At 55.7% G+C, this 69,175-nt stretch overlaps 2 protein-coding genes and 1 long non-coding RNA gene across 5 annotated transcripts; 1 reads left to right on the top strand and 2 right to left on the bottom strand.

The window, feature by feature from the left end:
- The first annotated feature begins 5,122 nt into the window (after window positions 1-5,122).
- LOC124988462 (sperm motility kinase 4A-like) lies at window positions 5,123-6,661 on the top strand. Its single transcript, XM_047557948.1, has one exon. The coding sequence runs from the start codon at window positions 5,123-5,125 to the stop codon at window positions 6,659-6,661; it is 1,539 nt and encodes a 512-aa protein (XP_047413904.1).
- A 4,919-nt stretch (window positions 6,662-11,580) lies between these two features.
- Window positions 11,581-40,062, bottom strand: Unc93a (unc-93 homolog A). Of its 3 annotated transcripts, none has more exons than XM_047558797.1 (10): window positions 39,967-40,062; window positions 28,711-28,764; window positions 28,279-28,444; window positions 24,238-24,419; window positions 23,622-23,851; window positions 22,316-22,441; window positions 18,857-19,071; window positions 17,595-17,730; window positions 17,045-17,176; window positions 11,581-12,672 (listed from the first exon to the last, which is right to left on the bottom strand). In XM_047558797.1, exons 3-10 carry the CDS (start codon window positions 28,363-28,365, stop codon window positions 12,317-12,319), a joined length of 1,464 nt encoding a protein of 487 aa, XP_047414753.1. In that variant the 5' UTR covers window positions 28,366-28,444; window positions 28,711-28,764; window positions 39,967-40,062; the 3' UTR covers window positions 11,581-12,316. The 3 variants fall into 3 exon arrangements, with proteins under 3 accessions (XP_047414753.1, XP_047414752.1, XP_047414754.1); XM_047558796.1 differs by having other exon boundaries at window positions 28,279-28,412; XM_047558798.1 differs by lacking the exons at window positions 28,711-28,764; window positions 39,967-40,062 and having other exon boundaries at window positions 24,238-24,414; window positions 28,279-28,413.
- A 19,931-nt stretch (window positions 40,063-59,993) lies between these two features.
- LOC124989604 (uncharacterized) lies at window positions 59,994-65,135 on the bottom strand. The gene is made up of 3 exons (XR_007109593.1): window positions 64,807-65,135; window positions 61,625-61,818; window positions 59,994-61,051 (listed from the first exon to the last, which is right to left on the bottom strand). It is a non-coding gene; the product is annotated as an uncharacterized LOC124989604 (long non-coding RNA).
- Window positions 65,136-69,175: the final 4,040 nt, after the last annotated feature.

The raw sequence follows: 69,175 nt of genomic DNA, 5'->3' as shown, positions 1-69,175 counted from the left end.
TTTTTTACTATTCCTTTACATCCTGAGGACAGACCCTATTTTGCTTTCAGCCTCCCCCACATCAATTTTCAGGGCCCTATGCAAAGATTTCAATGGAAGGTCCTTCCCCAGGGTATGGCTAACAGCCCTAGTCTTTGCCAAAAATATGTTGCTCAAGCAGTAGACCCTGTGAGAGAGCGGTGGCCACAAGCTTATATATTACATTATATGGATGATTTGTTAATCGCTGCACTGAATACCTATGATCTTAACAATTGTTATTGGGATCTCTATAAGGCCCTCACTGCCTTGGGACTTCAGATAGCCCCTGATAAGGTTCAGACACAGGACCCCTACACCTACTTGGGCCTCAAACTTCAAACTAATCAAATTCAAATCCCTAATATACAATTGCATGTGGACCATCTCCACACTCTTAATGATTTCCAAAAATTACTAGGGGATATCCAATGGCTAAGACCATATTTAAAACTACCTACCTATGTGCTTTTGCCTCTTAATGATATTTTAAGGGGAGATTCTGACCCCTCTTCTCCTTGAGAGTTTACTCCTGAGGCACAGCAAGCATTAAATCAAGTCACAGAAGCCATCGCTCAACAATTTGTTACACAAATATCTTATAACCTTCCTTTGGTTTTGGTTATATTACCCACCCCTCATACACCCATGGGACTATTCTGGCAGTGGGATCCACATTTTAAAAATAAAGGTGGCCCCTTGCTTTGGGTTCATTTGCCCGCCACATCCTCTAAAGTTATTGCTGTCTATCCTGCTCAGGTAGCTTCTATCATTATTAAAGGTCGCCTGCTTTCTCAACAACATTTTGGAAAAGACCCTGATAGCATTTTGATTCCATACACTAAGGATCAGACTCAATTTTTACTACAGACAAGGAATGAATGGGGTATTGCCCTATCAGGCTTTTTGGGAACAATTGATAACCACCTTCCCAATGACCCCCTTTTGCATTTTGCTCAATTACATCCATTTATTTTTCCTCGGGTTACTCGGAAGGCTCCTATTCCACAAGCCCTTACTGTTTTTACAGATGGCTCCAGCAACGGCCATGCAGCCTTTGTTGTTGATAATCAGCCCACCACCTTTGACACTGCTTATCCATCAGCACAGCTTGTAGAATTGTTTGCTATAACACAAGTCTTTATGACATTTTTTGATAAACCTGTTAATATTTATACAGACAGTGCTTACATTGCCCATTCTGTGCCCCTATTGGAGATTTCACCCGCTATTAAGGCTTCCTCCAACGCAACCTTTTTGTTTAACCAGCTTCCACAACTAATTCAGGCTAGAAAACATCCATTTTTCTTAGGACACATTAGAGCATATTCTGATCTTCCCGGTCCCCTATCACGGGGTAATGCTCAGGCTGATGCAGCCACTCGCTCTATTTTCCCAGTTCTTATTGGATCCATCCAAGAGGCCACAGATTTACATAACCTTCACCACTTAAATTCTCAGAGCCTTCAGTTACTTTGTAAAATTACCAGGCAACAAGCAAGGGAAATTGTAAAAGCGTGTCCTGCTTGTGTTGTCTCCCTTCCTTTATTCAACATCTGGGTGTTAACCCTCGAGGATTACTGCCCAATCAGATTTGGCAGATGGATGTTACTCACTTTCCCGAATTTGGAAAAACAAAGTACATACATGTTTCCATAGATACCTTTAGTGGCTTTATTTTTGCATCACCGCATTCTGGAGAAGCTACCAAGGATGTCCTTTCTCATCTTGTCTCAGCCTTTTCCATAATGGGAAAGCCAGCACATATTAAGACAGATAATGGCCCTGCATATACCAGTACCAAGTTCAAACAGTTTTGTGCCACTCTTCAAATCTCTCATACTACTGGAATTCCATACAACCCTCAAGGTCAAGGCATTGTGGAACGCGCACATCTCACCTTAAAAACCTGGCTTACCCGCCTTAAGGCCTCTTCCCTTGCATTTACCACTCCCAGGGATCGCCTTAATCATGCATTATTTGCTCTTAACTTTCTTACCCTAGACAATGAAGGACATTCGGCTGCAGACAGACATTGGCATCCCTCGTCTAATTCTGCTCGCCCATCTGTTATGTGGCGCGATCCTTTAACAAATAAATGGAAAGGCCCAGATCCCGTCCTCATATGGGGACGAGGCTCAGCTTGCGTTTTAGATCAAGAACAAGCGCCAGAACGCCTGGTTAGACAGGTCAATGATTTACCACAACCCAGGGATGGAAACCTTCCCCCTGAGGATGAATTTTCCTCTTTTGCAGATGCAGCCAACGATCTGCGTGAGAATCCTCCTGTTTGAAGTACTTCTGCTAAATAGGTCCACTATTATCGTTTGGAGATGGAAGACCGCGCTGCTGACATCTGTCACCAACCATAGGGCACCCGCATTGCTGATGCCAGCCACCACATATAGACAACCACACTGATGGTTCCTAGGAAGACATGTTAATAAAGATCCCCTAATAATTGTTTTGACAAGTGCACAACCTAAATGGTATCCATAATAGGTGCCATTAATTCTCCTCTCATGGGCCCCTCCGCTTGGGGGAGGACACACCCATGAGAGTGAACCTTGAGCCAAGACAAATGAAGGTGCAGGAAGGACTGCAGGAGAGTGGATCTACGGACCCCCAGACCCAAGACCTCTGAGTGGTAAGCTCTGGTGCGTGACGGTTGGCATGATTTTCACCAAAGTCATCCCCTCTGAAAACATGCCGTGGCCATATGAATTCTCCTCCTAGTAAGGATGCTTGTTTGAACTAGGAGGCAATCAAAAGGCCAATAAGAGGGACAGAGCCTCTATCACTCCCTCGACAAACATGGCTCGTTTTAGGTGCACTTACTTGTTTAAAACAAGAAAGGGGGAAATGTCAGGGACTAAAAGGAAATTCTTCTCTTAAGAACAACCTGACCTTTACAGAGAAATAGTCTGAGGAACATCTTGTGGTTGGCTTGTGGTTTCATACGGCACGCCCCCTCCCCCTCCCAGCTAATAGTTTTGACGATATGGCACCATCCCTGCTTCTCTTCTGGGATTTTACCTTCCCACCAGTGCAAACTCACTGCCGGTGCGACCTTGCACCCTATCAGGAGCCCAATAGCAGAACACAGCCAACTAGCCTGCGCCTCGTCACACCTCTCATTCCCTCAGCATATAAATACCCCTGTGTGAACAATAAAAATTTGCAGCTTGATCAGAACTCGTGTCTTGCTGTCACTCCTTGTGTCTCTTGTCCCTTCATTCCTTCTCTTAGGTTCGCCGTCCTCGTTGATGTCCTGCGGGTCGGGACACTCCATGCTAAGTGTGCAAAACGAGGTATCTTGAAATACCCACATGCCTGATAGAAAGCGCCCTCTATTTTCTCCACTGTTATTTATTTCAGTTTCCAGGGTTTCAAAGCAGATGACCACTGTGGCATTTCCACCTCTAAGAGAGCACAGGATTCCCCACTGCAAATTCTAACATTAGATTTCCAGTCCTAACAAGGAAACGGGTTTCTGTGGCGGCCGTGACTTGAGAGAGCTGCCAGCAGCTGCTGGCACTGCAGATTTCAAAGGGAACCCGCCCCGACCTGCAGCCACTCAGGGCCGTCGGAGCGTCCAGTGTAGACTCAGAAACGAGTGAGAGGAACAGAGCACTCTGAAAGGTGTCTTCACTAGTCCATAGGGCGTCACAGGGAAAAGCACCTTTGAGGGCAGGGTCCCAGTGGCCCACCCAGAGGCCCGCCCCAGAGAAACCACCCACTTAGTCCATGAAACTAGGAGGGTCTGCGTAGGTGACAGAACATGCTATCCAATGAAGTCAGCCCTGGTCTTTCCTGCATGCACACAGCACTTTTGGGCGAACCCTCATTTCCAAACCACAAAGGCTGCAACTTTATCCACTCAGGAAACTAGGCAGGAGAGTCAGATTCAACTCCAGTCTGAACAATGTAGAGCGACCTTGCCAATAAGTAAATGAATGAATGAATGAATGAAGCAAGGGCTGAGTATGCACCTCAGGCGTCCAGCACTGGCCGAATGTGTGTGGGCCCTTGATCCCATCACCAGATGTGCCCCCGGGCAAAACAAATAATTAAATAAAAGAGCAGGTGTGAGCGATTCAGTTCAATCCTTGTGCCCCTCCGTCATGTGTGGACTCAGCCACAAAGTGCTTTAGATCTTGCACGTGCCAGTCTGCAGAACCGGGAGAAGCTAGGTCCCGCTCACACGTTCCCCAGTCTAAGGTACTGTTACAGCAGCAGCAGGGAACCCGTGGGCGGAAACGCCTCATTTCTCCCCCTTAGGAAAGGACACTCTGTTGTTCTTGGATTCCTGGCACCTGCGGTTTGTCCTTCGTCACTCTTCCCCTATCATTTGCTTTCCAGGCCTTTGAAGGAGAGACCTGGTGAGGACCCTGTGGGGAAATGCTGATGGCACCATGGTCCCTCTCAGCCCCACAGGCGGGAAGAGTGTGCCTGCAGCGTCTCAGGGAAGGGAGCCTTGGCTGCAGCGTCACGCGGGGAGTGAGGGGCTACCATACTTTCGACTGCAGTCCTCTGAAGAGACAGGAAGTGAGGACCTCGAGTGTCGATAGGAGAAGGTCTCCCCAAAGCCCAGAGTGGCTACGTTTTGAGACGTGAGATGACGAGTCCATTGAACTAGTGTTCACGTCTTAATTTCTTTCCAAGTAAATATGGTTTCCACACAACCCCACCCCAACGAGGCAAAACACCTCTGGAGAGCTTTCCTACTGTGATCCTGGAAATGGACAAAGGACTGGAGGCCCCAAAGAGGGATGACCACTGTGGTCGTGTCCAGGCTGGGTGGGGCCGTTTCTGGCTCTGACCGCACAAGGAGCCATTGTGAGGACAGGTCTCCGGGCAGGTATATAAGCGGGTGGCTGGGGCTGGCTTTTCGTCCATAAGTACAGGAAGCTCTTGGTGGTGACCTGTCGGACTCCCAGCTAGTTAGCGCGTTTGGTGGTTGGCGGTCGGTGGTTGTGGTGTGTGGATCTTGGTTCTTTGATTTGGGTTTCTTGTTTTGTCTGGTTTTGGTTTTTGGTTCGATTTGTTGTTTTGGCTTGTTTTTGTTTTCAGCCAGCGTCCTCAGTGGGTGTTCCTGGTGAGGATGGGTGTGTTCAGGGAGAGTAGTGAGTCGAGTGTAGTGTCGCAGGGGCCCGGCCCCTGCCACGAGCAGCCCTTCCTGGACCAGTACGAGGTCCTAAGGGCCATCGGGCAGGGCGAGTTTGGCCAGGTGCACCTGGCCCGCCACCGCCTGACGGGGGCCGAGGTGGCGGTGAAGGTGCTGAGGCTGGCGGTGCAGAACATCCCGGTGCTGTCGGAGCCCTACATGCTGAAGAGGCTGGAGCACCCCAGCGTGGTGCGGCTCTTTCAGGTGATGGCCACCCAGGAGGAGCTGTACGTGGTGATGGAGCTGGCGGCGGGGGAGCCACTGCTGCGGCGCATCCCGCGTGGGGGCATGCAGCGCGAGGAGGCCCGCAGGGTCTTCAGGCAGGTGGCGTGTGCTGTGGCCTACTGCCACGAGCAGGGCGTGGCGCACCGAGACCTCAAGCCCGAGAACATCATGGTGGGCGCCACGGGCCGCATCAAGCTCATCGACTTCGGCCTCGGCGCCCGGTTTAGGCCCGGGCAGAAGCTCCGCAATTTCTGGGGCACTCTGGCGTACCTGGCCCCAGAGATCGTCCTGCGGCAGGAGTACGAGGGCCCCCCGGCCGACGTCTGGAGCCTGGGTGTCCTGCTCTACTTCATGTTGACAGGCAGCCGCCCGTTCAGGGCCCGCACGGCGCGGGACGTGCTGATGGCCATCGTGCAGGCCAGGTTCCACATGCCCAGCTCTGTTCCCACCCAGGCGCAGAGGCTCATCCGCCAGATCCTGACCGTCAAGCCCGAGAAGCGGCCCACAGTGCAGCAGATCCTGCAGCACCCGTGGCTGCGGCAGGGCGAGCCGTGTGCGCCCCATCGCCCCAGCCAGGTGCTGCCCCAGCGCCCGGACCCCGCCCTCCTGACCGTCCTCTTCGACCTGGGCTTCGACCCCTACCACACCTGGCTGTCCCTGGCCAAGAGGAAATTCGATGCGGCCATGGCCACCTACCTGCTGCTGAAGCACCAGCGAGGGCAGGGGGTAGGGTTTGCGCTGCAGGGCCGGCCCCTGCCTCCCTGGCTGAGGTCTCGCCAGCGCCCTGAGGACCTGTCCCCTGTCCCTGTGCTGCCCCAGAGGAGTGCCAGCGAGCCTGCCCTGCGCACCTTCCCCGGGGCCCCTGAGGGTCCGCTGCCCCGGGAGGCCCAGGAGCCAGGCCGCCAGGGCGCCAGAGCTGCCAGCCTGCCCGCCGTTCCTCTGCGCTGCCCGCCCGCCGGGGCCCCCACCCTCGGCAGCTGCCTGCAGTCGGACTCTGACCTCCACCTGGCCGGCTCCTGGGGCATCTTGTACGTGTGGTCCAGGACGGGCAGCAGCAGTGCCTCCTCCCAGGACACGGACCCACGGCAAGGCCACACAAGTGCCTGGAAGCGGGTGAGGAGGACGATCGGCGCCTGCCTCCGAGGACTGTGCTGCTGCCTGCCGCGGGCCAGCTCCAGAGTGGCCCCGACGCCACGGAGGAGAAGCGGGCCACACCGTGAATGGCCAGCCTCCCAGGAGCTGGAGAGCTGAGCAGACGGCGCCCAGGACGGTCCGAATCTCCTCTGCCCCGCCCCGCGGAAGACCTCGGAGACCCTTCAGCCCGGGACGCTTGCCCCCTGCCCCGCCTGCCCCTCTCCTTGCCCGTCCCTCTCACCGGCTTCTTAATAAATTGCTTTCACACAAGTCAGATCGTGACCTCTTTGTTCCAGGGATGAAAATGCAGGTGATGGAAAGAAAGGTGGGCCTCAGGCTGAGGGCGGGGCCCTCGGCCCCCATCGTCTCAGGCCTGGACCTCTGTCCCTCCCTCTGCAGTGAAGACAGGGACCCACTGGCCGGGAGCCAGAAGAGAGGGCACTCACTCCTAGAGCCAGCGGAGAGCTTTCACTGGCTTTAAGGAGTCCCGCCCCGTGAGCCCCTGTAGACAGGACTCCCACGTGGTGAGCTAGGCCGGGCGAGTCCCTCCCTGAGGACTGAGGGCACGGTGGGCGGCGACCGCTGGGTCATCTCCTCTGGGAAGCCAGTGGCCTCAGTGTTCTGTGGCACCACCTTCATGGTACCGTGTGCAGGGAGGAAGGGGTGGCCTGTGGGCAGGGCGGGCTGCCCAAGGGGGCCTGGGCACCGGTGAAGGGACTCGGGACTGGGGCAAGGACAGTGGGCTGGGGTCCTGCCTGAAGCAGTGGTGGCTGCCTCACCAGCTGACACACAGCCTCCCACCCCGCATCACGTCAGGATGGTTGCTGAGGTTGCTGGAGAGGAGCACCCTGGACTGCGGGAGGGCGGTGACCGTCTTTTGGATGCACTGGGCTCTTTTCAGCCACCCACATTTATGGTACTCAGATCAGGACGCAGGAAACGACTGCAGGCTCCACCTTGCTCAGGGCGACGTCGGCTGTCCTGACGTGGTGTCTGAGCCCGTGTGATCTGTGGACATGGGGTTTCTAGAGCAGCCTCTGGGGTGGTGCGTCTGTTTCCCTAACGGGCTCGCCTCCCCTGGGTGTCTCTCGTCACCTTCCAGGGAAGTTGGCTGACCCCTCAATAGCACATGGTCCTGCCTCGATGCCCTGAGCCCAGGTGACCACAGATTCATCCCACTCACAAGTGCAGAATAGAAACTTCTGAAGAGCCAAGTTCTGTTCTGTGCCCTGCTTTATTGGCTGTGGCTAGCATATTGCTTGGCCTTTCACAATAATAGTTGTTTGTCTTAATTTGTTCACTAGATATTTTCCTTTGTGATAAAAATACCTAAGCAAAATAAGCCTGCTTGCCCTTTGTCAGGTTCAGGTGAGAAGCTGAAGCCAGAGGACAAAGTTTCAGGAAAGGTGGCCGGGAGGCAGAATCAAACTCTTCACCGAGAACCTGGCCTGGAAGTGGAGCCAGAGCAGGGCGGGCAGAGGAGGGCAGGCGAGGGAAGTGCAGAGGACTCTGGGTTTGAGTGTGGACCTGTGAACACCTGGGCCCACAGGTGCACTCAGGGTGTACACAGGAGTCCCTGTGGTTGCGGGTCACATTTTGAAAGTCGTGATGACCTTTCAGGGCCAGAACTGGAGAGGAGACTGGGCCCTGCCTGAAGCTGGAGGAGAGACTGTTCTCCAAGGAGGCTCACTCTGCGTCAAGCACCAGGCAGGCAGATGTCTGTGCTGCAGAGGGGACCAAGAGTTGGCTCTGAATTCCTGAGTTAAAATTCTTACTGTCCAAGCACCTGGTGGGGAAGGCATGGTGGGTTTTGGTTTTATTTTAATTTTGCAAACGGAATACCAAGGAAAGGGCAGGACGTCAGGGGGCAGAGGTGAGGGAGCACCAAGCTGGGAGTCCTCCCTAGGGAAGAGTTGCTCCTTAGGTGCCAGTGAGGACCTGTGGCATGGGAACGTTCAGGGCCGGAGCTCTGCTCCCAGAACACCTGGCGGAGCCGAGACTGGTGGTGCCCGCCTGTAATCCCAGTGGTTCAGAAGGCCCAAGCAGGAGGACGGCAAGTCCAGCCAGCCTCAGCAACTTAGCAAGGCCCAAGCAGCTCAGTGAGACCCCATCTCATCATGTGAAATATAAACAAATGAAAAGGGCTGGGACGTCACTCAGTGGTTCAGTGCACCTGCGTTCTCTCCCCAGTCCTGAAAGCAAAGAAACACAGCGCGGCACACCCAGGGCACGGAGCCAGCAGGTCACGGTCCTCTGAGCACATCTGTTCACCTGAGGGTCCTTCGCTGCTCACCAGGGGGCACCCGAAACCTGCCTGGGCTCTCCGGAGTTGACATGGGGGAGTCCCCAGGAGGCCTAGGGCCTAGGCTGGGTGGCCCCTTGACTTTCCACCTTTCAGAATCACCTTCCAGCAGACGCCCTCCTCTGGATTCCCTGCCCTTTCCAGGAGCTAAACCCAAGGGGAGGGTGTCCACCTGGGGGAAGAGAAGAGGTGTCGCCCCAGTCCAAGACTCAGGAGCTCCGTGTGGTCTGCCCCAGACCTGGGAGAAGCTGCTCAGGACAGGGAGATAGTGTCCTGGCGCGGTTAGAGTAAGGGCCCATGATGAGCAGGGCCTTCAGACTCAGGCCTGGAAACGGACGTGGTTCTTGAATTGGATGTGAAGCTAGAGGAGCTGGTGGAATGCCTTGTCTTCTCTCATTCTCCCCTGAGTCTTTCCAGCATCTCTCTCCCTACAGTGAGGTACTTGGGGCACGTTACCTGGGTGTACAAATAACGCAGGCTGGAGTGGCTTCATGGAGGCTGAGGGGTGCAGGCCAGGAGTAGCAGGCTCCCGTCTCCTGGGGAGGCGGCAGGAAACGACCAAGCCCAACCGCTCAGAGCTCTGCTCAGGCCTGGTGAGTTGGCCTTGCTGAAACCTGTGCCCAGCCACATCCCATGAGGGCCCTGAGCCGTTACCACACTGCCACAGAAACAAGGAAGCCGTCCATCCGAGACGGGCCCACTCTGCTTGGCTCAGCTTCCTGGGCTAGGCCCACGTGAAAATCCCTTTGCACTGCAGCATCTGAAATCAGTTTTTTAAAAAATGCTGGTATTTTGCCTTTTGTCCAAGAATGGTCTCATGTGACCCAGGTTTCTGCTTGGCCTTGGAGGCAGGTGACCTCTGAACCCACATGGCAGTGAGGGCAGATCCCCCATGGCCGTGGCCGAGACTGTCAACACGTGCCTTTTCTCTTCCTTATGTGCTCTTAACTTTGTTATGTCCAGATTTATTTCCTTTTAGTTACATCGTCAATTTCTAGAAATTTTTGTAATATATTGTGACACATGTTTTTGTACAACTTGCCTTCAATAATTACTCTGAGCAAGTTCCAAAGGTATGTATGTGTTGCTGAGCCCTGGGATTGGGCCATGGGGTTTACGATGGATACCCCAAACCCAACCCAATGTCCTGAGAATCCACTGCTTGAGAGGTTCCCAAGAATGTTTTGCACTTTGACCTTGCACTAGGGCATGGTTTTCCTGGCTGCTCCGTGGCCTGCTTCTTCATGGAAATTTGCAGTAACATGTGGCTTTAATTACTCCTCAGAGTAGGAAGCATCCCACTAGGCATGGAAACCCAGAGCAAGATTCAATGGGTCACCTTGAAAAGTCCATCATAACTCCACATTCCCTGGGCTCTGCCAGACTGGCAGCTCTGGCCTGGGACCAGCGCCCACCCTTCACCACTGAGGCTGGTGGGGGTCCTTCTCCCAGGCCCCCACCAGGGTGCCTGCAACAGCCACAGGACATCTGATCCAAAGGTTCAAAAGGGTGAAGCAAGCAGACCAGTCCAGGCCCCAGAGAGGAGAGCTGGAGCCCAAAGAGGGGATGGGCGCCCAGTAGACAGGAGCGCAGCGTCAGAGCCTCTGGGTAGCTCCCAGCAGACGTGGCTGCAGAGGGCAGCAGCTCGCCTGGAGTCAGTGGCTCCCAGGTGGTGTGGACTTCCGCCAAAACAAGTTTTGACGTGGCAAGTTTCCCCACGTCAGTGCGCAACACAGGACGAGGAGCTCAGCGTCTTGCCAGACCGCTGATGTTCTTCAACCCTAAGCGAGATGTTAGCCAGCACCTGTGTCTCAGGGGCACAGGGCAAGGCAGCTTGGAGACACTGGCCTGCTCCCTGCGACTGGGGGCCTCTGTGCTGCTGTTGGAGACTGGGTCTCTCTACATATCTCCCTCCTCATGTCCCAGTGTCCACCATGGGTCATTGAGTGATGTCTGTAGGTGGGAGCGCTGTCTAGCGCACCTCAGGCTCAGGGAGAGTACAGGGTAGACTCCAGCAGGACTGACCACTCTCACCTTCTTCCTCCAGACCAGATCAGTCCACCCTTGTGGCTCACTCAGCCCTCTAAGGACAGTCTGCCCGAGCATCTGGTGTGACTTTCAGGGTCCTGCAAGGCTCCCTTAAAAAGTAAAATTTTTAAAATGAGGCTGTTGCATTTGTTCTGCCAGCTCTGACCCCTTTGCGATGACCCAAGCTCCAGGTGGGAGCTGCAGGCGTCGGGGCCCTTACAATGAGTCATGGTAAGGTGGCCTGCCATGTGGGGCTGGGAAGGGAAAGCGAAGGACCCTGGGACCAGGCTCAGGGAGACCCCACACTGCAAAGGAGGCTACTGAAGGTGGCAGGAGTGGGTGGGCATCGGGGTCAGGAGGCTGGATGATGTAGACAGACCCAGAGCAGCCTGAGCTAAGGGCCTGGCCGGGAGGGAAGCAGTGTCAAAGTTCTGAGGGGCAGGTTGGCCGATTTGGCCTCAGGGCATCTGGGCTCGATCCTTGAATAGCCCAGGAAGGAGGGGAAGGCGGAGCCGTAAAAGAAGGAGGGTGAGCTGGAGGCTGCTGAGAGGCCGGGGAGAGGAAGAGAGCAGAGAATCATGGAGGGAGCGGGGAGCAAGCGGCGACCCAGAGCGGCTCCCGGTCACAGGGCGGGAGGGAGGAGGCCAGCACACCTGCAGGCAGGCGCGTCCAGACTGAGCCCGCAGACAGCAGGCAGGGCACTGGCGTCACGCACGTGGGGACCAGGGGAACTCCGCAGGTGGGCAGGATGCCAAGCTCAGCTTGGGGCAAAGAGACACTTCAGAGGCCACGAGACAGCAGCGTGGCAGGTGCGGGCTTGTTTATTTGCCTGTGCCCTCTTGGCCACGCTGGCTGGAGAAGGAAGGTCCACACCAGCATCTGCTCCTGTGTCACCTGCAGACAGAGGCCGACCCCTGTCACAGGGCTCGGGAGCAGGGGCAGTGGACCAGGGAGGCAGGGTCCTGTGGAGGAAGTGCGTTAAGTTCTTGGAATTGCTGGTGCCCCTTCTCCCTTGCGACTGAGGCAGCTGCTGGACGGCCACCGGACCCTGGGAAGCCGAGGTCCCCTGCTCATGCCAACAGGGTGTGACGCCGACGTGAGCAGTCTGCACGGAGGTCCGCGCAGAGCCCGCAGCACAGACTCCAGAGGGCAGAGGGAAGGGCACGGGGCCACCAGGACCAGGGACAGTGCAGAGAAAGATCTGTGGACAGCACCCACCAGGGCCGGAAGGAGGAGACACAGGACGGTGCACCCGGGACGGCACGACGGCACCGTGTGCCCGCTCTGTCAGGGCGAGTCCTCTGTCACTGCCCCTTCGGAAGCACTCCGATGACTCCCACGGTCCAGAGCTTGCCCGGTCACTTTCCTGGTGACACGAGAGCCTCTGGGGGACGCGCATCAGGACAGGAGGCGCGTCCTAGTGTTGCTACGTGAATGTGGAGTCACCTCAGTGGGACGCAGGAGGCCTCCCACCCTGCATCAGCTGCCCGTCGCGCCCCTCTGGACTCGGGCGATGGAAGTCCTTCACAGTGGCCTGCTGCTGTCCCCATCTCTCCTTCCACAGCTTGGCTGGTCTGTCTGGGGGGAAGGGTGTTGACCGGGCTCCTGGACTCCAGGTACTCAACAGTCCCATAGGTGACCATGGCCAGAACCAGGACTCCCAGGAGAATGTAGAGCTTGACGCTGACGCAGAGAAAGGAGCTGTAGCCAAAGGCCATGACGAACCCCAGGGCCTCCCACAGGCGGTAGTTGGCAAACGCAGCTTCCTTGTTCTTCTCAAAGAGAATGCCGTAAAGAGCTGGAAGAGGAGAGAAGACCCGCTGACCGCCAGGGCCGCAGGGCTGCTGGGTCCCTGGCCCGTCCCCTCAGCAAAGCAGGACACCTCCCTTAAGAACACAGGGCCCTTGCACGTGGGGAGGCCGCTGGCCGGGAGAACCACCTACACAGGAACCCAGCGTCCTGAGCGCTCCCCGTGGAAGGAGCCCCAGGCAGCCGGCCCGCCCTTTGGACCAGGGACACCAAACTGAGAGAGGAGCTGCACAGCCAGGCCTGGCCAGGCACAGACCCTCCTGCCAGGAGCCAGCAAAGCTGTGGCCAGGCCTGGCTGCGTGACCTAGGCAGTTGCTGGGCAGCTTACCTAGACCAGGACTGGTCTCCGAGCTGTCACAGGGCGACAGTCAAGACCACTCCTGTGATTTCAGATTCTCATTCCTATCCTTGGATGTTTTTCCTCTGAAGTCCTTCATTTTCTTTCTTTTTAATTACCTTGGACTTTTGCCTGTTTATTTTCTCCTTAGTTTGACACAATTGCTAATATTGACAGTCTCGCATCACGAGGGATGAGTGCCTCCTTTAACAAGGAGAATGTGTGAAATATCTAAAAAACTGTTAAAGGTTAAAAACACAACTGTTTTATACCACCTTAGATCCAGTTCCCTTTTTCCTCCTCGATTCAGTCAGCAAAACCTATACTTCTCTACTTGAGGAAATGCACTTCTGAACTCAGAACAGACAGAATGTGCCAGAAGGACAGCCTGGCATTTCTTGGAAATTCCTTCTTCCCTCTATGACAAAGCCACGTCCTGCTTTTTCTTAACATCTTAAGTGTTTCTATTTAATTTATGAAAGTGTTTTTACTCTTAACTCTCACATAGCCGTGGACCTACTTGGGGATCATCCTGAGAACTTAGAGCAGAATTCAATCATGACACACAGGGACAAGGTCCTCCCCCTTTGCCTTAGTGAAAGGACTCAGGTGGCAGGGACGTCCTCATAGGACTGGTACTAACTAAAAAGGCCTCGTGGGACTGAGAGGGAGTGACGTGGCCTCACCGGGTTGGGAGAGATCAACGTGGCCTTACTGGGTTTGTACTGATTAGACTGTCCTCACAGGTTTGGCAAAATCAGCATATCCTTACGAGATTAATAACGATTAAGCTGTCTTCACAGGGCTGGGATCACATGACTTCTCCCAGGATCCTTATCTTGATGTCCTAAAGCAACTAGCTCAGAATGTGCCCCTATTTGGAGACAGGGGTCATCTAGGTGTCACTAATCAGATGTGAGCAGTGTACTTACAGCACAGGAAATCAGGTCACAGATCCCAGAAGTATCACTATTAGGACACAAGGAGGGAAGCCATCGGCAAGTTCAGAGAGAGGCCTCAGTGGGCACCAGTCCTGACCATACTGGCTGTTGGACTCCGGTCCCCAGAACTGGGAGTACATGCTCAGGCCCCCCGGCTCGAGGGTAGCTTTGGCAGCCCTTGCAAACTTGGGCAGTCTGAAAAATGCTTGTAGGTGCAGCTTAATCCCTTAGCTTCCAGTCCCTCTTGGTGTGATTTTGGACAGGCCTGGATGAGATCTGCTAGGATCCCCATCTCTGGGACAGGACTTAGGGGCAGCCTGTCAGGGAGGCCAGCCTTGGAAGATTCCAAGCTGACTCAGCAGGACCCTCCCTAGCATCTCCAGCTCACTGGACCAGGCCTGGCCGGTCTGCTGCTTCTCCCACCGCAGCCTCTTCACAAGGACCACCCTCGGCCACTGAGCAGCCACTGCTGAGCCTCCTCACTATGAGGGCCATCCTGACAGCCGGGGCCACTCCTTCCCTCCTCCCACTGCCTAGACACAGGCTCCTCTCTCCTGCAGGCCTGCACCCTCTGCCCTGCACCGGCTCACTTCCTGGTATTTCCAAGCAGAGGGGAGTCCCCACCAGCATGGGCAGGCTGGGTCTTCCCAAGCCCTGTGACAGCGTCTCACTAGGTGCTGAGACTGGCCTCAAGCTTGTGGTCCTCCTGCCTCAGCCTCCTGAGGTGCTGGGAATGCGGCTCAGCCCCACAGTGGATGTGGTGTTGTACCTTGTTCTGCAGAGCCAGAGGCGCCAGCAGCAGACCCAGCCTGTCACGCCCTTCCTGGCCGACACAGCTAACTGCACACTCTGCAGAAGAAATCACCAAACTCATGAGAACAACTGTTTCCCCACAGAGGTTTTGTCGTAGAAAATGATAATGTAGCCCTACCGGGACAAAAATCAGAAGTCCTTTCATCTGAAACCACCCCTCATCCAAGGGCTCCTTGTTTAAATTATTCACTGAACTTCAGTATTTGTCATGCATTGTCCCTTAGGTAACTTTGCCCAATTTTGACAAGACTATTTGCCAGAGAGGAATTTTTAGGTCAACATAAAGAAGGGACTTAAAGCAATACTTCCTGTGCCTCAGGGAGGAAGAAAACCCAGCATTCTTATTGCACCCATGTTAACACCAGAGCGGGGTTGCACGGACCATTGGGGGCTCTTCAGCCCAGGTCCCTGCTCCACTTGAGGTGCTTCAATACTTTGGAAGATTCTCCTGCCAGGTGGGGTGGCCCATGCCTGTAATCCCAGGGACTCAGGAGGCTGATGGGGGGATTGCAGGTTCACAGCCAGCCTCAGCCACTTAGAGAAGCAACCTACTGAGACCTTGCCTCAAAATGAAAATTACAAAAGGTCTTGGGGCATGGCTCAAGCACCCTTAGGTTCGATCCCTGGTACCTCAAATGAACAGGGAAAAAAGGGAAGAAAATTCTCGGGAGTGTGAGAGGTCAGTCAACTTTCTAGGTGTGTATTTGCAGTGCTCATTGAAAGGCTGGGACCCTCAGACCCAGGGGCTGTTGACGTAAGTTCTCCCTGGTGCTTTCTGGGTAAGGTGTCTACGATTCCCAGGTGCGGCCCTGAGGCAAACCTGTCATCCTGGACTGTTGAGGAGCACCAAAGTAACTTTCCCACGGAATCCCTCCAGACGGACATTCATCTAGGAGACCACGTTGAGGCCGGGTCTGTGAACAGACCAGGCCATCCGTCCAAGCTTGGCCTTGACCCAGACCACCCGGATCCTGTCCCCATCTTCCTGCGGCCCTGGGGAGGGCGTGAGACCATAGGCGTGACCTCCGCAGCTTTCCCAGCTGTGGGTGAACAGGCAGCATTCTGGGTTATGGGAAAGGAACTGCTCTGGGGTCACATCCATGACCTGAGGGGACAGTGCACTTTTGTACCAGGTGTGGGGAGAAAAGCCCTCCCCTTCCCGGCACACCCGTGTGTAGTTGGTTTGTGGATTTTCTTCATCAAATTTCTGATCCCTGTGTGTCTCTGGGGTAAGGGTGGAAGGGTGCCATCTCAAGGGAAGAGGGACTCTTCTGTGCCATGTCCCTCCAAGGGGACCAGTGATTGTGTCACCGCAAGGTCTGCCAGACACTGTGCTGGTCTACTCGGCTGCGTCGGTGATCGGGAAATGCGGGCCGGCGGGCTCCTGCCCTTTGCCACCACTAGCCAGATGCACACCCCTGGTCCCACCGCGGCACCCACAGAGCGTCCTGCTTCCTGCTCTCCTGCGTCCTCGCCAGACCTGCGGCTTCTCTCTTGCAGAAGCACAGCCATCCAACCAGCAGAGACCCGCACCGCTGACCATTCCCAGGAGCCTTGCCGGCACCGCTGCCTGGGTCAGGGCTGCACCCCAAAACGGTGGGGACGGCGGCTCTGTGAGACGTCCACCTCTCCATCGCCGGCAGCCCCGGCCCTGGTCCTGCCACCTTGCTGGACGAGGACTTAGACCTGTGGCCCCTGCCACCCTCATGCCATCCAGCTTCCTCCCAGAGAGGCTCAAGGGTCGCCATGGACAGCTCTGTCCAGCTGTGACTGGACCCTGTCGCCGCTCCTTGGCATTCTGGTCCTGTCCCATCGCTGTGGCAGGTGGGCCCTGGTGTCTGTCTCGTGATTTTCCATGGCCTCTGGTCCCACAGGACAGGGCTCACTCACACTCGGGTCTGTTGCCTGTATCTGACCCACTCTGAACCCTGCAGGCCTCCCTCCTCCTCCTCCTCCTCCTCCTCTGCGTGCAGCTGCTGGTCACCCCAGGAACCACCAGGCTATGCAGGTGATCTCGCCCTCCAGGGATCCTTCCTTGGCCTCCGGGAACCTGAGTGGACGCTCAGAGAACACACTGCAGACCCCGAGCATGGAGGAAGCCCTCGCAGCCGGGCTCCCTCTCACTTCCCCCATGCAAGCTCCTGGCTTCTGACAGAGCTTTGGGCTGGCCGGGTCTGGCGACCACACCGGCGGCTGCCCACTCCCCTGCCACTGCCCGGTGTCTGAGAGGGGCTCCTGAGAGGGGCCCAGGCGCTGGACTCGACACTCACCGTTGTTCTGCGTCTGCCAGACAGCATCCCCCACGCCCCACAGGCCAGGGATCAGGAAGAACACTGCCATCTGGGAGGAGCGTGGACGCCACAGCAGGAGGGCCAGGATGCAGGAGAGGTGGGTCGCTGCACCTGGGGCAGAGGGAGGAGCCAGGAAGGCAGCGCCTTGGGCACTCAGGGCCGCAGCAGAGGGGCCGCATTACTCCCCCGCCTCCTGCTCAGCCATCTCCACACGGTGAGCGTGTTGCTGGTCTACGGTGTAAGCTGGCCCGTGGTGCGGCCTGCTGGAGTGGACACTCTGGGATCCACACCTGCCTGGGTGGACCTGCTCCCCTGAGCTGCAGCTGCCTCAGCCTGGGGGCGGTGGGCCATCCTGTCTGGACCCAGGAGGCTCCCGACTAAGGGGACACAGACGCAGTGACTGCAGAAGGGCTTCTTAGGAGAGTGAGCCTAGGGCCCCTGGCCAAATGTTCCTGCAGGGCTTGTTGGCCCTCAAGCCCACTCTGAGCCGGCACCCTCTTTCCACTGCAGAACCTGTGGGGCTACCTACCCAGCACGTAGATGGCTCTCCTGCCTGTGTACTGGGAGAGCTTCCCAAACAGCAGGGAGCAGAGCGCAGAGGCTGCAGAGAAGCAGATCATCACGTAGCCAACAAAATGGATGCCCAGGACGCAGGTGGCGAAGGACTGCAGGCAAGCACAGGGTGTCAGCAGCGCAGCGTCCACGATGCTCCGGGGCTCACTGCCGAAGCTGCCCTGTGCTGCTTAGAGCCGCTGGCCCTGTGACAGGGGGCACTGGCTTGGCCTGGAGCATTTCTCCAGGTCCAGCACTGGAGAGCAACACTCGTGTTTGTGGAAAGTCCCCTTTGGGGTCACAATTGCAAAGCGAGAGTTGGAAGGACTTCTGCGTGGAGTCTCTGTGCCCTCTGTGACCTGTGGTACCACCTGTGCTCTGTTTCACTGTGCGGGGAGGGACAATTCCACCAACCCATCATGTCCTCGTGGCTCTAGAGACAGAAGGAGGTGGCTTGGAAAAGAGGGACTAGCAGGAGAGGCTGGGCGCTGAGAAGCTGCCTGCCGGGCACAGTAAGCTACCGGGCACCCTCAGCACCACCCTGCCACCCCTGGGGAAAACCAAGGCAGACACCCAGAAGAGGTTCTGGGACTGAAGGATGCTCCCATGGAGCCTGCCCGCCATGGCTGGGGACACAGGACAGCTCTGAGGGCTTTGGGGCTGTCCAAAGGCCAAGTGGACTTGGCTTGTCCGGTAGGCCTCCTTGGAACCTGCAAAGCCCTCCCTCCACACTGGGAGACTGCCCTAAGTAAGGCCCTGCATATGAAATCACCACACCCAAACAGTCCCTGGGCACACTGGCCCCTTGGGGACTCTTGTCACTGGTCTGAAATTCAGGTGGGATGGGCAGCTACCTCACGTGGTGCTGGGCTGGCAGCTCTGCCTGGGAGGAAGGCCTGATGGGCAGGAGGCAGGAGGGGACGTCTCTGAAGACAGGCCTGGGGGACACAGACTGTCCAGTCCAGCCTTGACCTGGCCTCCACGGCCTTCTTAAGGTTTTCTCACGCCCAGGGTGAACTGGGGACAAGGATGGTGACTCCCACCCAGGACTCGAGAGGCCCGATCAGTTGGCAGGTGCTGGGGCTGGTATCCTGAGTCACACTCAGCCCTGGAGGGGCCAGGAACTCCTTGGGCCCTTCCCACTCTGGGCCTGTGGCCCCGGGACACTGTGTCCCTTCAGGTGTGGACGCGGCAGAGGCCCCAGCAGTGTGGTGACCCCATGAGCAGCTGCCGGCCTACCCTGGTGTATTCGCCGGAGAGGAATCCCTGCTGCAGTCCACTGTAGGTCGGCAGCAGGACCAAGAGGCACAGACGCTTGTCCCTAAAGAGCCTGAAGGTCGACAGTAAGGTGAGCAGGAAGGGTGGGGCTTTCGTCTCAGCCTCGCCCTGGGACGCGCTGTCCTCTCTGGCTTCCAGACACACGGCTATCAGCAGGATTGCCAGGACACCACTCGCTGGAAGGGTCAGAGGGCAGGAAGCCTCAGTGTGGGCAGCGCTCACCCCAGCCTCTTCCCCGCTTTCCACGGGTGTCGGCCAAACCCAGAGGCAGGTGCTGTCAGACACCCTGAACCCGAGCAGAGCCTGGGATGCCGAGTGCCCGCCACACTGACCACGCGTGTTGGTCCTGGTCACCTTTGGACATCCAGGCCTGTGTGGGGAACCTGCCATGACCAGCATGCTCTTCACAGGCAGAAGATCCACCACAGCTGGCAGAGACCCCAGATGCCCTCCGGGCACACAGGCACGCTGCGTGCGTCTTACCAGCACCCTTGGAGCAGTGTCTACCCTCAGGCAGACTTCCTCTGGGTTCTCGGGACAGCAAGTCCCACCAGGGTACCATGTGTACCCTTCTCATTTATTCCCAATATTTGCCTAAAACCCTTTGGTGTGAACTGGTTAAATGAAGTGGACGCCATCAAGTGGATCCCCCTGGGCTGCAGGGAACAAAGACGGAACTCTATTTCCCCAGAGGGAGGCGGCCATGGAGATCAGTGATGAGGAGACAAAGCAAGGCGCCCAGCTGGGCGCTGACCGTGCCCCACTTTTGCTCAGCGAGGAGGACGTAGGATTTATGTCCCTATGAACCACCTGGAGAGGGAAGCCAACCGGGCGGCTGAGGGTCGGGCTGAGGGGCGTGCTCGGCACTTGTACCTTGAACCATGTCGACAGGCTACCTCTGCAGAAAACTTGTGTGGAGCGTTTGCTTCTTCCCTCGGGGCGTCCTGGACTCCCAGGCACCAGGCCTCAGGAGCCGGAGCGCCTGCCTACCCCGCCCTCCGGCCCGTCTGCCATGCCTCGGCTCTGCTCCAGGGTGGCGGCTCGCTGCACCTCTGGGCCACAGCCGCTCAGTGTCCCTGAGTCTGTGAGGTTTGCCAAGCCAGCTCTTGTCCCGATTGCTGACGGAAAAGGTCAGACCTGTGCTAGGACCCTTCCCAAAGCTCCCCCTTCCGGCCCCGACCCAAGGGAAGCCCTGCTCTCCTTCCCAGAGGCATTCCCCCCGGGTCCCTCTCCATTCCTGATAAGGAGGCGTTGGTGAGGCTCCCTAAGTGCTACCCCGGCCAGCTCTCGCCGGTCATTTCCAGGCCTGTCCTCTGTTCTCACCCAACCAGGAGCTGGTTCTGGGGGCACAGAGCTCCAGCAGCCCCAGCTGTGCAGGCCCTTCTGGAGCAGCCCTGCCATCTGGTTGTGTGCGAATCAGGTGGAAATCATGGTTTCCTCTCCTCTAAGGAGAGCGGGGAGCTTGGAGAGGCAGGTGGGCATACAGAAGCCACGCCCGTCGTGAGGAGCGAGTGGAGTGCAGACAGGGTTCCTAGGTCCCGGGCGGTGGAGGAGTGGGTGTTGTGATGTGCAGTTCTTGTCTAAAGAGTGGGACTGCTGGAAACTTCATGAGTGCAGTGCTCAGATGCCCTGGGCGCCCCTCACTTAAGCCGCTGTGTTCCCCAGCACCAAGAAAAGCCTCGTGTCTGAGCAGCTCCTGGGGCTGACACTGAGGAGGAGCTTGGAGGGGAGCCTGAGGTGCCACCTGCAGGGTGGAAGGGACCCAGGGCCTGGACGCTAGAGACGTGCAGGGGCACTCTCCTGCAGTCTGTGACGCTCCTCTGGAACTGGGCCGGCCCTCGGCCTGTGGGGACATCCTGCCACCACCTGCTTCTGTAAATTCAGCGTGGCTGGCTGACCACATCATGGCCTTTCCCACCGTGAAGACAGCACTGAGCAGCTGGGGTGAGACCGGGGATGCGAAGACCCCAAACCATCCACCACTCGGGACAGCTTCTCAGGGCAGCTTACCACTATTCTCAGTCCTGGGGTCCCAGCTCCAGGGAGGGCATCCCTGCTTGTGGCTGTCCAACTAGAAAATGCAGAGCAGAGACAGGGGTCTCGGCTCAGCCTGGTAGCTGCCATGAGTTGGGCCTGCCTGCTACGTAAAGGGGACAGAGAAGGAAACACTGGGGAAGCAGAATGTGCAGGCCTCGCTGACCTCTGTCCCCGGCGCCAGCACCACGTCCACAGGAACAGGGAACCCCCTGGAAAGCACGCGGGTCAACCAGGCCGCTTGTCCCTCCACACCTTCCCCTCTCTTCTCAAACCACTCACTCTGGCCTCAGACATCAGCACCCTCTAGGGCATCACCAGTCTCTGGTGGCCGAGGGCCTGCTGTCCAAGCTGCCTCCTGAACCTCAGGGTCTTGGCCACTCTGGACCCTCTCACACCCACTCCCTCTGCCTCCACTATCTTGGGGGTACTCCCGGACTCCTGGTTCCTTTACTGTCTTCTTCAAGGACTCCCATGCCCTGTCCAGCCCATGAGCACCAGGGTGCCCAGGCCGTGTCCAGTTCTCCCTGAAGTCCTTCCTACTTTCTCTTCCCTAAAAACTCACCTCCACCCGTGATTTTGAACTTGGTCTCTAAATGCCCCAGACGCACTCTTGTATCTAGTCCACTATACATTCTGAAGGGTCACGCTGACCAGCAAGCCTAACGCCTCCGAGTCAGGGTGACTGCAGCCACTTCTCGCCACGCCCCGAGTCTGCAGACGCATCCCACTGGTCTTGTCTTCTCTTCTAGAACCCTGCTGGTGCCTCTTGCTGCTCTGCCTGTGGCTCCCTGCTGGCTCCTGCACCTCCAAATCAGGCAGATGTGAGAATCTGCCCAGGAAACGGATCTGCCCTTGTCCAGGCCTTCTGGTCTTTCACAGTGACCTTGGCCAGTCTGACCACCTGCCTTTGACACCCCAATATGCCCCAGTCACAGCTGTTCCTGCCCTTCTCTCACCTCTTCCTGGCCTTTTGGGGTCACTTGGGCTGAGTAGGTCCACATGCCCTGGTCCCTTGGATGGTGTCTTTTGGTAGCTGCTAATCAGTCCTATGTGTTCACTGAGCTTGTGACGTGTGGCTGGGGAGCCTTAGATTTCTAATCTAAGGCCTTTGGTTTTAATTTGTTGAAATGCAAATAAGCACCTGTGGCTACTGGCTACCTCAGGGGCCCTGGGAAGTGAAGAGACTTGGTTGTCCCCACAGGACAGCCTTGGCCTGTGGTGCCTGCTTTCCTAAAAGAAGTCCCTGAGGAACACCCAGATTCACAGGGGACAGGAACGCTGAATGGAGACAGCCAGCTCAGGAACTGGGGATGGTTCTCTTCAACCCAGAAGAGGCTGGGCTTGGCCTTCTGGGGACTTTGCCCTGGGGCTGAGGGCACTTACCAGTATAGATGCCCAGCAATGTGTAGATCAGCTCCTGGGAGGGGCGGTGGGTGCTGTTGGTGGGCAGTGTGACCAGCAGGCAGTCCTTGGCCCCACAGTACTCGAAATTCTCCTCTGGTTTGGCCTCTGTGGAGTCAGGAGGAACCAGCCAGTCAGAGTCCTGGTGATAGAACGCAGGCACCTGAACAGAAGCAGCAGGGCAGGGTGGCGGAGCCCGAGGCAGGACGTGGAGCCACCTGGCTGTGTTTGACAAGAACACCAGGCCACCCTCACCCTGCACATTGACTGCAGACTTGTCCCAAGGCCCCTCATCATGGAGGTAGAGCATCAAGTTAGCTTTCTGCTAAGACCCAGAGAAGAGTGGACACGCAATGGGGCATGGCTACTAGTCACGCTCCTCGCCTGGCATAACGCATTCGGTGCTGGATGGTTCTCAGGACGCGGACCTCGTGACACAGACCTCGCAGCACTGTGTGACTGGCCAGTCGTGCAGCAGGGGGAATGGAAGGCAGTGGAGGCTGAGGGTACGGGGGTGCAGGACCCGCAGGCCCTGAGGGTACAGGTGCCCTTGTGCCTGCTCTCAGCTCCCGGGCTTGCATGTCCGGTGAGCCCCGCTGCTCCGCTTTCCCACCCACAGAGCCCTCGCTGCTGGGGACAGCAAGAGGGAGCCACCGCAGCACTGAGACCCTGTGGTTTCCCTGTGGGGATGGATGTAGCCCGCGATGCCGGTGCTCAGGAAAGAGCAGGAGGGTTTGGCTACAGAGCTTCCCAAAGGTGGGCTCTACCTGGGAGAGCAAGATGCTGGGCTGGACTGCAGGAGAGAATCAACCCCGACAGCAGCAGGAGGCCAGAGCCTTTCGCCTGGGCCAGGCTCTGTGAGAACTGAAGGACCGGCCTCCTCTGGCCAGACTTAGACCCTCAACACTGGGGTGCAGCGCACGCCTGTTCACGTCGTGGCCGGGCAAGGTCGCGTAGGGCAGCCGGAGGAGGGCTCCACCGTGAGCGCGCCCCTCGTTTTGTGAAGGAGTTGAGCACAGAACTTTGAAAAGCTGCTCAGTGGATCAATTCCATAAGGAAATAATCAGGCCAACCTGCTCTTAGCCCCAGAAGGAAGCCATGACCCGTGGACCCACGTCCCCTGGAGGACGCACCCTGTGGAGATGGATCTTCAGAACCTGACTGTCCTAGCAGGAGTAGGGTCCACCTGACTCTGGAACAAGTGGAAGCACACGTGTGCTGTCAGCCCCTCCCGAGGTCACCAGGGGTGCCCTGTTCCTCAGAAAACTGCTCACCCTCCTCCCCTTACCTTGAGTGGGAGTCTGGCCCAACACCAGAGAGGAGATCAAGTTGCCCCACACCCCAGAGGACTGGAATATGAGAAAGAAGATGCCAAAGTACTGGTTCACCACGTCCCTGCCGAGCTTGCTCACTTCCTGTGCGTGTGCATTCCCCATGACCGTGAGGTAGGTGCTCTGCGCTGACCACAGGGGGGCAGCCCCTAGCCCCAGCAATATGGAGGTGGGGATCAGGGTGTACCTGCAAGAGAGCCAGCCAGTGGCACCTGCATCCCTGCCCTGGACGGGGGCAAGGGAACAGCTTCCGGTCATCAGTCATATCCTGGCCACACCTCCCGAGACTCACCCTCCCCAGCTGAATTAGGTTCTCCCTGTCATTACTGGGCCCACGAGAGCCCATGGCATGCAAGTGAAGCTGAGGGCTGTGGACAGGTCCCAGGGAGAGGTCAGCACTGGGGGTCAAGGGAGGGAGCCAGTGGGGAAGGCAAGGCAGTCCTGGTGGGAAAGTGGGGAGGAGCCTGCCACTCAGCCCTCCCCCAGAAAGTAAGGGAACCAGCGCAGAGATGACAGTCAAGGTGCCAACTCAGGTCCTGCAAACCCAAGAGGGGGTGGGCTGGAGGCTGGTACCAGCTGGCGTGGAAGTTGCCCAGGGAGAAGGTCACGTAGCAGCACATGGAGCCGACAATGGTCCACTTGCAGCCAAATCTCCTGATGAGGATGGGCGGGAGGAGCATGGAGGACAGGAGGACACTGCCGTAGAGTGTGCTGAGCGCCGCTACCCCCAGGCCCTCCTCGCTGTAGAGGCTGCTCTGTGGAAACAGGACCGGCTGTCAGAGGAGGGCGGGAGGAAGACGCAGGGGAATGGTGTGCTGGGTGCCCAGGACCTGTGCACGCAAGGCCACCTCAGGTCCCCAACCACGAGCAACAAGCCCTCTTGTGCTAAGGACACTACAGGTAAGTGGCCTAAGGCCAGCAGCCTTCCAACAGCAGGGATAGGCACCCAGCTCCCTGTAAGTGTGGAGAGGGGACACCCGCCAGCCTCGGAGCTGGGGAGGAGGAGCAGAAGAAGCTGCTGGAAGGCCTTGCTCTGCATGGAGGCAGAAGGCCATCCTCCGATTCTCATGTAGAGCTGAGCAGTGACAGCAAACACTCTTGTCAGTGCCAGTTTCAAGGCTGTGCCTGGCACAGCTCCTGCAAGAAGCCACCAGAGGTCACAAAGGTAAACAGAGCTGAACTGGCAGAAGCAACCCAGGGTGGTGTCTGTTTCCTCAGTCACAGAAATCCAGCAAAGTGGAGTTTTCCTCTTATTTCACCTGTAAGAGGAAAGGAAGGAGGTGAGGGAGAGGAGGAGGTAGGGGAGGAAGACAAGGAGAAGGAAGAAAAAGGGCAACAGGAAGGAGGGAGAGGAAGAGGAGGTGAAGATAAGGTGAAGAGGAGGAGGGGAGGAAGAAGAGGAGGAGGAGATGAGCCAGAGGATGGAGAAGGGTAGCTGGCGCCTCCTCGGCAGTCCTCCACTGGAGCAGGACTCCTGGCTCCAAGGGCCGGTTCCTTGGGAGGTCAGACAGCCTGCACCCACGTGGGCAGCGTCCGGACACCGGAATAGGAGCTTCTGTGTTCAAGATCCTTCAAAGGCCAAGAGATGAATCTTTTCTTCTGGGTGGGAGACGAGGAAGGAGATAGGAAGCACCTTGTCCAGTCAGACACAGGGCCAGCGAGGGGGACAGCAGAGCTCAGCCCGAGCCTAAGATCTTCAGGCTCCTTCAGTGCCAATGTGAGTCCACTCTGGTCACCCCACGAAACCCCAAAGGCCAGGTGACTTAAGCGGTGGGAATCTGTCTTCTCAGGCTGTGGAGGCTGGAAGTCCAAGGGGGAGGCAGGCAGGCCTCGTCACCCCAGGGCCTCTCCCAGGCTTGCAGACACCGTCTTCCCCCGGTGCTTTTGAGGTGGCCTCTGTGTGTCGGTTCCCTGATCTCTCCCTGTGGAGACACCAGTCAGGACCTCGTTTTTACCCAGCGGCCTCTCTAACAGCCCTGCCTCCAAACAGTCACATCCTGAGGTCCTGGAGGCTGGGCCCCTCCATGTGGAATCTGGAGGAGACACATTCCAGCCCAGAACGCTATTCAAAGTCTTTCCCACCTGGGTCCCCAACAAGAGAGGTGTCTTGCATGGATCCTGGGCAGGACCGCAGCCTCCACTTCCTAAACTGTCCCTCCAGCTAGCATTGCCACGTTCCTGGATGTGACCGGTCGCTTGCTGGGCATGTCAGTGCTGCCCAGGCCCTCTGCTTCATCTGATCCCTGCTTTCTATGCTGTCCCCTCCCCAGATGTCTTGAAGACCCTCCCCCAATACCATCTAGAGAGGGCTGTCCTGTGACTTGCTCTGATTTCTCCCTCGCCCTGTGTGTGGTGGGTGGAGTACCAGGGATGGAGTCAGGGGTGTTCTGCCACTGAGTAGCATCCCCAGCTCTTGCTTTGTTTTGACTCAGGATCTGGCCATGTTGCCCAAGCTGGCCTCCAGCTTGTGATTCACCTGCCTTGACCTGCAGGCAGCTGGGATTCCAGGCATGCACAGCCACACTAGGCTATGAATGCTTCCTTACTTCTCCTTGGAAGAGGGCTTCCTTGGCATGGGGGTAGCAATGCCCAGTGGCCATGGTCCTTGCTCCTGGGCCTCGTAGACAGCTGGCTGCAGATAGAAGGGTGAGCAGGCACAAGCAGCAAAGTGGCACCTTCCTCAACCACGGGGTGCAGAGCTCAGCGGGAGGCCTGGCCTTGAGGTTGAGATCTGAATAGGGGTCGGCAGCTAAAACGGTTGCCAGGACAGTGTCCAACATGATGGGAAGTGCTGGGAACGAGTGTCCCGTGTCTTGGGCAGACACATGAACTAATCTAGACAGGGGGGACGTCTTGGGGGAAGGCCTTCGCTGCCAGGGCTGCTAAGCTTGGAGGAGAACTGGGTGTGCTGTGGCTTTGCTGGAGCCAGAGAACAAAGCCAACCAGACGAGGAGTGGGAAGGAGACAGGGAGGCGAGTCCTGCACCTGGCTGTGACTGCATTCCTTGGTGACGTGTGCAAACCCTTTGTGCTTCAGCCCATCCTGACTGATGGGATGATTGTCCCAGGTGGAACACCTTTGTGCAGTCATCTGCGTCAGTGGGCAGACATTACGACTGGGTTGGGGTGGGCCAGGGGTGCGGAGGGTAAGTGGGTGGGATTGCTCCTGGCCCTCCGGTCCTGCCAGAGCTGGAGGTCTGGTTCTCTCACGTCGCCAGCCTCGGGGGAAGACGCAATCACTCTGGCAGTGCTGTCCACACGTCCTGGGAGGCCCTACCCACAGTGTCCAAGGTTCTCCCACCACCTCCTCTTCCAGCTCCAGTGTCCAGAAGCCATTTACTGTCAGTCAGCTGAGCTGCTTCCAGGTCCACAATGGCACCCTAAGAATTCTGGCCAGCATGGCCAAGCCCCGGCCATCCTGCCTGCTGTGGACAGCCATCCTGCCCTCCATGTGAGAGCCTCCTAAAGGGGCAGCATGGCTGACCGTCCCCTCCTCACTGTGTTCCCATCCAGAGTGCCTGCTGAGCAACCCAACATGGTCCCCTCGGCTCCACACAGAGCAGGTGTTCTGTGCATGCAGTCACTTGGGAGAGTGAGGACTTCAAATGTCGGGACCTGCCGTGGTGAGAGAGGAGATGGCCCTTCCCTTCCACTGGGATGTGAGAGTGGCCACTGCTGTCACTCGTGCTCAGACAGCCTCATTGAAAACAGAACCCAGAAGAGCGGAGCAAAGGAAACCCACACTTGAGAATTCAAGGCTGAAGTTGAGCTTCTTCAACAACCTTCAGGGTCAGGCTGCTCAAGAAGTACCCATGAAGGCTGCATCTTGATTCTGAGCCTCTCACTGGGCTTTTCTGGTTCAATACTGTGCATGCAGTAGGTGCCTACTTCTTGACCTGATTGACAAATGATGGGAGACTGTGCTCATCACCAGAAGCTCCCAAACTGTCTGGTTGCATGACAGCCCCGGTCACGAGGTGCAACACTGAGCGAGCTGTGCACTCAGGGACCACAATGGCCCTGCCACCTGCCAGTCCGTGGGAGTCTCTGAAGGTTTTATTGCCAGTTAAAGATCAGATTTGAAATCACGTTGACTCCAACCTCAGGTCCATGGGACCAGCACCACAGCCTTCTGGAGACGGTTGGGGTTTACATGGACTCATAGACTCAGGAGGAAGTAGTTCAGTAGTTCAGAAGGAAGACTGTTTTGCCCCAGTTCACACTTTTGCTTAAAGGAGGCATAGAATAAGACCTAGCAAGGTTTGATAAATTCTTGTTTCTGCCCAGATCACAAAGCCAAGGGTATGGAGCCATAGAATTCATGGTTTTTCTTGTGTCTCTTTTTGACCACCAAAGGCCAAGTGGATTTTCAAACCACTATCTTGAGAAACTGACTCTGCTGTTCAAGGGTCAGACACAGTGTACAGGCCTTGGAAATGTGAGGTTTTGTATATAAGAAAAGAAAGAGTATGTTTTGGAGAATTTGGAGGGCACGGGATGAAGAGTTGTTATCGTGAATTGGCAAAAGAAATACCATTGTGTTACCCATCGTCTGTGATTCTGGAGGCCAGGACCAGCTCAGAGGTGAAGACCAAGTGGCAAGGGGCACACCTACCTGCAGGTTCTGCAGACCTCCGTAGGCTGTGAAGAGGAGCAGGAATCCAAAGGACACCACCAGGACGTTCCTCAGACTTCTATCCATGGTGCCGACTCAGGGTCCACAGCAGGGGTGCACAAAGGTGGGGCTCCCTGCAAGAAGCCAGGGGCGCGGAGAGTGCAACCTGGAGGAGGCCCGTCCTCACTCCTGTTGTGAGTGTGCAAGCCGTCAGGCTGCTGCCAGTTAATGAATGTGGTCCCACCCGCCCCTGGAGCACAAGGGTGTGTTACTCATTCACCTTCCGCAATTCACCTCAACCTCTGTTTCTGGGGCAATGACGGAGGCTCTTCTCAGCCTGCACCTGACTGTACTTTTTCATATGACTTTGGATAGGTATGATCTTATGGCAGAGAGATGCACTTCCTGTATTATACGTCCATGTTTCCATACCTTCTACATCAAAAGCAGCTGTCAACAGTGCTGAATGTGGAATCCTCTTCTGTCCTAAAAAGCAAAGCATAAACGTTAAGCCCAAGGAACAGAGTTCAACTTCTGAAAAGGAGGTCATATGGTGACCCCCACCCCCAGCCAAGGTCTTAGCATGAAGAGGCTGTATGATTTTACCCTGTTGGAAAAGGTTAAAGCTCTGATGAGTGGGATGCTTTACGACGCGCAGAGCACCCTAGTGGGCACCGTTCCACGTCCTCTGTAAGCACCATCGTAACCACCATTAGAAATCTAAGACCTGTTGTGACAGCACACAGAGCTTTGGTTAGGGATTGGGCATGACACCTCTGGGGCAGTGCTGGCTGGGTCAGCCATCACGGGCCACCGGCAGTGACTGAGCTCCTGACCCACAGTGAGTGGAACTGTGAAACTGACATTATAGCTGCAATTCATTTAGTTAATTAAAATTTAAACAGTGGTTACTAAATGGGAGAGGGTGGGTCTGCCTCAGACCTCAGAGCTGGAGCAAGAAAAGTCCCTTCGCTACTATTTTGTTAGTAAAGCTTGATGCTTGCAGCTTCTAAAGCTGTGACGCTGGTCACCTCCATCTAGGGATCTATGAACTGAGCCTTTCAGTGTTGGTCATGGACACGTGGGGGCAACTGCTGAGGGAAGCAGGCAATGCCATCTGAAAAGTGTGACCCTCAGTAAAGGGGACAAGATGCTCGAGGCTTGGTAGGATGACAATAAAAGTTTGATGAAAATAATAAACTTGTTGACCAAACATGGAAATCCTACTCATGCAGACCGAGAACAGCATGGTGAGTAAGAGGTCCTGAGCATGGAAATGAGCTCCTAATCCCCATCCTGGGGGGTCTCAGGTGGGCCATGATGCTTTCTTGAACCTCAGCTTCCCTTGAAAAGGAAGGCTGCAGAAATTCAAGAAGCTAACATTTCAGAAAGTCCCTGCAACAGCTGGGCATGGTGGTATACCTGTAATCCCAGCAGCTCAGGAAGCTGAGGCAGGAGGACCACCAGTTCAAAGCCAGACTCGGCAACTAGCGAGGCTCTGAGCAACTTAGTGAGAACCTGTCTTAAAAAGAAAAGATTTTAGAAAGAGCTGGGGCTGTGGCTCAGTGGTAAAGCCCCTTGGGTTCAGGCCCTAGTACAGAAAAAATAGAAACACCTCATGAACACAGACTTTCCACATTAGTTTTGTTGTAGTTAGTGAACTTTGGCCTCCTTTTTAGTTTTTGGCAACACACTTCAGTGGACTTCAACTCTGGCCTGTGTATAATTATGCACAGACCACTTGTCCTTTGGCATTGGATGACCTTCTAAGGTTTTCTTCTGCTATCTGCTGCTCCTTCTCCCTTGGCTGCTTGGATTTACCAGAACCCTCTTCTGGATTCGCCACTGGTGCTGGGACACTTTCCAGCAGCTGCCACCCCAGCTCCCTACAGAGCACCTGGCTCCTGACGCGTTTCGCGCTGTGTAGAATCCCCTTGACAGTCTCTTTCCGTCTTTGCAAGCCTCACCCTCTCTGTGCTCCCTTCTGACATCATACTTTGATGACGTCAGCCTTTTCACCACCCCCACCTCAGTCCGCTTTATGGAGGCTTGGAGGGATTTAAGAGTGAGCAGTGTCTTTACCTTCTGCCTCGGTCACTAGCAGAAGGTGCTCCTTTCCACCGAAGCCTCCAGCACCCGGATCACCAAGTCCAGGGCAGGTTTAGATATGTTCGCCCAAAAGCTTCCTGAGTCTTCCCAGACCCTGACAATGGCCTCACCCACAGAAGCAGCCCTGCAGACATGAGCTTGGATGAGGGGAGAACAGCAGACCCGGGAGCCCAGAAGACGTCTTGGCTTTAGAGCTGCTCCAACACTGTGGGCAGAGTGTGTCCTGGAGCTGGGAACCTGGACCAGGGCCACCCTACACAAGGCCAAAGAGGCTTGACACGGATGACCCAAAGGTACCAACGCTCATCTCCCTCTTTGGAATTAGCATCCAGGGGAAGTTCCAATGTCAGAAAGAACATCGGAGGCCTTGAATGTTGGGTGATGGGGTGACCGTGAGACTGGGACAAAGAACAGGTAGCCCATCAAAAAGAAAGCAAATGGGTTGCTAAAGCGAACCTTGGGATCCACTGCCCTCAAAGCTGCTAACACCTCCGGAAGTCCACCTGCACTTTCCGCACAAGGAGCTGCTAATGATTCCCCGCTGGCTGCCCTTGTCCTGCCTCCCTGAAGGCACGTGAGCTAATGGAAAGAGGAGGTGGGGGGCAGAAAATCTAGTTCTATAAAGGGGCAAGATGCACCCCCACGGTCAACCAACTCCGGCCCTGACTTTCCTCGGGCTATCCGTCTGTGCTCTGTGTTTCTTTGTTAAAAAAGAAAAACTTGCTTTCTACACTTGCCTCTGATTCTCGGGGGTTTAATCCTCCTCTTTACCGCTAGGTGCCACTGTTTGCCACCACCGGCGGCCAAATGCACCTTCAGCAAGCTTCCGCGGAGCAGCGCCGAGGGCTCTGGATTTCAGGGCCGTCCAGCGCGGACCTGTTCCTCTGGGGAGGGCGCGCACAAGCAAATCAGCGTGGTTTTCCTGATTTGGCATCTGAAATCCGAAAGTGGCTCCAAGTAGGTGGGCGCGTCCCCTGCTGCTCATCTGCACTCTGACCAGCAGGTGACACACGCGAGCCCTGTCCAGCCAGGCTGTCTCCCCAGGAGCCGGTCGCACTCCAGAGGGCTGCACTCAGGGCCGAGCGTCCCCTGGGGGAGCCATTTGTGCAGCACAGCCGGGTGAGAAGGAAGCTTTTCTCTTACTATCATTCCAGAGTGCCCACAATCCCAGGACAGACTGGTGCCCAGCTGGACCCACATCAGCATGCGTGACCGTGACAGCTGGCACCCAGCTGGACAGACACCCCTGAGTGGACGGCGGCTCACTGGACCAGCATTTGTCCTCAGTAGGCAGAGTCTCCAACCTGGGAAGGGGTTTGGGACGAGAAGGGCCTGTCGGCCTCTGAGGCCCCTCAGTGAATTCCACATCCTGGCAGAGGGCAGGGACAGCCCGGGACAAGAACCAGAGCTGCTGGCCCTCTCCACTCGTAGGAGTGGCTCCTGCCCCCAGGACCTCAGAGCTTTCTTTTCTGGGGTTCCAGGGCCTCTTTTCTCCAATAGGTCCTTAGCTCACACTTCCACTGGGGACATTCGAGCCCACACTATCCAGCCAACCAGACTGCCCGGCCCCTGAACACAGCGTCTGGTCTGGCTGGGGTGCCCGGTTCTGTTCCAGAGTGGACAGGTGGCGTCCGCAGCCATCACTGCCCTCCTCTCTTCCAGTGCAGCAGCAGCACCCAGGGAGCCAGCGTTCAGAAGTCCTTACCTGCTTCCCTCGGAGGGGAAGGCCCTGTTTAGGATGCGCACATACTCTGCCCTCCCTGCGCATCGCTCCTGTCCCTCTCCAGTGGGTCTTCCGCTGCCCGAGACATAGAACCCACTCCTGCAGAACCCACCAGTATTCCGGGGGCTGCCCTGTGCCAGGCAGTGCTGCAGGTTCTGGGACACCCCAAGGTTGGCCAGGGCCCGTCCTCGTGGGACTGAATTCCAGTGGAGGGAGCAGACGAGAGACAAGTGAGCCGAGAAACCAAAACAATCAAGAGGGAGGAACGTGCTAGACCCAGAACAGAAGAGGTGACATGACCCGGGTGGGCCTGGACACGCGTGCACACGCGCACGCACACACCCATCCCTACAGTGGGCAGAACAATTCCCAGCCACAGAAAGCTGCCCTGCCTGCAGGTCCCCATCCGGACAGCCTTCCTACCAGCAGGAACCGAACACCCCGTTCTGCAAAGCAGGGCTCCTGCCGGCCGACGGGAGCAGGGTTCTTTGTTGAATAAGGTGCAGTCGACTGGCAGGGAGCTGGAGTTGGGGCTCAGCCGAGGGCTGCTACCTATCTGTCATGGTGCCTAGGCAGGGGACGGGAGAGGGGACCGTGTGAGTTTTCCATCAACACTTGGTGATGTTCAGTTGGTGAAGCTCCAAAGATGATCCAGTGCTTGGCTCCCTGGAAGCACGAGCACCGTTAGCCTTAGGCTCTGTTTGCACACTGGGTGCTGTGCCCTGCGCTGCTTACCTGGCCGTGTGGCCCCTTCCCCGGGCTCTCCAGGTGCTCTGCTCCTTGAGTCTTGGAGGGGTCAGTGAGGAGGCTTCCGGGTTTGAGCCTGTCACCACTGGAATGACTGGCTCTCCTCAGACATGCGTGGAGACCTGCCTGTGTCCGCAGGTGGCCAGGCCTGTTTGTGAAGCGCGGCTCTGTTGAGCACACTTGGACTGGAAGCCCAGGACTGTCCGTGGGGCAGGTTCGGGCAGTTGCAGAGAGGTAGTGTGGAAAAGGACTTAATGTGACTAAGGGCAGAAGTTCTAGGAAGGCTTCTACTACATAAAATAGAAGAGCAGCTCATTTCCACGAAAAACCATGTGCATAATGTAAATGAACGTGTTGTTATTAGATATGTACATGCACACACATGTGATATACTAATTGTAGACACACTGTGTGTGGAGTACGTGTGTGAGTGCACAATGTGTGTGTGTGCATACACCTGCATACAGAGAATCTAAGTAGACTCTAAGCAAATCACGTCACTCTCCTCTGGACAGGATCTGTGGAGGAGAGGGGCGTGTGGACTATTGGTTGTACCTGTATGCGATTTCTCAACTTGTAAGAAGAGCATCTAACCTTAAAAAGAATACAAAATACTAAGGAGAAGATATTTTTATAAAGAAATTCTCTTACAGAGAACTCTAAAGTCTACAGAAAAGCACTGACTCACTTCTGATTACCCGGATTCTGCGCTGGCTTTCCTCAGCACTTGGGAACAGATTGGAGCCGCCCAGGCTGCAGGTGGGCGGGGCCGTCCCTGCTCTTCTGCTTGCTGGCCTAGTTCCCCGTGCCTTTGGGGCATGGGGTGCCACAGCTGTGAGACTCCGTTCAGTACTACCTGGGACTCAGGCCAGCTTCCCCTCTGGACGGGCAACGCCTTTTGACCTGGCCTGTTTCGAGAAGCTGGAAAGGAGACTGGGACCCTGGACAAGCCCCTGCAGAGAACTGGGCAGATGGGGCTGCACATTTAGCCAACAGGTCCTGAATTCTGTGTCCTAGACACTGGGTGGCCCGTGACAAAAGCAAGCTGGGGGCCCTGCCCTCAACCTGAACCTGCAGGGCTTCCAGGCTGCTACCAGCTGCCCTCCCTAGGGGCACCCTTCCGTTCCACTCCCTGGGCCCGGGGAAGGGGAGGTCAGCTGCAGAGAAGGTCAGGCTGACGTGTGCCCAAGAACCAGGAGGATTGTGACTCACAAGAGAGGGGGTTCTGGCTTGCAAGCTGGGGAGGGCTTGCCTTCAGGCCTGGGTCACACCAGCCGCAGGCCCCGATGCTCTCTGACCTCTGAGTCGGGCAGTGCCCCCAGGCCCACCGGCCTCTGAGCACTCAGGGTGCAGCACAGTCCAGGCGAAATCCCCAGAGCCCGTGCTCTCCTCCGGAGGTGACATGGCCTTGACTTAGGTGTTCCCAGGCCCAAGAGCCTCAGACCTCCTCACTGGGCAGAGTGAGCTCTACTCTGTGAGGCACAGAAGGGCAGCAAGGACTCAGGGGCCAGGGAGGACTCGGCCTTGCCACTGCAGCTCCTCCTCTCGGGTCCCACCCCCAGCCGGCCAAGGGTTTCCAAGTTGTCTCCAACACCTTTCCCCCAGAGCCTCCACGCTGGACTCCTCTGTGGCTCTGACCGTCTGGACTGGTGGATTTGTCAGGTCTTCATTGAGCGCCTGCTCTGTGTCATCCACTGCTGTCGTCTCTGGGGCGCTCATAGACTCTTCAGGCCGTGGAAAGGAATGTTACATAAAGTTAAAAACAGGTTCACAGCATGGTGCTTCCGGGCTCCCCTGGAAGCTCTCTGAGCATTCGGAAGTGCCTGTGCTCTTTCTTGGAATCTCACCCCGTCTGCAATGCTTCAGGGAGGTCCCTCTGCAGGACCTCAGGCCAGGGAGGGTAAAGATCCCAGGTGTCTGAGTCGGCGGCAAGGTGGCCTGGGACTTACGTGTGCTGCCCTGAGCCCGCACTCCCTGGAATGTGGCAGGTGCTCATTGACGTTAGTGCAGGACACAGACGATCTGCATCAGTGAGCTTCCGGTTCCCAGAGCAACAAACCTTCTGTGAGAGTCTGAGTCTGTGACATCATTTGCTGAAACAATCCATTGATTCATCAAGTTTTAAATGACTGTCCCTCCTGCACCTTTTTTGGACACTTCTTTGGGAAGTTCTTCATCGTGACCAACCTCTTTCAGTAGCTGGGAGGGTATCATCTCCCTTTCAACGTTAGTTACCTAGACTGATTCAGCAAACCCACCAGCAATGAACGAAGGCCAAGGTGTGTGTGTGCACGTGTGTGTGTGTGCACGCGTGTGTGTGCAAGCGTGGGTGTGCATCTCATTTCTGGCACTTTCCACAGCACTCTCTCGCTGCCCGGAGTGCAGGGTAGGGAGGGGGGAGGAAGCAAAGTTCAGGGCTGTGTTCGCTGCCCCAGTCACCTCCTGGCAAGCCTCCAGCATGCCTGACCCCACCCCACCCCTCACTTTCATGTATGGGGCCCACTTCTACTGACATTTGGGGAGCAAGAAAATCAATACTCGAGCAAGCTGCTGTCTCTGAACGTGCGCCGCGAGGTGTGTTGTGTGCACTGACAAGGTCGACGTCTTGCTCCAGGAAACAGTGGGCCGGTGAGATCTCCCAACCTCTTATTTCCCAGGCTTGCTCCCACTTCTGTGTTCTAGGAAAGGGCTCACTCAAGGAATGGCCTCCCCATGCGGCCCAGCAAGGCCCCCTGTGCGCACTTTCTCCCGTCCCCAGTGGACGCACGGGCGACCCCTTGGGATGAGGCCAGACCCAGGCCTTCCATGTCCCATCCCTTGTCTCATGGTTGGCTGGTGGGAACTAGAGCGTTGGACCCCCTGAAACCGGCAAGACCCAGAGGAAACCCCTTCCTCACTAGCCGATGGATGGAGACTTCCCTGACTCTAGACTCTAGGTCACCCTCTGAATCATGCCTGCCCTGCCCGAGAGGTCTAAGGCAAAGTGGACACTCCCATCCAAGTAGGACTGTCCCTAACACAGTCCATCTCCTGGCCCCTCTGTTCCTGTGTAGGACTCCAGGGGACACCCCAGGAAGGCCCTAGGCCCTCTTCCGTGGGGAAGAAGTAGCCGCCCACCCAACACAGCAGTTTGGCGTCTTCTCTGGAGGGGCTTGAGCCTTTTCTCTACACCAGCAGCAGAAGTCCCCTGTCTGCTGAGAGGAGTGCACAGCACGAGTCCGAGGGTAGCAGAGGGCCTCCTGCTTGCCTGCGGTACAAAGTGAATGCAGCCAGCCTTGTCTTCATCTCTCCCTGTCCACGGCGTGGCTGCCCGCGCTCCTCTGCTCGGCTGAGACGCCTTCAAGAGGCAGCTCCAGGGGAGGGCAAGCGGTCCTCCGGGTGCGGCTCAGAGAATGACCTCCAGGCCTCCTCTCAGCGGAGGTCCTCCTGGGCTCCACTCAGAGGAGTATCTCTGGGCTGCTCTTGGCCCTCCTCTTGGTATTTTCTTAGCAATTATGGTGAGTTCAACTTCAGCAGGAACCTCTTGAGAATAAATTTATTTGCTGGTTTGTTTTGCCAAGAGAAAAGAATATGGCTGAGTTCACTGTTAAAGATTTTTTTTTTGAGACACTTCTCACTAAGTAACTGAGGCTGGCCTTGAACTTGTGAGCCTCCTGCTTCAACCTCCTGAGTCACTGGGATTACAGGTGTGCGCAACCACACCCAACCCGGAAGGTGATTCTTTATGCTGAAGACAGAGATGACATTCTATGCCTTTATATCACTGTCACAGGAAGTTCAGACCTAGGGCCACTGGTAGGCGTTAAGGGATAATTCTTGACTGGACAGGTTACCTGCTACACGCTGCTGTGTTTCCTTGACCAAAAAAACAAAACAAAACAAAACAAAAATAGCTTTTTCTTTTTTTTTCCATTTCCACCCCTAAGCAAAAGTGACTCAACTCCCTCCCAGGTCCAGCTTCTTAGGGACAAAGGAAGCAGATGAGGGTGAGTGGGGGCTGCCCGCCCAGATTAGGTTCATTCTTGGGAAGATGTGGATGTGCACCTGGTTCCCAAGGTCATTCCCTGTGGACAGGTCACACAGAGGGGCCTGGGGAAGATCTAACCCTGTCCCAGAGCCACGCTCCTTCCTTGGGGAGCCAGAGGGACCCCCTTGCCTCTCTCAGCACTGGCCGTCTGCGAGGCAGGGAGGGACAGTCACCAGGCCAGCTCTGTCTTCATGTCACTCTGGCCAGTGAGAGCTCCAGTCCAGTGAGTTTATTCTCTATGTTCACATCCGAATACGATATCACTTGCACTATGACTATCTCGGAGCAAATGAATACTGTGGAAACCGTGTTTTATGTAACTGGCGGTGAATTCTAGTAGTGAGGTCTACTCAGATTCCATCACACGCATCTCACCCGCACAGCCCATGAGTTCAACCCAGACTGACTGTACTGGAAGCTCCATTCTTGCCCCTTACCTGAAGCTGGTCTATCTGGTTTGCTGCAACACCTATTTGTAGCTCAGAGTTTCCTAGAACCAAGGATGCTGTGCTGGGATTCCACCAGGGATGCTGGACATGAGCTGTGGTCACTAACTCCTGTCCCCACTGGACTTTTCCCATGGGAACTCCTGGCAGACCCACACCTGCTTCCCTGAGTGCTGTCATTGGTTCTGGGAGTGAGTATTCATTAGGTGCCAGCGGTGCGTTAGGAACTGGGCCAGGTCAAAGACACAAAGCTGCGAACAGACATGGTCCTGGCCTCATGCTCACAGCTGACGGATACAGACGGTTAACAGGGTTTGTGTCACAGTACAAAACACCTTGACAGAGCATGTAGAGGGGCTACTGTGCCAGCTGGAAGGAGCCGGAGTGGACGGTGGGAGCAGGGCCCGTGAGAATAACATTGCATAGAGCCCGGGGATGCGGGCAGGATGAGACGGAGCCGCAGCAGAGAGGGCAGTGAGAGCTGAGGGGCTGCAGAGGTCCAGCTCAGGAGGGCAGGAAGCACATCAGCAGGGTGGGTGGAGGGCACTGTGGAGGCTGGGGTGGGAGGGTCAGAAAGGGACTGGAGAAGTGAGCAGGTTGAGGAGCCCACATCCTGCCCACAATGAGAGACAGCATGGCATACAGAACACAGGCTCTCAGGCTGAGCCTGCCCTAGTGACTCCATGGTGTGCAGAACAGAAGCTCTCAGGCTGTGCCTGCCCTAGTGACTCCATGGTGTAGAACAGCAGCTCTCAGGCTGAGCCTGCCCTGAGTGACTCCATGGTGTGTAGAACAGCAGCTCTCAGGCTGTGCCTGCCCTGAGTGACTCCATGGTGTGCAGAACAGCAGCTCTCAGGCTGTGCCTGCCCTAGTGACTCCATGGTATAGAACAGCAGCTCTCAGGCTGTGCCTGCCCTGAGTGACTCAATGGTGTGTAGAACAGCAGCTCTCAGGCTGTGCCTGCCCTTAGTGACTCCATGGTGCAGAACAGCAGCTCTCAGGCTGTGCCTGCCCTGAGTGACTCCATGGTGTAGAACAGCAGCTCTCAGGCTGTGCCTGCCCTGAGTGACTCCATGGTGTGTAGAACAGCAGCTCTCAGGCTGTGCCTGCCCTGAGTGACTCCATGGTGTGCAGAACAGCAGCTCTCAGGCTGTGCCTGCCCTAGTGACTCCATGGTATAGAACAGCAGCTCTCAGGCTGTGCCTGCCCTGAGTGACTCCATGGTGTAGAACAGCAGCTCTCAGGCTGAGCCTGCCCTAGTGACTCCATGGTGTGCAGAACAGCAGCTCTCAGGCTGTGCCTGCCCTAGTGACTCCATGGTGTGTAGAACAGCAACTCTCAGGTTGAGCCTGCCCTGAGTGACTCCATGGTGTGCAGAACAGCAGCTCTCAGGCTGTGCCTGACTTGAGTGACTCCATGGTGTAGAACAGCAGCTCTCAGGCTGTGCCTGCCCTGAGTGACTCCATGATGTGCAGAACAGCAGCTCTCAGGCTGTGCCTGACTTGAGTGACTCCATGGTGTAGAACAGCAGCTCTCAGGCTGTGCCTGCCCTGAGTGACTCCATGGTGTAGAACAGCAGCTCTCAGGCTGTGCCCGCCCTTAGTGACTCCATGGTGTAGAACAGCAGCTCTCAGGCTGTGCCTGCCCTAGTGACTCCATGGTATAGAACAGCAGCTCTCAGGCTGTGCCTGCCCTGAGTGACTCCATGGTGTGTAGAACAGCAGCTCTCAGGCTGTGGCTGCCCTGAGTGACTCCATGGTGTAGAACAGCAGCTCTCAGGCTGTGCCTGACTTGAGTGACTCCATGGTGTAGAATAGCAGCTCTCAGGCTGTGCCTGCCCTAGTGACTCCATGGTGTAGAACAGCAGCTCTCAGGCTGTGGCTGCCCTGAGTGACTCCATGGTGTAGAACAGCAGCTCTCAGGCTGTGCCTGCCCTGAGTGACTCCATGGTGTAGAACAGAATATCCCAGGCTGTGCCTGCCCTAGTGACTCCATGGTGTGCAGAACAGCAGTTCTCAGGCTGTGCCTGCCCTGAGTGACTCCATGGTGTAGAACAGCAGCTCTCAGGCTGTGGCTGCCCTGAGTGACTCCATGGTGCAGAACAGCAGCTCTCAGGCTGAGCCTGCCCTAGTGACTCCATGGTGTGCAGAACAGCAGCTCTCAGGCTGTGCCTGCCCTAGTGACTCCATGGTGTAGAACAGCAGCTCTCAGGCTGTGCCTGCCCTGAGTGACTCCATGGTGTAGAACAGCATATCCCAGGTGTGCCTAGCTCCTTTGTTCCTCCATTTTGTAAAGCAGCTGTTAGCCATAAGCTACTCCATTCTGAGTTTAAGGGTTGAGGTGGAATGACTCCACATTTCTACAAGTAAATCACCATCTGCCTGCACAGCCACAAAGCACAAGCCGATAAATAAATTAATGGTGCTAATAAGAACAACCACCTGTGAACTTATTGAATTAATCAGAAGCACATAGATGTGGGGCGTATCAAACTCACAGAGAAAAGACCAGGCCCACGAGCTTATCAAACACACCAGCAAACACACCAGACCCCCAAATGAAGCAACCTCCTCCCTGGAGGCCCATAAACATAGGATTCCCCTGAGACGGGACACGCTGACCCTCAACCCCCTCACCTGGTAACTTGTTGTAAGCCTGGTCCAGGAAGATCACCACAGTGACATATGCTGAATCCCTGTTCCAGGCTTCATTCAACACAGCATGGTTTCTCCTGCCAGGATTATCACGGGAGTCCCAATCCAAGCTAACACTCCAAGCTGACAGTTGTGAAACAGCTGTCCTTTTGGACCTTATCCTGGAATAAATTCCTGTGCTTTAATAGTTGTGCACCCTGGACGAGTTCTTTGGCCAGTTCCTGATCTTATCTGACAACCCACAGTGACCCTTGGCATCCGTATCTGCTCTGCACCTTTGCTCTCTGCTCAGCCTCCTGAGCCCCTGGGGCTGCCTTAACCCTTCCTCCGCCTTCTGTAACACACGTACATAAAATTTTGAAAATTGTGATGTGTGACTTGAGGGTTACAGATGTTAGAAATTAAGGTTGGAATAAATGAGCCTGTGATTGTGGCTTATGACACCAGGTGACCCACAAGCATTCAGTGAAGTGCCACAGATGAAAGAGGCACAGCTGAGAAGTTACTGTTATTCAGTCAGTCCTGATGCTGTGGAGAGAGGCAGTGAAGTCCGTCTGAGTTAATGACCAGCACGTTCACAGCAGGTTGGTCACAGAGGCCTGTGGAAGGCCTGGGAAGAGCTTGGACCCTTCTGGGTTACTGAGGGGACGTGCCAACACCGTGCTCCCTGGCACTTCCCTGTGTCTGTCTCCATGTCGTGTCTGTCTCCATGTTGCGTCTGTCTTAACTCAGGTGCAGAGTCTTTGTGCCAAGACCGTGCTCCCTGGCACTTCCCTGTGTCTGTCTCCATGTCGCGTCTGTCTTAACTCAGGTGCAGAGTCTTTGTGCCAAGACCGTGCTCCCTGGCACTTCCCTGTCTCTGTCTCCATGTTGTATCTGTCTTAACTCAGGTGCAGAGTCTTTGTGCCAAGACCGTGCTCCCTGGCACTTCCCTGTGTCTGTCTCCATGTCGCGTCTGTCTTAACTCAGGTGCAGAGTCTTTGTGCCAAGACCGTGCTCCCTGGCACTTCCCTGTCTCTGTCTCCATGTTGTATCTGTCTTAACTCAGGTGCAGAGTCTTTGTGCCAAGACCGTGCTCCCTGGCACTTCCCTGTCTCTGTCTCCATGTCATGTCTGTCTTAACTCAGGTGCAGAGTCTTTGTGCCAAGACCGTGCTCCCTGGCACTCCCCTGTCTCTGTCTCCATGTCGTATCTGTCTTAACTCAGGTGCAGAGTCTTTGATACCAATGGATTATGCTGCATGTTTTACCCTGGTATTCACAGTTTTAATTTAGGAAGAGTCTTGGCCACATGTCCACTTGATTAGAGGCAGATTGGCCTCCTAGTAAGGGCCGTGTGGAAATCGGCTGTACAGAAGTAACAATTTACCTGGTACCGCCCTCTCCTATCAGCAGATAAATTGTTTTCTGCATATTAAACAAAACTTGAGCAGATAAAATATGCATGTTTTCAAAGCACAGGGTGCCACAGAAGAAATGTGTAGGAGTACTCCTGTGTTAGAGCTCACTTCGCCAGTTGTCCTCTGAAAGGTCACGCTGACTACACCAGGCCAACTGGCCCAGCAGGGTGGCTCCCGCCAGCCGCAGCTTCAGCCCAGCCATTCCCCAGGTGGCAGAGGTCGCTGGTTGCTTTACTTCACGTGTCCTTAGGTACAGGCCAGACCGAGCATCCATTCCTATGTATGAGTCACTTGTATTTTCTTTTCCTGTCAGTGGCTTTCAAGGTCCTTCACTTACTATTTTGTTGAATCTTCCCTAAATGCTGTGGCTTGTTAAGAAACCGGCCGTTTCCTTTTTCTGACAGCATTTATTGCCATGTACAGAGTTTTAAGCTGATTTATTAAACGTGTAACAGCATATCATTTGTCCTGCTTAGAAAAACCACTCCAGACATAGAGTGAAACAGACATTGTGACCTCCTGTACTCGTATGACTCATGACCGACGTGATCCTGCTACATGTACAGTCAGAAAAGTGAGAGATTACACTCCATTTATGTATGATCTATCAAAATGTATAAATGCAGTCTATTGCCATGTGAAACTAATTAGAACACATAAAACTAATTTTTTAAAAATTTTCTTTCCAGGTCTGGGAATGTGGCACCATGCTGGATCACTTGCCTGGCATGTACTGGCATGGCTCTGGGTTTAATCCCAGATACTGAAGTAAATAAATAAATAAAAGTCAAATTCCTTTCAGGCCAGCATGGTGACACACACCTGCAGTCCCAGCTACAGGCAGAGGCTGGAGGATTGTGAGTTCCAGGGCAGCTAACGAAGCCTAGCAAGATGCTTGCTCAAAAAAAAAAAAGCAATAAACAAACAAAAAACAATCATCTTCTCTTTTTGTATATATCTGCTGTGATTTTGTTTTCAGTGTTGAGGGTGAAGCCGTGTTCCGAATGCTAGGCATTGAATTACATCCCCAGCCTCTTAGGTTGTAATTTTAAGAAACATTTATATCTTTGATCAACTTGGAATTTGTGTTGGTAAATGCAATAGAGTTCGGAGCAAGCTCTGGTTTTTTGCAGATGGCTAGTCTTTTGCATGAACAGAATTTATTGAATAATCCAATGCCTGTGCTGCTGGGCGGCTCTAACATCACCTGAGAGGAAGTGTGCAGAGGCAAGTTGGTAGGAAAATGGGTTTCATTCAGACAGCTTTGAAGGCAAAAGACGCTTAATTTTCAAAGGTTCTAACCTGTGAAGGTTTGAAAGGTTCTACCTCTTGATAGGTAACAGACACGGGCAGTGGGAAGGTGAGGTTAAGTAGTTCTATAAACTGGGCCTGAATGCTGACCCCCACATGCTTTCTTTTTAAAAAGCGATTACCCTGCGGCTCTGCCTGGCTTCAGTCAACAAGCTATGTCACATTCCTCAGCAAATAACCTATTATCTGCAGGGGAAATGCAGGTCCCCACATCTCCCTGCCTTCTCCCTGCTGATAAGGAGAACACAACTTTCCCTGAAGGAGGGAGATTTTATGCCCCTCGCATAGACCAGATTGCAAAGCTCAGGGAGATGTGATGATTAGAACTGGTCATCATGGGCCAATGTGACCCAGCGTGGCCTCCGTCCTTTACTGTGCTCAGGGGGACTTGGAAATCCAAGGCAGTTCTGCTGTCTGTCAAAAGTATAAGTCAGTATATTCAGGACTCATACAATCTCCATGAACTGAAGAGCGAGGGCGTACGACCTTATTCCTGTGATGGCGTCCCATCTGGGACATTTGTGCCCTATTGTGCTTCAGTTTCCTCTCATCAGCCCCAGGAGAGAACAATGTAATGTCTCAGACTGATCGAGATGGAGGTGAAAAAAAAGCAATTCTTAACTTACGTTTAGGGCTTTGCAGTGCCCTCGCCATGTTCAAACATGCGGGTCCTTGCAAATAATAAAACCCTTGGTTTTGGCCTTCCTTCTCCATTAAGTAATTTGTCAGTCCTTTTTATTTTGTTCTCCAAGGTACTAGACACTGAGACCTCCCTGACCCACCGCACTCTCCTCGTATTCTGTGCTCCTGTTAAAATGGGCAAGTCTATGCCTCATCCAGAGGAACCCCTAGCATCAGACATAGGAATAATCCAAGTCCGTTTCTGCATCTTTTACTTCCTTTAAAATAATGGTTCATAAAATTTGGTTTATATTATTAAAAATATTTAATATTTTAAAATTAAAAACATTTTAAAATTTCAAATAAAGAAGTACATAGATGAGAAAAAAAAAAAAAAGAAAGGAACCTGGGCAGAACTCTGGAAACTTCTTAGGACCTCAACAAAACAGGAGTGCAAGAGATGCACGGTCTCTCCCCTCTGAGGACCGCGGGCTCCCTTTTTCTGTTCCTGCTGACACGCTCAGGCCTGCTCCCCTGAGCAGCACATCTGGAACCTCGCTGGTGTGGCCACAGAACTGGAACCGAGGCCGGGGTGGTGGCCTCAGCTCTGCTCCACAGTGGCCCTTGCTCTCCAGCAGGATCTCCGGAACATCTGAAACTAAGCAAATCCTCCAAGGAGAGGCCGGACCGGAGGGCTGAGGAGGGGCCGTGAGACAGGAGGCAGAAGCGGGCACGCAGACCGGTCAGCCTGGTGGACAGGCCTGTGGGCTACCCGCTCCGCCTGCTCCCGTGCCCTCAGGTGGGGGTCACAGCCCCAGGCTCGTTCTCTGCACCAGGAGCCCTGCCCAGTTCACGTGGGGGCCACAGCTCTGTCAGTTTCACTTTCGCAATGTCACCCTGATGTGAATCTCCTGACCCCCCCGACATGTGGAAGTCCTCAGGACTCCTGGGCTCCCGTGTTCCGCCCCCTCGCGGCAGGCCACGCAGGAGCTCTGTGACGATTCTGCGTGTCTCAGGGGACATGCCCCTCTCATTGCCCTGGTTGACCAGTTTTCCAGAAGTGCTTGGGAAGCAGCCTGGGTGGAGACGAGTGTGCAGAAGTTCCTTGGGACAGTCCCAGGGGGACACCTGTGAGCGGAGGGAAGGAAGCCCCCCAGGCAGAAGGGCAACAGAAGGGGAAAGGGAGGACAGAGACCCAGAAGGGGCGTGGCCGGGACCCTGAGACCCACCTGCACCCCGGGACCCTGAGACCCACCTGCACCCCGCCAAGCTCCCTCACCTCCTTTCTTTAACCTCGTGTGGCCGAGGTGGGTTAAAATGCCGAGACCCTGCTAGTCCTGGAGTGGGGAAGTGCTGCCAGGCCGGCGTCCACGGGGACAGTGCCCCGACTGTGGGACCCAGGGAGAAGCCAGCCTCGACTGTGCCCTAGTTGGTCTTCCCAGTGAGCAACTGGCTGGCGCTGCTCCCCTTGTCTCCCGCCTCCCCGCAGGAGGGCAGAGCGGGCTTCGCCCTCCAGGGCCATTCGGCAGCTACCCGGAGGCCCTTCAAGGCAGAGTGACGCTGGAATTCCAAAAAGTGCCCCTTGCCCAGGCCTCAGCTGACCAGCCTGGGCTCTGCCTGCCCGCTCCCCGGTGGTCTTTCCCAGTGTCTGGGAGGGGACTGAGCTGGACGGGGCTGAGGATGAGCAGACCACTGACCAGCTGAGACACACCTCAGCCGTCCAGATCCCAGGGGTGGACGCAGGCATCAAACGGTGAGGCTGTGCTCTGACGGTGGTCTTGACAGACCGGGCATCTCGGGGAGAGGAGCACCCAGAGGAGGCGCAACCAGGACTTATCCCCAGAGCGCAGGGTCCCCAGTTCCTCGCTGATGAGTCGCCTGGGCTTCGCTGCCTCTGTTGGGCTATTTAAAGAAGCGTCCCTGTTGTCCCCCTCCCTTTGTTCTCCTGTGCTTCTCGGGGGCCTGCATTCCTACATGCTTACCTAAGTTACTGCTTCTCAACAGAGAGGCTCCATCAGGCCACCCCTTGCCCCCTCCTGTTTGTCAGCACCGCTGGGTGCATGGACTTTGGATCTGCCACCTCCATAGGCTGCGGGGCTCTTGGGGACCTTCCCTTCGCTCTATTTCCCTCTGGCTGCCTTGTTACATCCCAGTTTTACTTTTAAGTCTAAGTACTGTGTTCTGAAAATGGACCACTGGACTTCCTATTTTTCACACGTGTGACCACTGACCTCCACAACAGTACCTGTGGGGTCAGGAGCTTGTCCTGCATCCTGAAGGGTTCCATGGCAAAGCATCTGCCTGCTACAGTGCCTGACATTTATTGGACTACAATTTTTCTTCCTAAAAATTAGCAGATAGTAGTAACTGAGCTAGCATGCACAGGTATTTAAGATATTCCTAATGTTTCATTATTTAAGTTATATGATTTTATGCTAAAAAAGCCTGATAATATTTTAACTGGGATTATGTGGATTTATACATTAATTTGATATTAATTAATATGAGCCCAGAGTTACAGAGACCTGGAATGTATGTCAAAGTTCAGTTGATGGCCAAAATTTACCTTCTAGGTGTTGGAATGAAGTCAACTTCTTATAATTTTAACTGGTGGATGAAAGATAGCATTTTTATAATTCCAGGTGCTCAGGAGGCTGAGGAAGGAAGATTGTGAGTTCAAAGCCAGCCACAGCAATTTAGTAAGGCACGAAGTAAGACCCTGTCTCTAAGTAAAATATAAAATGAGCTCAGGACATGGCTCAGTGTTTGAGTACCTCCAGGTTCAATCCCCAGTTCCAAAAAGAAAAGAAAAAGAAAGATAGCTAAAATGTTAAAGATAGCTAAAATGTGACTAAAATGTTCATAGGGCAGGCAATGTGTACTCCCTCCGGTGGGAGATCACATCTTCACCGATCACAGCCACGAGCAGCAGGTATACAGGTGAGGGAGAGCGTCCCCACTGCTCCTTCGCTGCAGTAGATGGATGTAGACTAACTAGGAGGAAAGGCACGTACCAGACAACTTTCCATCACAGTGACCAAAAGACCGGACAGGAGCAACGCAGAGGAGGAAAGTTGGTTTGGGGCTCATGGTTTCAGAGGTCTCAGTCCGTAGACAGCTGGCTCCATTCCTCTGGACCTGAGAAGAGGCAGGACATTGTGGAGGAAAGGCATGAGGGAGGAAAGCATCTTGGCAAACAGGAAGCAGAGAGTGCTCCGCCCACCAGGACAGAATGCACCCAAAGGCAAGCCTCTAGTAACCTGTCTCCTCCAGCCACCCCCACCTGACGTCAGTTACCTGACTTGGGCTAACTGTAATCACATAATCATTTTATTCTTGAACATTCTTGCATTGTCTCACAGGAGTTCTAAGGGACACCTTATCTCTAAAGCAAAACATCTCACAATGCAAAATACATTTAGTTCGTTTTCAAGAGTCCCCATAGTCTCAACACTCCCAAAGTTGCCCAAAAGTCCAACTTCAAAATCTCCTCTGAGGCTCAAGGCAAACTCCCAGCAGGACCCCCTGTAAAAATCAAAAGCAAGTTACGTATATCCAATACGTAATGGCACAGAATATGTATTTCCATTCTACAAGGGAGAAATAGGGGCATAGAAAGAAGGGTTGGGACCAAAGCAATTCCGAAATCCAGTTGGGCAAACAAGTCCTGTAGCTCCATGGCCAGCGTCTGGGTCACATGGCACCATAATGTGTATTTACACGTTACCCCCAAAGGACTAGTGTGTCTCCACCACTATGGTTTCATCGCTTACAGACCACATGGCTCTCTCGTGGGTTTTTTCTGCTCTGCTCCTCGGCTTACCTTGGCAGATATTCCACATTAGTGGCCTCTCAATCTCAGGGGTCTCCACTGCAGCTTCAACTTCCTTTTCACATCTTCACTCATCACCCTCTTAGGAGCAGCCCACAGGACTCTGACCCTGACGTGCTTTGCCTGGCCCCCCAGGCCTTCCTTTGAAATCTCCATGGCAGTCTACGTGGCCCCCAACTCCAGCATCCTATATTCCTGCAGAACCAGCAACCACTTGAGTGGGTGGCACCGAGGTCTGCCACCATCTTGAGCAGTAGCCAATCCTCCTGGCACTGTGGTTGTAGCAACCTCTGAGTACCTGACTGAGCATGGAGGAAACTTCCTAGGCTGCCTCTGTGCATGAAGAGTGCCTCTATGGTCTCTTCTGAAATAAATTTTTACTTTCACACCCTCAAGCTTGAGATGTGGTTTCGCCAATTTCAGAAATGCTCTCGAACCATCTTTCCTACTGTTTCTGGGTAAAGTATTTAACATTTCTTTAGTGGCTACAATCTCTTTAATAATCACATGTTCCTGAACCACAGTTTAACTTGCATTTTTCTGACCAAATTGCAATTTTTCAAATCTTTCTGCTCTGCTTTCTGCTCCTGATTGTCACAGTAAACTTGACTAAAGCGGCCAGCAATCTTGACGCCTGCACCCAAATGCTGTACTGCCTTTAAATTTCCTCTGTCACATTACTTAGTGCATCATTTTAAAATTGAGCCTCACAAATAGTCTCAGGACTTGAGCAAACTGTAAACAACTTCTTTGCCAGAATGTAACATGAATGGCCTCTAGTCCAATTTCCAATAGAGCCCACCCCTTCTGAAACCTCGGCAGCCCGACAGTCCTATCGGCATTCTGGACTTCTGAACTCCCACCAGAATTGCCCAATAAGCTTTGTTTATGATATTCTGAAGCTTTTACAGCTTGCATATCTGAACTTTCAAAAAAAAAAAAAAAAAATCCACCCCCCCCAAACCAGGGAGAACATGTTTTTTGATACCTGGAAGCACAAGTCTAAAATGGTCACTCACACACAGCAGAACATCAGCTGTGGGTTAAAATTCTAAGGGTGCAGTTGCTTCTGCACACTGCAGCTGTATGCCATCTGAAAGTCGACTTTTAGGCCCAGGTCAAACTTGTACCCAGATAGAGAAGGGGACACATGTTAAAGATGCCATTTTCCTCATGCAGCAGGAGGAAACCAGGCAGATGCTAGACCTGGTTCCAAGGAAGAGGAAAAACAGCACAAATTGAGTGGAGGGAAGACTTTGGACATGAACTACGACTGGAAACAGGCTGAGTCTTTCAGAGGGGAAGGGAGCCAGCCACACCACTCGGGACAGGCCATCGAGTTATGCCACCCATGACTGCCATTCACAACCGCTGCAAAACCGTTCAAAGACAGTGGCCAGCCGGAAGCACACCATGGCCTTCCACTGAAACAACGACTGCGGCTTACCTCGCTGAGGGATGAACTTTAACTTCTTCAAATTGATGATATTCCTATGTGTTGAAGGTTGTCTACATTTTCAAAATTCAGAGCAGAGATTTTCATCAAATTATGTTCACTGGAATTGAGTAAAAATACAGTGCCAAAATCAAAGCAAAGCAGACAACAGCTTTGGCCAATCACAAGAGCAACTTTCCCTGCAGGTTAGGCTTTCAAGGTGCATTTGTGCTGTTGATTATGTAATTCTGGAGGAGGAGGAGGAGGAGGAGGAGGAGGAGGAGGAGGAGGAGGCAGAAAGCAAGGTAAAGAACAGGATGCCACTCCGTCCGTGGGAACAGTGCCTGCTCTGAGTAAGCCGGTCTCCACGGCCTCCGCAATGCAGAGGAGGCAAAGTAAGGGAATGTGATGCACCAGGCAGGTGGCCTCCCCTGGAGGTCTGCTCCCCCAGCCCTGGTGTCAGAGGCGTTTGTCCGGGCAAAACCCTCTTCTGGAAGCATCTGCTGCGCTTGTCCCATGCGTTGGTGTCCTGGTGGTCAGGCAGCCCTGGGAAGCCCTGTGGATTCCATGATCTTTTCTTTGAGAGTGATGGAGGCTGAATTCCTCTTGAGCACTGCCTGCAGCTACTCATGCATCTTTTGAAAGGGAGGAGAAATAAGAGCATTGGCACCCTGAGAAGGTTTTCCAAATGTGCAGGAGGCCTGGAGTGAGCCATCCCTCGGAGCTGCTCACAGAGGGCCCTGGAGAGCAGGAGCACAAACAGGCCTTTGACATCTCCCAGACTGAGGGCAGACCTACGCTCAGTCACTTTGCACACTGTTCATGAGTAAGTTCCTTACTGAGTCTCAGCACCCCTCCCGAGGTTGGGGAAGACGGACACTGTCCATGTAAGGTGTAGAGGCTATAGGGCCTCCACAGAGCGGCCTCCCTACCTGAGATTGAAGGCACCTCGGAGCCTATGGATACCATGTGGGACGTCACCCTGAGAGGACAGCACAGGCAGTTCAGGAACGCAGTCACCGTGAGGTCTCAGGCAGCCAGGGCATCAGGGAAGCTTGGCCCCTGGGGGAGCTGGGGTCTGGAGAAGGCTCGGACATGGTGAGCCTCCCTGTCCCTTGCACCGTGCAGAAGTGCCCTCCGTGGGCCGGCTCTTCCCCCATTCCTGTGGGAAATCCCGGGCTGAGTGGCAGCTGCAGTTGAAGTGGGCACTGCTCCCAGCAGGCTGCAGCAGGCTGGTGGTGAGCAGCTCAAGCAGGCACCCTGACCTGGGTGCCCCCGGCCCTTACTCTTCTCCTTCTCTCTAAGGGTCTAAGCTGCCCTGCACAGGACTGGGCAGGAAGGGAGGAGGAGCCACATCCCTGGTGGTGCTCGAGGCCAGCCCAGGGCCCTCGACCTCCCGACTTCTTGTTCAGCATGACACGTGAGGCCCTGCTCCGTGAGGTCTCTCCTGGCAGGCTGTGTTAGCTGCAGCTGAGCAGGCTCCTATGGTCACCTCCTGCTCCTGGGGGACTCAGAGAAGGTGGCCTAAGGATAATCTGCGTGAAGGTGATTGAGATACCGGGCCAGCTCTCTGCCCCGCCACCTGCCTGGATGGCCGCCTCTGTGCAGCCCACACACCCAGAGGCAGGCCTGCCGCCCCTTCCCAAGGACGGGTGGGCCAACTCCAGGCCAACACAAGAGATCACTCCTCCCCTTTGTGGCCTGGGCTTCTAATACAGCTGGTGTTCACGAAGCCCCAGAGCACGTCTCCAAGACTGGTGAGCCGCTTTCCCCAGCGTCATGCTAATGGACCCCGGGCAGATGTGCTGTTCTTCTTTCCCCACTACTTGATTTCATTCCAGATTGACACCTTTCCACAGTTTGCTCCAGACTTGAGACTCTCCTCTCCTTTGTCCTGTCCCTTCTCTAGCAGTCTTTGTTCCCTGTGAAGAGGCTGCTGGGCCTGAGTGTCAATAGCCCCTGTGAGCTGCTCTCCTGGGTAGGAAGCATGTCTCTTCTTTGTCCCCTGGGGGTTGTGAGGAGCACAGGAGCAGAGGACAGAGTCCTGCCAGGGTAGGTGAATCTGAGTCAACAACACCGAAAGGGACTGCACAGTGAAAAGGGACCTCAGCAGAACCAACCTCCTGCAGGTGACCTGCAGGTGGCCTCTGGAAGTCATCTTTCCCCCTGGACCTAGAAATGCTCAATGCTAATGTACCAGAGTTGAATCCGAACAGAAGAATAATTAGATTGCCTTCTAAAGCGTCCTATTTTACTTAACCCAACTTTTTTTCCAGAGTGCTTTATCTTGAAAAAAGGTAAAGGTAGGTCACAAAGTGTGAGCCATTTGCCCAGTGCGACTGCTGGACAGTGCAGCCCCGGGTGCCCTTCTCCCGAGGCGCCCACGCGGCTCACTGCTTTACCTTGAGGCTGTGACTGGCTGCCAGCCTCACTGCTGGCTGCACTGAGCTGTCACAGCACCGTTGCTTATGCTGGCTTTTGGCCGATGGCATGGACACTGCACTGGCCTCTACTGTCAGGGACATGGGCCTCGTCAGGCCCCGGGCTGTTGCTCACAGAGATGGGGGCAGGTACCCCCAGCACCCTCCCTCTTTCATGAAGCTCCTGATACGAAAACCTCAACTCACACGTTTAAAATCACGGTGCCCAGCTCCGAAGCCTTCTGGCTCCCCTCACACCCTTTGGTCCATTTTCCACCCTCTCGTGATCAGCACATGCTCCTCCGACTCCAGGAGTCCTCTGCGTTCCTCTGGTCCATTCGGTGTGTGGGTCTAGGTGCTGGGCACAGGACTGCCGGACTCTGGCTTCTCCTGAGCACCTGCAGCAGCTCTGGGTCGGCAGCTCTTTTAATAAAGTCCAGGGAGCTGCTGCTCTCAGTCAGACCTGTCCCCAAGGAGGGAGCTCAACCTCCGCTCCCCTCGCCTTGCTGAGGGTTCAGGATGGGCCTCACTCTTCTCTGGTCAAGTGCTGCATCCTGGGGGAGCCTGGGGTGATGGCCCTGGGCGAGGCCCCTGGGAGTGGTTGGGTCAGGAGGCTGGCCCCTGGAGAGCGGGGTTACTGCCCTCAGAACAGAGCTCTCTGACGGCCACAGAGGACGCAGCAAGGAGGCTGCGACCCCCAAGAGTGCCCTCACCAGCGCCGACCACCACGTGGCCCCCTGCTTGGATTCGGCCTCCAGAACGGCGAGAAAGCAGCGTCTGCGGTTTACAAGTCACCAGGTGGGGCTGAGTGCTTTTGCAGCCCCCAAACCCATGGAGTCAGAGCTCATGAAAGAACAGCCCCAGGTGCCCTCGCTGTTTCTGCAGGGGGACGAGGTTTCAGGAGGTGAAGGAAGGGCCTGCACTGGGCCTGCCCAGCTCAGTCGGTCAGGTGCACATCAGAAGGAAGATGCGCTTCTGGATCTTCACGAGGAGCGTGACAGGACCCAGCGGAGCGCCACGTCTGTGTCAGAGCGGACTGGACGGAGGCAGAGGGGCAGAGCAGGGGGCGCGGCAGGTAGCGGTCCCGGCAGGCACCTCGCAGGCTCACCAGGGCAGACGGGGAGGGCAGCGTGCTGGAAACCAGTCTCACGCACAGTTCGGGTGGTTTGCACACACGCGTGCATTCTGCAGCCAGGCTCCCACCCTCTGTGTGTGAATGTGCCGACACACTCCCTGGCCACCTGTGTGTGGACATCTCCGTGAGCCACCTCTCAGTGGGCAAAGAGCACCCAGAAGAAGCAAGTGCTCAGATCCTCAAGTACCACACCCCCCAGGATGACCAGCTGAGGGAGCCAAGGCAGCCCTGTTCTGTGGCTTGCGTGTGAGGTCTCCCCAGGAGCTCCTGTGTGGATGCAGGGGGTTCAGGGGTGGAACGACTGGATCATGAGAGCCACAGCCTAATGGAGGATTAGTAACTCGAATGGATGACCAGTGGTAACTGTAGGCAGGTGGGGCGTGGCTGGAGGAGGAGCGTCCCTGGGCTTGTGCTTGGGATTATAGTTTGTCCCCAAAGCTTTTCACACTCGCTCCCTCTCTGCTTCGTGGCCACCACGAGGGGGCCTTCTTTCCTCTACCGTACCCTTCCACCACGATGTCCTGCCTCGCTCAGGCCCAGGGCTAGGGAGTCGGCACCATGGCCTGAACCTCTGAAACTGTGAGACAAAAACACTCTTCCTCCTGCCATTTTGCTGTCAGGTTTTTTGGTCCCAGTGGTGAAAATAACTGACGTCCAGTGTTTTGGGGGAGCTGGCTCTTGGCCTGTGTTCTCAGGACAACCATGAGGGCTGTTTGTGGAACCTGCCCTGGGCCGGTGGCCGTCCCCTGGGAGGAGGTGCGGGTGACGGGCTGTACCAGCCCCACAGGAATCCCAGAGCCCATGAGTCCTGAGGCCGCCTTGCCTCCTCCACAGGGCATGACAGGGCAACCAGGTGCCTCGGGGCCGAGCCTGGCGAGGAAGCTCAATGCCAGGCCCAGTGCCCAAGCCGGCCCCTCCTGGGCAAGCACCCTTGGGCTGCCCGCTCGCACACTCGCCAGCTCCCCTGCACGGGCGCCGGGACCCGCCCACCTCAGCTCTGCTTTCCGGGCTGAGTGGCTGTGCTGGCAGCCAGGGCGCCCTAGGAGGGACCGGCTCACTCTCCCTGCCTGGGGAGGCTGACCTCTAAGGAGCTGCGGAAATGCTCCTGGTCAGGGTGGCTGGCAAGTGGATGTCCCCACAGCTGAGCCCAGGAGCAGAGCAGACCAACCTCGGTGGCCACACTTGCAGCCTGTGCTGCTTCCGGGCCTCCCCGTGAGACAGGGCTGCCTGGAGGGGCTGCTGCTACTGCGGCTGCTCCAAAGGATGAAGAGTCAGGGCTGGGAGGGTGGGAGGTGCCCAAGGTCATGCGCCTGAGCAGGGACGGAGCCCCAGTAGAACCTTTCTCTTCTGGGGGGACACGACCCAGTGCCCAGCCCCCTCTGCCATGAGGCCTTCCCACTTCCCCAGAGAGGAGGAGGTCCCTCCCTGCTGAGTCCTGCCGCACCAGGGGAGTTTCCTGCCACCACTGCCAGAACGTCACACAAAGTGTCACTGCAGCCACTTGGGAGGGTGTCCCGGGGCTGTCCCCCTCTGGAAGATGGAACAGGGAGACAGGAACGATGCAGTGGGCTGTCCAAGGTCCCCTGGACAGCAGGCGCCACGGCAGAAACCACTGATGCAGTGGCCTGTCCAAGGTCCCCTGGACAGCAGGTGCTGCAGCAGAAACCGTGGCTTGCCCAAGGTCCCCTAGACAGCAGGCGCCACGGCAGAAACCACTGATGCAGTGGCCTGTCCAAGGCCCCTGGACAGCAGCGCCACGGCAGAAACCGTGGTTTGTCCAAGGCCCCTGGACAGCAGGCGCTGCAGCAGAAACCATGGTTTGTCCAAGGCCCCTGGACAGCAGGTGCTGCGGCAGAAACCATGGTTTGTCCAAGGCCCCTGGACAGCAGGCGCCGCGGCAGAAACCGTGGCTTGTCCAAGGTCCCCTAGACAGCAGGCGCCACAGCAGAAACCACTGATGCAGTGGCCTGTCCAAGGCCCCTGGACAGCAGGTGCTGCGGCAGAAACCATGGTTTGTCCAAGGCCCCTGGACAGCAGGCACTGCAGCAGAAACCATGGCTTGTCCAAGGTCCCCTAGACAGCAGGCGCCACGGCAGAAACCACTGATGCAGTGGCCTGTCCAAGGCCCCTGGACAGCAGGCGCCGCGGCAGAAACCGTGGCTTGTCCAAAGTCCCCTGGATAGCAGGCGCCACGGCAGAAACCACGGCGGGCAGGCGGGGCTCCAAGACAGCACGCGCACACTCGCACGTGCCCGTGATCAGGGTCCTGTGTCCTCTCTGCCTGGCTGTCTTCCAGGGCCAGTCGCAGCACAGAGAGGCCTGACGGAGACTGAAGCTGGGGACCCGGGTCTGGGGACCAGGAAAATGTTGCCACTGTGGTGGTCCCGAGACGCCGGCTCTTCTCTCAGCCTCTCCCATGACACCTGCTCTCACGTGCTGTCTGACGTCACCCTGAAGAGGACAGTATAAAAATATCCACCCAGGGGCTGGAGTGCAGCTCAGTGGGCAGCGCCTGCCCGGCACATGCAGCAGTGAGATAAAGGCCGGTCGACTTGGCCCGTGCGCCTCTCATATCTGTGACAGGGATTTTAAGCGCAAACACCAGAGACTGGCTTGTTGCGGAGTCACCCACGAAGCCCGCTTCTGTAGCTGCTCACAGGCACACATCTTACCAGAAGGAAGCACTAGGGAGCCCGGCTCAGCCGTTCTCCGCACACGCGGTGCCTGCGTTCCCGCTTCGAGGCCTTCTCCCTCCTTCACCCGATCTGCACGGGCCCCTCGGGGTGACGCGGGTCGGAGGCTGTGGCGGGGCTCCTTGGCTGGTGCCTTTCTCAGGGCACCCGCCCGCGACCTGTTTTCCTCGCAAGTTCTGGTTCGGGTAGGTGTGGCGGCGCAGAGCGTCCAGGCCCAGGTCCCTCATAACAGGGACACGTTGGTGGGACGGAGGGGCTCCCTTTCCCTCCGCCCCCCAACTTCCTTGGCTGGGCCTGTGAAGAAGATGGCCACGGATGCCACGGACAGCTAGATCAACGGGAGAGGAGTGGCCAGTTCATGAACAGGTGTGGGCGCACACCCAGGGGCCACCGGGCAAGTGACTCCGAGGAGCCGTTAGAACTGGGGTTTGCAGCCAATCTCAGCAAAGAACGGTGCATCTCAGACAAGGACAGGACAAAGGGAAGGGCTTCGAGCCTCTCCGTGGGGAAGCCACTGGACATGAGGTGGGTTTGCCGTGTGGATTCCCTGGGGGCAGCAGGCTGGAAGGGGAAGTGTCTCTGGTGGGCAGCCCTGTCCTGGCCAAAGGCAGGGCACCTTTCCCAGGTGGGTCCTGCTTTCCGCCCATGGGGGCCGGCAGTTCCCGACATCTGCGGCTTCTTGGTGGCCGCGGCTCAGCACTGTCCATCATGGCAGTCTGGGGTGGTGCACGAGGCTCCCTCCGCGGCCTTGGGCTCCCACCGCACTGGCCCACAGGGAGCTGTGCTCACAGGCAGCGGGAAGGCGGTGTGGGTTGGGGGCGAGGAGGAGTGAGAGGAGACAAGGTGCACACTTCTGTCCCTGAAGAACTCCCCTACAGGGCAGTCCAAGATGAACCTGACCAGAATTCAGAGCCTTCGGCCGAACACGGGTCCTTCCCAGGGGTCCCGTGGGACCACCAAGTGGAACCCGCCACACTTCACTGCTCTTTCGGCCTCTTCTGGCCAGGCATGAGTCAGTCGCCACTCCCTGGCCCTGAGGAGGCAGGCCCTGCCAGGGTCTCGGAGGCCCCTGCACGGAGCTCTGGATATTCTGATGCAACCTGGTCCCCTCGCCCTGGACAGCCACCCTGATGATTGACCCGTCTTGTTCCCACCCTCCAGCACGGCGTCTAGCGGGCACTTCTGCAGGCCGACTCCCACTGGGCTCTCCAAGCTTGCATGTAATCAACTTCCCGACACTGTTCTCACTGGGGTTTGTCTGTCTGTCTGTTTGTTGGAGACAGGTCTTGCTGTGCCGCCCAGGCTGTTCTTCAGCTCCTGGGCTCAAGTGATCCTGCTGCCTCAGTGTCCCAAGCAGCTGGGAGTACACTTTACAACTACAGGCATGTGCCACCAGCGCCTGGCTGGCCAGACACTTGTCTGAGGACACAGGAGTCCCCTCTGGCTGCCTGGCCCTGGCCTCCTCCGAATGGGCCACCAGGTAAAAGTGCCGTGTTTGCAAACTTTCCGTAGGTGAAAACCACCCTTGATGCTTGCTCACTCTGCCTCAGCACAGGAGGGTCGTGTGAGATCACACTGACCGCAGCCAGGGCACTCCACGAGCCCCCATGAGGGGCAGGTGCACAGGGCCCGCAATGACTCAGCTCAGGCTTCCAGCAAGACAGCAGGGAGAACAGGGACCAGGCCAGGCTGGCTGGCCTCTCCTCCCTGCTGTGAAACCAGAACCAGCCAGAGAGTTTCATCCTAAGCTGGACATCTGCCTCTGGGGGCTGAAGCAGCTGCTTGGTATCACCCTGGCCGTGGGGTCGCTGAGTCAGCCTGCAGCTCCACCCATTACCAGCACCTTGACCTTGGATAAGAGACTGAGACAATAAACCGTGGAGTCCCAAGTTCCCAATCTCATGAGTAATTCAATGAACTTGACACAGGTGGAATGCATAATCTCATCACCATAGTAAAAGTACAGTTATAAGCATAATCTTACTAGTCTGCTGTCACGCGCTGTATTTGATGTTGTAGGGGCTCCGTGTCCAGGACAATGGGACCAAGTGGGCTATGGTCCCACCTGCAAACAGACTTGGGGTGAGCGTGCCAGGGAGGTGGAGCCTGGCGTGTGCTGGTGTCTGGTATGCAGCAGGTGACTAATAAAAGATGTGTGCCGGTGTGTGTGATGCGCAGGGGCACGCACACCTGCCAGTCCTCACCGCTGGGGTGTGCTCTGGCCTGTGGAGCCTGCTGCTGCTCCCTCTGGAGGAGACTCCTGCACCAGCCCCTGGTGCTAGCTCAGTCCCCAGTTCCGCTCAGCTCCACTCGCCACCCTGCCCTACAGGACGTGCTCTGGGGCGGCCTGGGGCCTGGCGCAGGGAAACACCTGTACCTGCATCTCAGGGTGCATGCCACACAGCACCCTTGGGGTCAGTACTGTCTTCCTGGGAGGAGACCTTGCTTCCTGCCAGCAGTCGGGGTGAGTTGGCAGAATGTGTAATTGGAGCTTGATTTCAGTCTGGCTCCTACCAGGACAGGCTTCTCTGTCCTGGTAATTATGGGACTCGAGCTGTGACGAGCCTTGCCGGGCAGATCCCCGCCTGGTGCTCTGACCTGGAAGTTGCAGTCGAGGACTATTAACAGCAGAAGGCAGGCATGTTCCCACGCTCAGTCCTGGCGCTCCCCTCACCCAAGTTATGGCAATGGCTGTCTCACCAAGACGAGCGAACCAGAGAAGACAGAAAGGCAGCCAGGAGGGGCGAAGACCTGGAGGCTGCATCCAAAAGGAGGGGAAGTTCCTACCCAGCGCCCACCAGGACCTGGGCACAGAGCGCCTGCAGAGCTCAGGCCACTTGATCTTGATCTGACCGCAGCCAGGCAGGTGTGGCTACTCCTCTCCTTGTGGAGGTGTGTGTCCAGGTTCCGAGGTCCAGTGAGCCGCCCATGCTTCTTAGGGTGTCACCAGCTGCCACAAGGTCCCCAGCGCCCTGGTTCCAGTGACTTAATCCCAACGTGGTGAACATGCTCCTGTCAGTAAGGGACCTTCTGCCAGGCCCTTCTGGGACCTGCTCTGTCTCCTCTCCACTCTCCCACTGTCCTCCCATCTGACTGGTGAACCACAAGGAGAGGGAAGCCCTCCATCTCTCAGAAGGTTCTGGAGAACAGAACCAGCTTGCATGGATCACAGGGCTCTTGTGCTCACGTCCAGGGCTGTGTGTGACAAGAGTGGCCGGAGACGCAGTGTCCCCTGGCAAGGGAGGAAGGTGGGTTTGGTGAACACACAGCTGTCCGGCCACACGGCAGTCACACAGCTCTGCTGCTGTCTGTAGTCCAGCGGTGGCTGCCGGCCGGGCCCAGACTTGCACTCCTCTCTGACCTAAGTGTTCCGCATCCCAGAGATCTCTGGATATTGGCGAGGGCAGCTGCCCAAAGCAAGCTGAAGTCAATACTGCAACATCTAGTTTCCGCAAAAAAGAAAGAACAAGTGCTTTACTGAGAGGTTAAGGGGCAAGGAGACCAGGAACTGGGAAAAAGAGCTCAAATCTGCCTCCATCTGTGGATATTGGAGGAATTTATGGGAAGGGAGAGGAAGAAGCTGCCTGTAGATTGGATGGCGAGAAAGACCGTTAGTGTTTTGTGCAGGTGAGGATGGTGTCTTCCCTCTTCATGGTGAGGGAGATGTGGAGGGGCCGAGGTAGCCAGGGCAGGAGGGCCAGTGAGGGTCTGGCAGGACCAGAACAAAGGAGCATAGGAGGGTCTCCTGATGAGGTCAGCCTCCTGCCTGACCAAAGTGCTTACGGACATAAGCTGGGGACCCGATCAGACAGACACTCCTGTACTCTGCTCCTGGGGGGACCCAATAGAAAAACTAAAACAGCCTCATGGACAGAGGGGGCACCCATCAATAGCAGTGAGGAGCGCGTGGACAGGGAGGAGATAAGGAGAGGAGGAAAGTCCAGAGACCTTAAAAGAACAAGCCAGAACTCCCACCGGACTCCCAGCTCAGGGCCCCTTCTGTTTAGAGAAGTCTGTCTCGGTAGCTCTGTTGCTTTCCAATCAGCTCCTTCTTACTTGCTCTCTCTGTTCTTTAATTCTTGGCTGAGCAGAGACAATGAGCCCAGCACCCCTAGATGGTAACAATGAATTGCATGTTTCTTGGGAGGATCACTGTGGCTGGTGGGGGATTTTTGAGCTTGTGACATCAAAACTGGCTTTTCCTGTTTATGTCCATTCTTGAAAAGCTGGTTCCCAATGGTCCTGGAGTGGATCCTGGAGGCTCTTCCTGAATGACAACTGAAGCACCGTGCTATTGAAGAACATCAAGCCTTAGCCGACTCCCTGGCCTATAGAATACAGAGAACACCTTCTTCACAGGACTGGGGGGAGAGGAAAAGCAAGTTCCAGGCCAAGGCTGGACCCCAGGCAGAGCCAGGGAGGAAGGGTGGGGCCTGAAGTCTCCCTCGTTCTCAGAGAAGGAGCACCTGCAAACCAGGGTGGGGCCTCCTGACTTGGGGCAGCCCATGACCCCAGGACAACCAGCCAGGCAAACCTGGGCAGTCGGAGACTAGAGCTCTGGTCTGAAGCAAGTTGGTGGAGCAGCATTTGAAAACCACCAGGAAAGAATAACCACCCCAAGTTTTGGTGATCAAGCAGCGGAACCTAAAACAGAAAAGACTGTGAAGCCTTGCCTTAGGGTGAGCAGTAACGAGCGGCTGACATCCTCAAAGCGCAGCAGCGGGCAAACATAAAACGCTGTGGCATCAAGGCCCTCTGTGACCTTGGACTCCGCAGGCCGCCATCACCTTGAACCACAGAGCTGAGCTCCAGAGCTTTGGCTCCAGCACTGACTTCAAAGCAGCTGGTTGTGCCCGAGACGGCCTCAGTGGCCATCCTCCCAGCAACGTACCCAAGAGAGAATGTCGGCACCTGCTTGGCTAGCAGGTGAAGGTGGAGAAGCCTCCGCTGTGCTGGGTGGCAGAGCAGGGCACCCGCCCAAGTCCCCCTCATGGCCTTTGGTTCCCACTTTCATTAGCTAATGGGCAATGAGGCCCATGGTCCATCCGCTCCCTGGAAACTGTGGAGGGAGTGAGGGGCAGTGAGGCTTGGAGACCTGCCAGGTAGAACTTGCACATCCACAGGCGGCTTTGAACCAGCTGAGGCTCCGGAGCCCAGAGGCATCGCGCAGGCATCCCGAGCCAGGGCCCAGGCCACCAGTGGTGGGGAGTAACCAACACCCTCAGGACACGAGGCCGAGCTCTTCTCAAGTAGCCTCATCTCAGCAGCGTGGCCCGGGAAACAGGCTTGAACACGGGGTAACGGGCACTGCCCAAGGGGCCAAGCCAGGACCAGGCGGCCCCTGGCCTCTGCTTGAGGACAAGCAATGCCCTTCCCTTTCAAAAGCCCAGGACAGGGGAGATCACCGCCACGGCTGGACCACCCTTTCACCCCAGGCCTGGGCCCGGCTCATCAGCAGCATTTTCCTGGGCCCTCTGCGAGGTAGGTCTGAGGGTGAGATGGAAAATTGTCCCACTCTCCTGAATCTCTCTGTGCCCGTTTTCCAAAATCCAACCCCATTAGAATTATGTGTGTGAGTGTGTGTGTGTGTGTGTGTGTGTGTGTGTGTGTGCTGAAGGTGGAACCTGCGTTCACAAGCACATGCTCCAGCGCTGACCTACGCCCAGCCTGAGGAATGGATTCTTTGAAGAGCTTCAAGCATTTAGGTTTTAAGAGAGCCCATGAAGATGCCCGCACCCCTGAGAACAGCAGGAGCATGAGCCATCACTGACCCAACGCCCCTCCCATGACAGGTTTTGTGATGTTCCTTCTCTACTTTCAAACGGACTCATAGATACAAAAAAGCAATATAACGCCTTCATTTTGTATGCTGGAGAAATAAAGGGGAAGTAAATGAAACAATGTGTCTTTTGACGTAGGCATGCCTGCCATAGCGACCCACAAGATTTAACAGTGCGGCCTGAGGCCGCAGGGTCACCACTGCAACAGTCCAAGAGGCCAAGAGGTGGACGGACCCCAGATACCGTGCAAATGAAATACTGCAAGTTAGGGAAGATGTCAAGCAAAGCCAGCGCAATCGCCTCCTCTCCCACGGGAAGGCGGCAGGAAGTCGGGCAGAGGCAGTACAGGAGACAACCCTGACCACAGGGAGCAGAGGGCGTGCTGGAAGTGTCCTCCAGGGGTCGATGTCACACTGCAGAGAAGCCCAGGGCGCACACACCCTTGGGAGAGAAAATGACAAAAAGGAAAAGTCAGCCCCCAGGTGCTGGAGAGGGGAAACAGACTTCTTGTTCAGGTGGGAGAAAAGCGGGGAGCCTGTCCGCCCCCTGGGGGCAGCAGCCCCGGGGATCTGGAAGAATGGCCCAGCCAGTCTTGCTTCTGGGTCCTGGGGAAGCCCCACCAGCCTCCACTGTACGGACTCAGACTGAGGTTTTCCCAGAACATCTCCAGGGGCCCAAACCGTCCATTCACCTCCTTCCTTCCCGAGAGCCAAGAAAGGAGAGGAGGTGTGATCCCCTGAGTTCTTATTCAGAAAGAGGGGAGCCAGGAAGGCAGGGAACTGGACGTCTGAGTGGAATCAGGCACGTTCCTCCCACTCACTCCCCTCGCCTCCCTCAGCAGGGCGTTGGCCGGAGGTGAGGCACACAGTCAGGACCGCCCGCGCACCCAAGGCAGGTGACTGGGGGCCTGAGACTGGGGCGTCTCCCCAGAGGGTCTGAAGTTAACCCCCCTTCCCTGCACCTGAAAGAGAGAGGCAACAGAAGACGAGACTTTGTCTTGACGTGGAGACTCACCTACTTCAGCTACTGAGATTTCAAGAAGGGCAGTGAAGTCTGTCGGCCACTGTTGACTTTCAAGCAAGTGCCGAGGTGGTCGCATGGAAGTGCAGCCAGTCCTCTTCCTGCTGCTATGCCACAGCGCCCCCTGCTGAGCTGGTCTAGGTGACAAACAGCCCCTCCAGGCACAAACTGATGGCTTTCTTGCTATACTGGTGGAAAAAAAAATGTCTACTGTGGTCTAAATGTTTGTGTGTCCCCCCAAATTCATGGAAACCTAATCCTCAGTGTGATGGTGTCAAAAGGTGGGACCTTCATAAGGGGTCAGGTCCCAGGGCAGAGACTGGAGGAACGGCATTGGTGCTCTCATAGAAGAGGCTGCAGGGGCTGCTTGCCCTCTCGCCACGTGAGCACAGGGTGAGAAAGCCATAACCAGGAAGGAGGCCCTCACCAGACACCACCTCTGCCTTGGTCTTGGGCTTCCCAGTTTCCAGAGCTGTACAAAACAAATCTCTGTCCTCTACAAGTCGCCCTGCTTGTGGTGTTGTGACAGGCTAAGATACACGGCTGGTCTCGGAAAGTGTGGGTGCTGCCATAACAAGTACCCACAAGTATGGCAGTGACCTTGCAGCTGGGCAACAGGTAGAAGCTGGGAGAATCTCGAAGTGCCTGCTGGGCAAGCCGACCTTGCCTGGGTCGGAGAGTGAGGTCAATCCTGGTCAGGCTCCGAAGGAGGAGAGAAGCACTGCAGAGAGAACCTCCATGTCCTGGAGAGCTCCAAAGTGATCCTGAGCAGAACGCTGGATAGAAATGTGGACAGTAAAGGCCATTCTGATGCGGTCTCAGATGGAAACGAGGAACATGCAATTGGAGATTGGAAAAAGCCCAGCCTTGCTATCAAGTGGCCATGAGCTTGGCTAACTCAGGCTGTTGCCCGAGAGTTTTGTGGAAGGTAGAAATTGTGGACTGTGAAACAGGATATTTGGCTGAAGACATTTCTAAGCAAAGTTCTGGAAGTGTGGCAAGCTTCTCCTGAGTTCTTACAGTAAAGTTCACAGAGAGAAGCTTTGAGGGTGGAATTTTTAATCAAAATGGAAACAGATCTAGATTTGCAATATTAGCAGCCTGGTCATACAATAAAAAATGAGGAAGCATGTTCAGTAGAGAGTGCCAAGGGGGAGGCCATTTTATGAGGACACACGTGTGGGTCAGCAGTCAATATTCATCAAGGCGATGGAAGGTCAGCCCTAAAGTCATTTCAGAGGTTACCAGGGTTGCCCCTCCCTGCTGCATGGGGCAGCAGTTCCGGATCTGTTCCCATATTCCAGCAGAGCTCTCAGGGCTGCCTCGGGGTGGCTCAGTGGAACCAGGTGTGGTAAAGGACAGGGGTACCTCAGAAGGCCCAGGAGGTGAACCTCTGCAGTGCTCATGAGGTGCCATCTCTTCTGGAGCAGAGCGCATGCTCTGTAGGGGCCTGGCTACCTCCCCTGATGTTGAGGGAAGAGCTGCCCCAGCCTCAGGCACACACCCAGGCCGGGGGCATGGTGACAGGGCAGCGCCAAGGGGAGCCGTAGAAGGCTGTCCACATTACCCCAGCATGAGGCCCCAGCCTTGGAGAGCCCCAGGCCTGCCCCTCTGGCAGGTGAGAGTCGCCATGCGGGCAGCACCCAGCAAAGCCTCATTGAAATAATATTAGTACACAAAAAGTACTATGAAAATAACCAACAAATGTTAAAATAAAGAAAATTTAATTATTTTTTAAATTAAGATGATAATATTTAGTATGTGTAATAAAAGTAACCAGTGGCGCCATTATTGTGAGGGTAGCATTGTGGGGGGCGTGTATGTGGGCAGGTACAGGAATGCAAACGTGTGCAGGGGAGGGTGTGCATGGGTGTGCACAGGAATGCAAACGTGTGTGTGTGTGTGTGTGTGTGTGTGCTCACAGAAAGGCACACTTGTCCAGGACAACCCTGCAGTCCTGAACACTGCACAGGGGTTTATCTTGGCATAAAACTGAATAGTTAAAACAATGGTCTTGATTTTAAGTTGTAAGTAACTCAGATTTTTTTGAATAGCAGCATAAGTGTAGCAAAGAGACAAAGATACCAGTATTTCATACTTGAAACAGCACTGTATATCAGATTGTGAAATGGGCATTGCCACTGTTATAACTGTGGAGATTTTTAGGATGAATGTATGTACTCAATAGTTCTTTGAAACTCCTGAGTCTTTGTACCCTCCTTGGGCGACTTCTTGAATGGATTATATCCTTAGGCTTGAGAACTACTGAGGAAATTGTATCAGAAACTCATGACCCGGTGGGTTCCGCCCCCCACAGTTAGGGTCTCTGGAAACCCTGCGCTGGATTTGAGGGAAGCAGGCATGAGGAGTGAAGGGCAGGACTGGCGCTGGCCACTTCCGCCCGCTCTCCTGGGAGTTCTGTTTCTGGTCCTCTCTGTCAAACCCTGGGGTTTCTAAAATGATACAAAATCAAGCAGATCGGTGGATGCAGGAGTGATACGTGCATATCTAGGCTCCAGGGGAAAGGTTTCTTCAGGAATATTTTAAAGTAACTAAAGTATCAAAAACCTAGATATCAAAACCTGCGGCCCAAGAGCACCGGACTGGCCCCTCCCCTGGCATTTCTGTGCCATCACAGATGACAGGGCCCAGAGCACGTCTCTCTCTTACCATTGCTCGTCGGATGATGCATAAAGCTTAACCCAAAGTTTGCAGCTTCAAGCAATAAACTACCTGTTACCTCAATGTCTCAGTGGCCTGTTGGGTCCTGGTTTAGGTCCCTCGAGGTGACAGTCCAGCATGACTGAGCTGTATCACCCGAAGGCCTTGACAGGCCGAGGATCCACTTCCAAGAGGCCCACGCCCAGGCGGATGTCAGGACACCGCGGCCTTCACCGGCCCTTGGCCACCATTCCTCCCCCAGGGGCCCTCCATGGGGCTGCTCTGGTTCTCTCCACTGGGAGCTGCTTGGCACCAGAGTGAGGGCCCCCAGAACGCAAATGACAGGAAGCCGAACGCCTCTGGGTTGTGCCATGTCAGGTCACCGGCCCAGCCCGGGCCCAGGGATCAGTCTGTGAACTGGCCTAAAACCACTCTGCCTCCCTGAGACTGCCTCGCATTTCTGGTTTGGTTGGTTCTTAGTGTCACGTCCCCCCACGATGATGAGCCTGGCATACCTCGTTAATCAGGCAGCGGGCAGCCCTGCTCTGCGGATAGACCGGGCCAAGAGGCCAGGAACTGGAGCCGAGAGCACTCTTGCAGCGCCTCACGTCTGACCACAGGTCCTGTGTTCAGGAAGCGGGCCTCCTGCCGTCCTCACCGGTTTTCTGATGTTTTGCCTCTTCGTTTCTTTGGCCTTCCCAGTTCTTAAGGACTCATCTGGTCACCTGGAATGAAGGCTGGCTCATTTTCTAAATGTTTGCACTTCCTGGTTGTGTCAGAATAGCAAAGCCTTCTTGGACCACATCTGTAGTTGTGGTTTGCTGGTTTACTTTAGAAAATGGACCCAAGTAATGACAGCCCAGAGTCTAACTCCCACTCTAAAACCACTCTCTCAGTCACCAAGGGACACGGCGACTGTGGAAACAGAAACAACCCAGTCTGAGGACTCTGCTGGGGCCTTTCAGGGGGGCGGTCCTCAAAGTCAGATCCACAGAGCTGACAACCATGCCCTCCAAGTTAATGAGCGTCTGGTAAGTGTGGAATGGTATGACCCCAAGTGCTTCAGCCAGGTGCACACTCACGGCCCCTACTCCGCTCACCTGGCCACAGTCCTGGTCTTGTGGATAACTGTCTTCCAGCCCCAAAGCAAAAGCAGCTCAGTGCATCTGCTGACCTGGGAACTGCCTGGGGCCTGGAACGTGTGTCCCCGTAACTGTGGACCAGGGAACAGTCATGGCCAAAGGTCACTGTGTACATCTACTGAGACAAAATTTGATTAATTAACCTTTTCTATATTCTTAATTTAAAAACCTAAAATTTGTGCTAGTTATTTCAAGTACTTCATAGGTCTTCTGAAATGAAGTCCCAGGGCAGTTTGTGTGGAGACCAGAAGAAACTACACCTACAGATGCGGAGAGAATGCCACCCTGCTCTGACGGGGCCACCGCCCTGCAGCAGGGACACTGCCGTGCCTCTGCAGGCTGAGCCTGTCACCCATCCACTCTCCCCACCCGCCGTCCAGGCTGACCTGGGCCCCAGGGCCTTCTGCGTCCTGCTTTTGTTTCTAAGGCGGTCACCTTGCCTCCGTCCTGTGGCTGGAAACCTGGCCAGAGCACAGATGGTCAGGTCTCGCTCATTAGCCAGGACAGTGTCCGTTACAGGCGTTTTTAAGGTCTCTTGTCATTCACAGTGCAACAGAAAGGGTCCTTGACAAGGATGGATTCAGCCCGGGAGGCACGTTGGAAAGCAGAACCGGGATGGGGGAGATCTGAGCTGCACTAACTGCAATCACCGCAAGGCTTTGCGGCACCCTCGGGTAACGACCTTCAGCCAGTCAGACGCCCAACCCCGCTGTGGCTCTCAGTTGAGAACTCGCAGAGGCAGAGGGTGGCATTTCAGACCAGCGAACACCTTCCCCTGCACCTGGATATCCAAGTTCTCAATGTGGCCACTGGAGATGAGCACTTTAATGAAAATAACACGGCAGCCATAACTTCTAAGATGTGTTTAATGACGTTTCTGTCTCTCGACCGATGCCTGCGTCCTTGCTAAAGAGTAAGCAGGAGAAGTGGTTTAGCTAGCCAGGCTCCTTATCTGCCAGCTTTCAAGACCACAACGCAACACCTGAGCCGAGGGGGGCTGCTTATGAAGAAAGAGGGTTATTCGGTTTTGGAGGTTGAAAGTCTAAACAGCTTGGTGCCTGCCTGACCTTGGCCCCCTGGCAAGAGGGCAGGGACACAAGAGAAGAAGTGATCACATGATGAGGCAGAAGCAGAGGGACTGGTGGAGTCAGGCTCTGACTTTTTAAACAGCCCTCTCTGAAGAATTAACCAGGGTCACTTGAGCAGTACCCAAAGCCCTTCAGGGCAGGGTCCCCAGTGACGCCCCACCAGGCCCCACCTCTGAAAGGTCCTATCCCCTCCCAACACCTCCAACCTGGGGCACAAGCCCCAGCAGGGTCCTCTGGGGGACACGGACTCCAGCAGTCATCTTCGCAATGCAAGCACCTCTCTTTGGCTCCCAGCTCGCTGCTTTAAATGAGCGAATCTGTCAGCCCGCTCTGCTCCGGGAACGGAGGGCCGCCTGCTGGGGAAGCGGGTCCACTCAGGACTGCAGCTCTCTGATGTCGGGAGTGATATGCACTCAGCAGGGGTCATGCCTGGGATTATGGGTTCCAGCTGTGCTGGGCTCCCTGCTGACGGCATTTGCCCTGGGGCTCCTCCAGGACGCCCACCACCTGGGCACATCCCTGGGCGCGCCTTCTCACCTGCAGCATGAGGCTGGTTCTAAGAGCTGCCCTCACAGCTCTGCCTCTGGGGGATGTCACGGGCACCCTCAGTTACCACGTGAGCAGTGCTGCAGCCTCACCCTCCCACCCTGTGACACTCAGCCACAGCTGCCGGGATGCAGAGTCGACAGCTGAAGTAGGCCATGTGGAGAGGGCAGGAGCAGGGTCCACTCCAGAGGGACGTGGCACCTTTCTCCTGCCCCAGGTGTGGCTCATGGCTTGGAGAGAAGAAGCCACATGTGAGCCCGTGCATTTTAACCTCTTGAGCTTTGTCTTTGAGTCCAAATTCTGCAGCTGGGCTGGGCCTGGCTTCCTCCAGCCTTCATTTAGTGGGGAACAGAGGGCCTGGAGCTGGGGTGGGGAGCTGGGAGGAGAGGACAGACTGTGGGGCTTTGAAGGAACGTGGTGTTCCACGGAGGGCAGGGCGAGGTGCTCCCGGGCGGGGCGGGCAGGGCTGTTCTCACCTCCTCCTCCTCCTCCTCCTCCTCTTTCCCTCCTCAGCAGTGCTCCTTCTGCCCACTGCAGCTCTGGGAAGCTGACACCCGGGCTTCTGAGCTCTTTGCACCTTGCTCTCCTTCTTTGAAATGTCAGGCTCCGGGTTATCCAGCTGGCTCCCGCTTCTAGGAAGCCAGAGCAAGGGGCTCTTACTTGTGCCAGAGCTGCAGTTAGAAGAGTCATTTCACAGGGTCCTTAGCCACCAGGGCCACCTGTAGATGGTGCGTTAAGTGCAGAGGCTGGGCCTACATGGGGCCCATGACACTGTCTCGGGCGGGAGGTATAGCTGGTGAGGCCATGGCCTCCTGTCCTCGCCGGCCCCAGCATCTGCCCTCTGCTGTGCACTCTGGTCCCTGGACCGCAGGGCTCTTCCTGAGGGCCCACGCTGGGCCAGGTGGGGTGGACCCGGAGCGCAGGGCTCTTCTGGGGCTGGTGGGGAGCTGGTCATAAGGGTCAAACCCTAAGCAAGTGTCTGGACTTCTGCCTGCATGTGCTCAGGGCTTTCCCAGGGCCGTGTCAGCGGACAGTGCTCTGTGAACACACACTCACACACTGACACACACACACAGTCACCATGAGCACACATTTGTGTAAAAGAAATCCATGTCTGTTTGCCAAAGTCCCTTGACAACTAGGAGGTGCTGCCTGAGCGCACGGGCTGCTGCACCTCACGGGGGTGACGGGGCTCCCCTAGCGTGGGCAGCAGTACGCGGAGCTTCAGTCTGGCTCTTCCTGAGGCCCGGGAGGCAGCTGTGGGTTCCCTTTTGATTTCACGCACACAGGCCTTCGCTGGAGCGGTGCTTGCTGGAAACACGTGCCCGTGTGCCAGGGAGCCAGCCCACAGACCCCACGCTGGCCACCCCCTCGGAGGGCCGTCTCCCACCAGCCCCACAGGCGCCTGCTTCCTGGCACAGAGCGTCCTTCCGTCTGGTGCGTCGTATCTTGTGCCCAGTCATGAAAGACACCACCTGGAGCCGAGCTCGGGAGGGGGCGAGGCTGTGACCCAGAGGTCCCACCCAGTGCCATGTGTACCGCGTGGCTGCCAGGAGTGAAGGCGGTGTCGCAGGTCACGGATCTGCCGGGCTGCACCCCGAGTGGCCTCTCATCCTGCTAAATCACTGTGGCCTTTGTTCCCGTTTCCGCAGCGATGCTGGTGCAGTTGTGTTAAATGAGAAGACAGCTCTCTCCGCTGGGCAGTTTGTAAGTTGCAGGCCTAATGGTGAGGAATTGGCAGGGGATGGTCACCTGGGGAGACCAGGGGCTCGATGGGCAGCCGTTCATCACCACCGCCTCAGAAGGCGGGCAGGGAGGGATGGGAAGGTGAGAGGCCAGAATCTGGCTGTAGGGGCTGTGCTCAGGCCTGTGTGCCCTCTTGCTGGGCTGGCATCTTTCAAAAGACACAACCATCTCTAAGCCCAGGCCCTGTGTCTGCGTGACCGAGACCTACTAGATGGATTGGTGGCCACGTGGCAGGTGTAGAAGGTACAGAAAGATGTGGACTTCTCTACCCATCATGTGTCTGGTAAGCCATGTGGGGTTAACCCTACAAGGACCGGGTGAAATCCGTCCCCTGGACACCATTTAGCCTTTGTGCTCCTGGG

Source organism: Sciurus carolinensis, chromosome 7 (genome assembly GCF_902686445.1).
Source record: "Sciurus carolinensis chromosome 7, mSciCar1.2, whole genome shotgun sequence".
NCBI lineage: Eukaryota > Metazoa > Chordata > Mammalia > Rodentia > Sciuridae > Sciurus > Sciurus carolinensis.
Note: the sequence above shows the minus strand (reverse complement) of the source record. Positions and strands in the feature narration are given on the sequence as shown.

Coding starts and splice junctions, on each gene's coding strand:
- LOC124988462 (XM_047557948.1), top strand. CDS start 5,123: ATGGGTGTGTTCAGGGAGAGTAGTGAGTCGAGTGTAGTGTCGCAGGGG.
- Unc93a (XM_047558797.1), bottom strand. CDS start 28,365: ATGGATAGAAGTCTGAGGAACGTCCTGGTGGTGTCCTTTGGATTCCTG. Junction 17,177..17,594: donor GAGAGCCATCTACGTGCTGG/GTAGGTAGCCCC, acceptor CCTCTGCCCCAG/GTGCAGCGACCCACCTCTCC. Junction 12,673..17,044: donor CTGGCAGACGCAGAACAACG/GTGAGTGTCGAG, acceptor CTCCTCTTCCAG/CTCTTTACGGCATTCTCTTT.